The sequence below is a fragment of the Rhinoderma darwinii genome, chromosome 7 (assembly GCF_050947455.1).
Source record: "Rhinoderma darwinii isolate aRhiDar2 chromosome 7, aRhiDar2.hap1, whole genome shotgun sequence".
In the NCBI taxonomy this organism is placed as follows: Eukaryota; Metazoa; Chordata; class Amphibia; order Anura; family Rhinodermatidae; genus Rhinoderma; species Rhinoderma darwinii.
The window spans coordinates 110416990-110469096 of record NC_134693.1 but is presented as its reverse complement, the minus strand read 5'-3'; the positions used below and the strand labels follow the sequence as shown (position 1 = coordinate 110469096).

The following is a 52107-nucleotide window of genomic DNA, read 5'->3' as shown; positions in this document are numbered from 1 at the left end:
GCAGCTGAAACGCTCGTGTGAGCGCTCGGCCGCTTCGTGTCTGTTCAGCTTTTTCCAGAAATAAATGTATCCGTGTCAGGACTCCATAGAAAGTCTATGAGCCCGTACTCCAATACATCGGATTTCCGGGAAAAGCTGAACAGACACGAAGCAGCTGAGCGCTCACACGAGCACTTTAGCTGCTTCATTCTAGCGATTGGTGGGGGTCTCAGTGCTTGGATCCCCACCAATCCAAACTTCTGACATGTCACTATGACATGTCAAAGTGTATCTAAACGTTTGACAAACTTCTAAGGGGTTAAGCTGCTATATGCATTCGTGTTTTTGTTTTTACAGCTACAATAGTCTTTTTCTTTAGAATCGACCAATAATCGAATGCGTATGGGCGCAGTAAAACCCCCACCAAACATTTATTATGAGGGCGGGGGTGAAGATTTAAGATAAATGGTGCCAGATGTTCAACAATCCTCCCTCCATAGAAATACTATGAACATCTGGTATAGTGTCTAATACAGTGGTTCCCAACCGTGGTGCCGCGGTACCGAGAACCGTCCAGGGGTGCCGTGACACTCCGCTCATCCACTGCAAAATAAAAAATAACAATACTTTTGCTTGTAGCAGACATGATGCACGCACGTCTGCTACAAGCACCGAATACAACATCCCATTAGAAGAGCCTGACTGAGAGGAGCCGTTAACACTGCGGACCTGGGCAGGGTAAGTATTTATCCTTCCTCAGGAATAAGCACACTTTCTGTCTATGATGGTCACTTTACTGGGAGGGGGGGGGGGCTGAGACAAATGGTCTCTTTACTGAAAGGGGCTGATGGTCTGTATGCTGGAGGGGCTGATGGTCACTTTACTGGGGGGGGGGGCTGAGGCTGATGGTCGCTTTACTGGGGGCTAATGGTCATCTTACCGTGAGTGGGGGGCTGATGGTCATCTTACCGTGAGTGGGGGGCTGATGGTCATCTTACCGTGAGTGGGGGGCTGATGGTCATTTTACCGTGTCGGCAGCACATACAATATTCCTGATTACAGCAGAAACTGAAGAATTCGATCCAGCGCTATTTCTTAAAAGGCAGTGATATTCCAACTTTATTTCAGACCGAAGTAAAATCCATTTGCAGTAAGAGGGGTTGCCTCAGCAATTAGATCGTGTAAAAGGACCTTTAGCCAAAAGATGTGATTGAAAATATGTTGGATCACACAAAAAACGTCAGTATGTAAACACACCCTGTGGTCTTGACCGACCATCTACTGAGGACAAGGGCTGCTGTTGGGAAATGTTTCCTGTCCAACTCTTGTTTCCCTCCGAATTAGGTGTCTGAATTAGGTCCCAATTAGGTGTCTGTCAGCTGCTTATTCCTTCTATGTTAAAATAAGGCTTCGTTCACATCTTCGCCAGTGTCCCGTTCCGCTGGAGCTTTCCGTCGGAACGGGACCCTGACTGACACAAACGGAAACCAAATGGTGACAGATCCAGTGCTAATGATTTCCGTTTGTCTCAGTTGTGCAAGAGTTCCGTCGTTTTGCCCGAATCAATAGCGTAGTTGACTGTATGTGATTCTGGCCTTAAAGAGACTCTGTCACCACATTATAAGAGCCCTGTCTCCTACATAAGGAGATCGGCGCTATAATGTAGGTGACAGCAGTACTTTTTATTTAGGAAAACAATCTATTTTTACCACGTTAGGAGCCTAACAAAGACCCCCAGGTCTGTCTTCAGCATCTGCCTGTTAGGCATGGCCTAAAAGATTGCCTGTCCGTTTTACACTGACAGGCAATAATGCTTTGGTATACTAAGTATACCAAAGCATTATATATGCGATCTGCAGATCGCATAGTGAAGTCCCCTGGTGGGACAAAAATAAAATGTAAATCAGTTAAATAAAGTTTGTGGAAAAAATAAAAAATAAATGACAGTCAAAATCAAATAAAACTACTTTATTTGCCCAAAAAGTGGTTTTATTTAGTAAAAGTGTCAAAACAAATAACACATACACATATATGGTATCCCTCCGATCGTAACAACTTGACCAATAAAATGAACACATTAATTAAACCGCCGGATGAACGGCATCCAAAAAAACCGCAAAAAACTACGGTAAAATTCTCTCTTCTCGCATTCCCCCCATAAAAAATATAATAAAAGTTAATCTATAAGTCTTATGTACATCAAAATAGTACTAATGAAAACTACACATTGGCCCGCAAAAATCAAGCCCACATACGACCACATCGACGGAAAAATAAAAAAATTACGGCTCTTGGAATGCGGCGATGCAAAAACAAGTAATTTTTTTCTAAAAGGCTTTTTATTGTGCAAACGTAGGAAAACATATAAAACCTTTACATATTTGGTATCCCCGTAATCGTGCCGACCCATAGAATAAAGTTAACATGTTATTTACGCTGCATAGTAAACGGCGTAAATTTATAACGTGAAAATTAATGCTGGAATAGCTGCTTATTTTCAATTCTCCTAAAATAAAGTTAATAAAAGTTAATCAATATATTATATGCATCCAAAAATGGTACAATTACAAAATACAACTCGTCCCGCAAAAAACAAGCCCTTATACGGCGATGTCGACGGAATAAAAAAAAAGTTACAACTCTTGGAATGCGACCGTGAAAAAACAAAAAATAATCCTTGGTCATTAACGTGCAAAATGGCCCGGTCATTAAGGGGTTAAAGAGGAAATTGTGGCTGATAAACATATATGCTATACCCAATGGCCACGTCTACCTTATGGGCTTTGACAAGTGGTTTTATTGTAAAATTATAATAGACAAGATAGATAAATACTTTATTTATCCCCAAGGGGAAATTGGTTTACAGTTGTAACTCCCATAATCATAGACCTGCTAAGCAGCCGTGGATACAATATGAGTCTAAAGGGGGTTTTACACTAGGCAATTATCTGGCAGACAAGCATTCATAGAACGCTCGTTGCCGATAATTGTCCTGTGTAAACAGGGCAGCGATCAGCAGATCGTACCGTTTCAAAATACTGAAATCTATCGTTGTTTGCAGCACATCTCCGGCTCTCCTTGATCGGCCCTCGTTGCACCTGCCAAAATTGGCCAGTGTAATAGGGCCTTAAAGAGGCTCTGTCACCACATCATAAGTGGCTTATATTGTACATGATGTGATCAGCGCTGTAATGTAGATTACAGCAGTTTTTTTATTTAGAAAAACGATCATTTTTGACGGAGTTATGACCTAATTTAGCTTTATGCTAATTAGTGTCTTAATGAACAACTGGGCGTGGTTTACTTTTTGGCCAAGTGGGCGTTGTACAGAGGAGTGTATGATGCTGACCAATCAGCGTCCTACACTTCTCCCCATTCATTTGCACAGCACATAGCGATATAGCTATATCACAATGTGCAGCCACATACACACACTATAACGTTACTGCAGTGTCCTGACAATGAATATGCATTACCTCCAGCCAGGACGTGATGTGTATTCAGAATCCTGACACTTCTGTAGCGTCTCTGTGATATTTACAGCAAGACAAGCGTAATCTCGTTTGAAGTGACAGGCTACATCGTAATCTCGCGAGATTACGCTTGCCTTGCTGTAAATGTCACAGAGACGCTACAGAAGTGTCAGGATTCTGAATACACATCACGTCCTGGCTGGAGGTAATGTATATTCATTGTCAGGAAGGACACTGCAGTAACGTTATAGTGTGTTTATGTGGCTGCACATAACGATATAGCTATATCGCTATGTGCTGTGTAAATGAATAGGAGAGGTGTATGACGCTGATTGGTCACTGATTGGTCAGCGTCATGCACTTCTCTCCACAACGCCCACTTGGCCAAAAAGTAAAACACGCCCAGTTGTCCATTAAGAAAACCATTAGCATAAAGCTAATATAGGTCATAACTGTCAAAAATGATCGTTTTTCTAAATAAAAAACACTGCTGTAATCTACATTACAGGGCCGATCACATCATGTACAAGATAGAGCACTTGTAATGTGGTGACAGAGCCTCTTTAACCTGGAATGCAATTTGACTTTTTATTGATTTTGATCTGACTGATTTTGTCCACAAAACGTACATACAAGCAAATGTATATTCACAATCAGTCTCTTTCTATAAACAAACATTCAATTCTAAAAGGTGCCCAAACTTTGTAACAAAGTCCAGTTTTTTCTCTTTTTTTCCATTTCACCCCCTGCAGAGATCTCGGGAGCATGTGGTGATAAAGAGATGCAGATCATAATAGATTTGGGTTGTGGGACCTGTCTGCCTGATCTGTGCTCCCAGTCCTGTATTGTGTCTGGTCATTAGCATAACTACATGATAAAGGTGGGTGGGTAAAGCATTAGACGTCTTGGTTGTTGAGTCCTCACAATGAAGTGAACTTTATTTTACAATGCCTCAATGGGCCCTTTTACACCGGCGAATTATCGGACAAACGAGTGTTTACAGGACGCTCATTCCCAATAACTGCCCTGTTTTAAATAGTTTTAAATGCCCAAAATATTATCGTTGTCAGCAGCACATCCCTGTGTAAACGGAGACGTGCTGCCGACATGATAGAAACGTATGGAAACATGATAGAAATGTTACTCCGATCCCTCATCCCCATACTAGCTCCTTGTGAAAGAAGCAAACGAGCGCCGATCAACGAGCTGTCTTGTTGATCGGCGCTCGTTGTACAGGCCAAAATGGGCTGGTGTAAAAGTTCCTTAAAGAGGCTCTGTCGCCACATTATACATCTGATCGGCACTGTAACGTAGATAACAGTGTTTTTTATTTTGAAGAACGATCATTTTTGAAGAAGTTACGAGCAATTTTAGATTTATGCTAATTTGTTTCTTAATAGACAACTGGGCGTTTTTTAAAACTTTTGACCAAGTGGGCGTTGTAAAGAGGAGTGTATGACGCTGACCAATCCGCATCATACACTTCTCTCCATTTATGTCCATTTGTGCTATATTGTCTATATTTGTCCCAGCGCTACATGTGACAGTCCTGTGTGTCGTTCGGTCAATGTCACTGTGCTAGCCTCCTCTCACTAGTCTCACACACACTGTTGCTGAGTATTCCCTGAATCCTCCGTGATTGTCCATACAATGGCCGCGCTCTGGGTACATGCAGTACACAACAATGAAAGCAGTGGCCGCTTGTTGTGATTGAGGGCTGAACACGTGAATGGGAGGTGGGCAGGGAGGAGCGGCACGGCCGAGCTCCGCATTCCTTTGTTCTCCTGCAGGGAAGCATACAGCCGTGCCCCTGCCATGTGTTCCACTCTATAAAGTGCTGGTGCTGGGGATAGCCTTGAACTTGGGATGGGTATGTACACGGCTGCTGAGCGTATGTGACCTGAGGTAGATAGAAAACCAACTCCATTCCCTGGAGTATAGGAGCTAGTTCTCAATGAGCGGCATGCTGTCATTCACAGAGTGATCTCCCGAGATCACGCTGTGCAGCGATTAAGTCCAACACAAACTTTACCGAAGTGTCGGAAGTGTGGATAGACATCACGTCCTGGCTGGGAGTTATGTCTATTCACTCTCAAGACACTTCAGTAAAGTTAATGTGGGTGTATGTGACAGCACAGCGTGATCACTCTGTGCTGAGTACAAATGGACATGAATGGAGGGAAGTGTATGATGCTGATTGGTCAGCGTCATACACTCCTCTGTACAACGCCTACTTGGTCAAAAGCTAAAAAACGCCCAGTTGGCCATTAAGAAACTAATTAGTATAAATCTAAAATTGCTCATAAATTCCTCAAAAATTATAGTTTTTCAAAATAAAAAACACTTGTTATCTACATTACAGCGCCGATCACATTATGTAGGAGATAGAAGCTCTGTCACCACATTATAAGTGCCCTATGTTGATTTTGGCAAAAGGGAAATAGTCAAATGGAAACTGTCAAAAACTTGCGGTCAACAATGTAAAATATTGCACAAAGAAAAGGAATGCTATGAAAAGATAAAGGCTGAGATGTTACTGTTGTGGACAAAGATTGCACAAGTAAAAAAAGCCTCCAAATGACTGGTAAATGTTGCAGGAGGGTGCAAGTATCGGTGGAAGTGTTCTAATGAAAATGTGATAACATGTTACTTATTGCCGCTAAATTTGGGTTCGTGATTGGCCTTATGGAAGCAGTTGGATGTGTCTGAAAATAGCATGTCCGAAGCAGCAAAAGTAGTCATTGGAATGAGAAAATGTGGCGTGTGAGCCCTCTTCACTCCTTTAGGCCGGATTCACACGAGCGTGTGCGTTTTGCGCGCGCAAAAGTTCAGTGTGGCATCTGTATATGGTGCGAGGCTGCGCGATTTTCGCGCAGCCGGCATCATTATTACACTCTGTTTTTATGTTACGAAACAGTAAAGAAGGTGGGGCTTTTGTTTCCCTTCACTTCTTTAAAGAGGCTCTGTCACCACATTATAAGTGCCCTATCTCCTACATAAGGAGATCCGCGCTATAATCTAGGTGACAGCAGTGCTTTTTATTTTAAAAAAACGATCTATTTTTACCACTTTAGTGTTTTTAGATTTATGCTAATGAGTTGCTTAATGCCCAAGTGGGTGTATTTTTACTTTAGACCAAGTGGGCGTTGTACAGAGGAGTGTATGACGCTGACCAATCAGCATCTTGCACTCCTCTCCATTCATTTAGTCAGCGCATAGGGATCCTTTTAGATCGCTATGTGCTGTCTTATACTAACACATTAACAATACTGAAGTGTTTAGACAGTGAATAGACATTCCACAGGATGTCTATTCACAATCCCTGCACTTCGTTACTCTGTCTGTGGTAGTTACAGCAGAGCAAAGCGTAATCTCGCGAGATCTCGCTGTAAATGACAGGTTACAACGAGATCACGCGTCCTCTGCTGTAACTACCATAGAAACAGTAACGAAGTGCAGGGATTATGAATAGACATCCCGTGGAATGTCTATTCACTGTCTAAACACTTCAGTATTGTTAATGTGTTAGTATAAGACAGCACATAGCGATCTAAAAGGATCCCTATGCGCTGACTAAATGAATGGAGAGGAGTGCAAGATGCTGATTGGTCAGCGTCATACACTCCCATGTACAACGCCCACTTGGTCTAAAGTAAAAATATGCCCACTTGGGCATTAAGCAACTCATTAGCATAAATCTAAAAACGCTAATAAAATGTTAAAAATAGATTGTTTTTTTAAAATAAAAAGCGCTGCTGTCACCTACATTACAGCGCCCATCTCCTTATGTAGGAGATAGGGCACTTATAATGTGGTGACAGAGCCTGTTTAACAACGGTAGCGCGAATCATGCGCGTCACCCGGAAGTGCTTCCATGTGCCGTTTGCGATTTGCACGCACCCATTGACTTCAGTGGGTGCGTGCTGCGCGAAACACGGGCAAGTATGGGACATGTCGTGAGTTTTACGCAGCGGACACACGCTGCGTGAAAATCAGTGACAGTCTGAACGTCCCCAAAGCCTAACATAGGTCCGGGCGACGCGCGTGAATTTCACGCGCGTATCACGGACGTAATATATGTTCGTGTGAATAAGGCCTTATGCCACAGAGGACATATCCATATCCTCTACATCAGCTAATAGGGGTTGCATCTGGTTTTCCATTAGCTAAGCATAGCCCAAACACACCCCACCCCCGTAGCATTTGTTCCTGTGGTTATAGGATGTTATTTCTCCAATTGACTTAAAATGTGGAAAACATAAGCCAATAAACTGCATGTAAAAACGGACTCTTTTTTTTTACGCATGATTTTTATATGCATTTTTCCGCAGAAGCAGTTTTAAAAACTTTCTATAGCTGCTTTTTTAATTTTCTTCTATAGTGTCATACATGAATTGGCTTCTCTGCAATTTACAATTCTCGCTTTGCCAACCTGTTCTTGGTGCACCCATAGAAAAGTGACAATCATACTATTAATGAATAAAGGTGGCCATACATATGGAATGACTATTGGCCGCCTCTTTCTCCCAGCTTTACCATAAACATACACACTCGGCCAAGCATGGATGTTTATTTCAATATTGAGAGCGGAATATGCCGCCACCATACCCCTCTGGCTACAGCTCCTCTCCAGTAGAAACAAAGGATCATTAAAAGGTAACATTGCCAATCTTTTTGTCTCCCTTGACATCTTAAATTGGGGAAAAGTAAGGAGACCCCGACACACCATAGATTGTGGGCCAATCCCTCCGACATATGCGGCTTGGGACTAATTTTGTATGATGTATGGGCACCTTAACTGAGGAGCGATCTCTTCTGACAAAATGAGAGAGCCATTGTTTCTAGGGGTATGTTCATACGGCTTATTGTCGGCTGTTTTTTGGGCCGTAAACGGCCGAGAAATCTGAGGCAGAACGCCTCCAAACATCTGCCCATTGATTTCCATGGGATTTTCATGTTCCGACGAGCCGTTTTTTTGCGCGGCCGTTTTGAAAAATGGTTACGTAAAAAAACGGCTGCGAAAAAGTGCAGGTCACTTCTTGGGACGCTTTTGGAGCCGGTTTTTCATAGACTATTGAAAACCGCTCCAAAAATGGCCGTTAAAAACACGAGTTGCTTAAAAAAACGTGTGAAAATCAGGAGCTCCGTATTTTCAGACGTTTTTGAGTTTGTGTGTGAACATACCCACTGAAGCGGATTTCAAAAGGGACGAAACCTAATTACCGAATTTCACGATCACTATAACGTCTAATTTACTAATATATGGCTATTTTTATGTTTTGGGAGTTAAAGTTTATGTTCACAATTTTCTAAAGGGATTTTTTTTTTTTATCAAATGGTCAATCAGTGTGATTGGTGCAACTTTATAATTAGTTTTTATTAAATATTTTTACTTTTTGAGATACAGCTACTCTGTATTCCCTATACAGAGCAGCTGTATCATTTGCTAAGACCTGAATCCATCAGTCCCATGGGTTCAGTGTCAGCGGGTCCTGCGTGTCTGACACGCAGAATCCACCAGTAATCTATCACATCTAAGTTATGCACTTAGATGTGAGGCTGGGTTCACACGACCTATTTTCAGGCGTAAACGAGGCGTATTATGCCTCGTTTTACGTCTGAAAATAGGGCTACAATACGTCGGCAAACATTTGCCCATTCATTTGAATGGGTTTGCCGACGTACTGTGCAGACGACCTGTCATTTACGTGTCGTCGTTTGACAGCTGTCAAACGAAGACGCGTAAATTGCCTCGGCAAAGAAGTGCAGGACACTTCTTTGCAACGTAATTTGAGCCGTTTTTCATTGAAATCAATGAAGAGCAGCTCAAGATTTACGAGCGTCAAAGACGCCTCGCATAATACGAGGAGGAGCATTTACGTGTGAAACGAGGCAGCTGTTTTCTTCTGAAAACAGTCTGTCTTTTCAGACGTAAATGCCTCTCATCGTGTGCACATACCCTGATGGATAACAGGTGGATCTTACATGTCTGAGACACGCAGGACCCGCTGTCACTGAACCCGTCAGTCCTGCTCACCTGGCGGGAACAGGATTTAGCGAACGATACTGCTGTGTATAGAGAATACAGAGCAGCTGTATCTCAAAAAGTAAAAATAATTTTTAATAAAAACGAATTATATAGTGGCACCAATCACACTAATTGATCTTTTAATTAAAAAAAAAAAAAGAATCCCTTTCAAAGGTTTACATAGCCTCTAAGCTTTTTTTAAAAATTGTAGTCCTTTGTGCTTCAGCCTAAGGGCTTATTCAAATAAGCGAGTGTAAAATTGGATGTGAAAAACGGTGGTTTTTCACGTCGGAGTTGCACCTGTGCGGGACCCGTTTTCACAAGATCTCTCATAGACTTGAGTCTATTGAGGGATCCGTGAAAACTGACAAAAATAGGATAGGTCTTATTTTTTCACAGGCTCTTCACGTGGTCTGTTAAAACAACGACCGTGTGAACGGCCTCATAGAAATACATGCAGCCGTGTGACAGACATTAAAAATATGTCCATCACACAGACTATTAATCCGTTTGTGTGAATAAGCCCTAAGGGTCCAGTCACACGTGGTGTATATGCCTTGAATTTCCTCAACATAAAAATGTGATGCAGAAAACTTTACACTGTGAGGCTGGGTTCACACGACCACATTAACGTCCGTAATGGACAGACGTATTTCGGCCGGAAGTCCCGGACCGAACTCAGTGCAGGGAGCCGGGCTCCTAGCATCATAGTTATGTACGACGCTAGGAATCCCTGCCTCTCCGTGGAACTCCTGTCCGGTACTGTAATCATGTTTTCAGTACGGGACAGTTGTCCTGCAGTGAGGCAGGGACTCCTAGCGTCGTACATAACTATGATGCTAGGAGCCCGGCTCCCTGCACTGTGTTCGATCCGGCACTTGCGGCCAAAATACGTCCGTCAATTACGGACGTAATGCCCTCGTGTGCACATACCCTTCGCCTATGGAAAAAACATTATACAACACAAGAAATGTGAGATATTTTGAGTAGCGTATTTTTATACTGTGGAAATACAATGCGCAGACGCCATGGGTGCACCCTAATAGTTCTTATGGCCGTCTGTTGTTTACAATCCCTGAACTCTGTGACTGTTTGTTTTTTTGTGTGCAAAACCTTTAATTAAAAAATTACCTAACTGGGCATGATAGGGCAGCTGCTTCTGTCTACTTGACTAATATAAAGGAGGATATATGGCATCATTCATCATCTTTCTCCTTCCAGCCCGGGGATACTTGGACTGGCAACAGACCAAACTGATGAACTTTGTGTCCTCTACTGTATACCATCCTAGAAATTCAGGGTGGAAATTTATGGAGGCGTTATCTGAGGCTGGCATGCACACAAGAGGGCACCTCTTCAAAGTGCTAAATGGAGCACAGCTGGTGCAGTCCGCCTATGTGCAAAGCGTGATTTAGGCTGAGTTCAGACGTCACGGACAGAATGCATTTTTGTGCCGCGACCATGGCAAAAAAAAATAAAAAATTTTTCGCTGGAAAACATTGCATTTTTGTTGCGGTAGCGGGAAAAAAAAGCATTTTGACCACGAAGTGTGAATCCAGCCTAAGGTCTGATTCACACGAACGCTGCGCATCTCGGACGTGAAAAAGTGCCGTTTTTCACGTCCGAGGTGCATCCGTGCTCAGCGCTGCGGGACATGATGTCACGCATCCGCCATAGTTGAGTCTATGGAGAGACGCGTGAAAAGATAGGTCCTGTCCTGTTTTCCCACGGACCCTTCGCACGGTCCGTTGAAACAACGGCTGTGTGAACGGCCACATTGAATAACCTAGGTCCGTGGGATGGCCGCTGTTTCAACGGCTGTCCCACGGCGTTTAACACGTTCGTGTGAATCAGGCCTAAGGGGGTATATGCACATGTAGCAGTTGAGGTGCAGTTAAAAACGCAACGGCATCGCAAACCGCACAAAATGGCAGTAAAAACGCATTCAGGTTTTTTTTCAGATGCATTTTTGTCGCGCTTTATAACGGCACCTCAACTTGTACAGATGAATATACCCTACGGCTGGGTTCACACCTCGCAATCAAAATTCGTCGTCTGCTATGAATTGTTGCAAAACTGTACCATTTTTTCGCTTCTCGCAAAAAAAGCATTTTTGACCAACGTGTGAAACCAGCGTTATGGTATCCGACTAATTTAATAATCTTTGACCTTTGCGGGAAATGTGTTCTTTAGATGTGACTTTGTATGTTTTGTCGTTTGGTAAGCTGTGTAGAATTTCTCTTTATTATTGTGGAATTGTGTATGATGACCAGGAATATGACCAGCATTATACGGGTGCCCGGACCTCCCGCGGTTTATGAAAACCGAACTTGGAGCCTATGATGCTCTAATGCCGGTAATTATGAACCGCGGGAAGTCTGGATTTTGCGTCCATATTACGATCGTCTGAAAGTGTCCTTAGGGTATTTTCACATTGCTTATTTTCAGCCATTTCCCGTTCCCATGGGGCTTTTTTTATGTGGCCGTTTTAATAAACGGCACGTAAAAACAATGCCCCGTAAAAACAAAGTGCATGTCACGTCTTGAGCAGTTTTTGGAGCCGTTTTTCTTTGACTCAATTGAAAAACAACTCCAAAAATGGCCACATAAAAAACGGCCGTTTTTGGTTTGCTGTGTGAACATAGCCTTACACTGAGGTTCTAGCAGGATGGGATTTTGTCAGCTAGACGTCTTGCTGTGAATTTTCTGCTAGAAATGACCATATGTAAACCAGCGTGTTGTTTTTTTCTTTGTTGGATTGATACTCAATTCGACAGAAAAATCCTCTATGCATCTGGGTGCAATTTACATGAGACGTTTTTGAACGGGCGGTCAAAAAACGCTTCAGGATTGCTGAAATTTGGCTTCTATACATCAACACCATGTGCTTCACCTGTTTCATGCGCAGTCAAAAATATCTCCAGTAAACGCACCCTTAGGCGTTACAGTAAGGCCCCATGCACTTGTATGGATACCGTATTAAATCACTGTACAACTTGAAGGTTGTACGGAGCCATAATATGTCCGCGAGCATGAGCCCCGAGTTGTGAATCGTACAGATCTGCTCATTTACAGGAAAACGACGTAGTCCATACTTATCTTACTGGATTATACCTCATGATATGGATCAGTTTTATGGTGAATTTGTAGGACTCTGGGATTTGCCTAAGATAAGCGGCACCAGGGGTTTCTGGCGGCTGCTTGTTTCCAATCTCCAACTAACATGGCCGTTCAGTCAAGCAGAATGCCTTGTTCATAGTGGGATCTGGGAATATGGCAGTCCGGTGTCTAATTTATGCCTATGACCGGCCTTATACCCCAGCATGCTCGAAGCATCCAGTAGCATAGATTGCCGACTCGGAAGATGTAGTTGTGGTGCGAAGGCCCAATTGAACAAAGATTCCCAATAAGTGATATGATTTTGTGCATGACGGAGATGACAATGGCACTTTAAAGAGTAACGATACTTTCAAAAGACTTGATAGGTCATGAAATTTTGCCCAGTTCGCGTCCGGGTGCGGAGATGCCCCACTGTCGTTGATCGAATGTGCTGGGTGCCCTTCGCCTTCAGGTGTGATCGGCGCTTCTCATTAGGCTGAAGACAGGCTCGTAGACGTTCTATGTAAGCCGTCTGACCAGGAGCAACGATCCTAGTCCCAGATGCAGGGTGGGGGTCTCGGGATCGATCAAACCTTCTGTCTATGACGTATGAAAAGTTTTTTTTGAAGGTGCAGGATTGACCAGACACCTGTATTTCCACTAAATCAAATGATAACTAGCACTAGGTCCAGTAGTCTCTGAACAATCTTTTCCATCTCTTATATTAAATTTACTAGTGATTAATCGTGCACACAGACGTGTATTTGGGGCTAAAGGTGGGATCCAAATCTTTCATATTCTCATAGGACCGGGTTAGATTGCACCCTTGGCTCCAAATGTACGGTTTATGCGCAGTATGTTATACAGCGATGTGCAGGAGCCCTAAATTGGGGGTGGGAATCCATGTAATGGCCGTTTTTATGGGAGATATTATACATCCTCACTAGAGGCCGAGGTTATTACATGATACACGGCAGCACGGATGTTTTGTGCCGGGACGTAAAACTTCTGTTATTGCCTCCGACGGAAGTGTCCCCTGTCCCCAGTATAGGGGATGGGTCGGGGCGGGACTACAAAGCGTTCTCTTATTGGTTGGTTCTGCTCGTTTAGGTGCCCGCTGATTGGCTCGCGTTGCCAGCACAGCTGAGATATAGCCCGGGAGTTGCTCACACATCGCCAGTGCGGAGACCCCCGATAAATCAGGAACCTCCACTCCCGGGTAACGGCAGGCAAGCAAGAGCGGCATTATTGATAACGGAAGGTCCAGGTGTCACTAACACACGGAGCGCTATAGAGCCAGAAGCAAAAAGGGTCCTGGGCAGGATGAAGGGTCTATGGCCGCTCTGTCGGGGGCTTCGGCTACTAAGTACACGTGGAACTATTAGTAGACACCACCGAGCCGGCATTTGTCTGGCCGCCGACGAGCAGCAGGTAACGCCGGTGTTTGGGTGCTGTGTGTTTTGTCATTAGAGCGCTCCATTCAATCGATACATATCTCCGGTGTAGAACGAGTGGGGGAGGTTTTGTGTCTTCCGGTTGTACCAGAACTAATTGGAAAGGTCACGGTCGCATGCGATTTTTATTGACCTGTGTGCAAAGCTGTTGTAGTTGACGGTTGTGTCTGCACTAAACCCATTATGGGAGATTTATCAATCCCAGTGTGAAGGAGTTGTCCATAGCAATACTATATTATAGTGAATCTTATGACTAGGAGGTAACAGGGTAGTCTGTATTGTGCCCAAGGAAAGGGAAACCTCAGGATACCCCGTCCTTCCCTTCAGAGAACCGGCCATATATAGTTGGTAGGGTCTTGGTGGGATCTGCTGCAAGCTAATGTCTATGGTCCATCAAATCTTGCACGTTCGGCTGAGCTTCCATGTTTATTTCAATGGGAAGAAAGATCGTAAACTGCTGGCGGAACAAAGAACAAGCGTGTTAAAATCCAATTCTATCGGGGGGGGGCCTTCCGGGCTGCCCCCCCATACACATCTGATCTTCAGCCGATCATGTAGAATTCTGCATGTGCGCCAGACATTTATCTAATGCCCAGACAATCTAAAGCTGCCCATACAAGTGGTTGTACCTCCACAAATTTCATGTCTGGTTAGCTTGAGGGGTTGAATGTATGTTTTCCATAAACCGTGTCCCCTTCTATATTCTTTCGCCCAAAGATCAGCCCGGTAGTAGGCAGTAAGGCTTTATGCAGATCAAGTTTTTGGCCTACATCTAACGTATACACAAGGAAAAGCTCCCAATGTGTATGGCATACATCACAGGTTTAACATATAATCACCTATAGGCTCCCATGTTAAAAAAGTATATCCTAGAGCAGGGGTCAGGAACCTTTTTGGCTAAGAGAGCCGTAAACGCCACATATTTTGAAATATAATTCCGCGAGAGCCGTACAATATGTTTAAAGGGCCATTGACAGATCTTTGCCCTGATAGTGGTCCTTTAAATCAGTTTCTTATGCCCACAAGAGATTAATTTAAAGCCCCCAAGAGTGTAATATGGGTGGCAGATGTTTTTTAAGGCCATATTTTTTTTTTTTTTTGGGGGGGGGGCTATATAATGGATTATGTGGGATTATTTTCAGGGGTGAAGTGGGAAGGGGGGGTTGGTGGGACACACTGTATTACACAGCCCCTTTATTGATGCAGCTCACTGCTGCTGACCATGAGGCTGTGTAACAATTTCCATGTTATAATGTTCACATTCAAAGCAGCAGCACAGCCAGGGGTTTCTGGAACGTCCAAGGGAGACACAAGGGAGGAGGCAGATGCCGCTTCACTAGGGGACGCTACGGCTGCTATAGCGGTATTTACGCCACTGCGCATAGGTTTGTACGGCGTAAAACTACAGCTCCCAGCATGGCCGAAACAATGATAAGGATATGCTGGGAGATGTGGTTTCACAAAAAAAAACATACCACCATCATCTCGCTGCAGATCATACAGTGACTACATTACTGATTAGAGGCAGAATAAACATTTACATTAAGTGACTCACCGGTGACGTCTCAGATTCTAGTTCTTTTCTTCTCCCTCCGGTTCAGACATCTATGATGGATTTCTCCCGGCCATGACCCACTTCTGCAGTTTTCCGTTTAGATGTCTTCAGCTTCTCACTTTTAAAACATTTCTGCACCTGTAAACAAAGTTACAATTCTCAACACATCTAAATATAACTGTCTCTCACACACACACACACACACACACACACACACACCGTGCCCCCTGTAGATAGTGCCCCCTGTAGATAGTGACCTACATAGAAGCCCCTGTAGATAGTGCCCACATATGGACTCCAGAGCTGCAAGGCAATAGTGCTAACCACTGAGCCACCGTGCTGCCCTACATATAGCTTCCCCTATAGTTAGTGCTCCACGTATAGCCCACCTCTGTAGATATTGTCCCACATATAGCCCACCCCTGTAGACTGTGCACTACATATAGCCACCCTGTTGCTAGTGCCCCACAGGTAACCCACCCCTGTATATAGTGTCCCACACATAGCCCACCCCTATAGAAAGTACCCTAAAAAATAGCTCCCCTATAGATAGTGCTCTACATATAGCCCACCCCTGTATAGTGTCTCACATATACTGCCCCACATATAGACCCCCCTGTAGATAGTGGCCCACACCCCCACATATAGACCCCCCTGTAGCTACTGCCCCACATATAGACCCCCCTGTAGCTACTGCCCCACATATAGACCCCCCTATATATAATAGCCCACATAAAGACGACCCCCCCCTGTAGATAGACCCCCCCCACTATAGATAATGCCATTCACATTTTTCTGAGGAAAAAAATATATAAAGTTGACATACTCACATTCTCCGGTTCCCACGCTGTTCACTGGCGATGCAGACATGCTCTCTTCTGAGCATGTCTGCAGGAGCTGAATGAGCGTCCTTCAATGACGCTGATTGGCGGGGCAGAATGACTTGCCCCGCCAATCAGCACCTTCCAAGCATGGAAGCGGCGCGATGATGTCATCGCGCCGCTAGCCAATCAGTGTCATTGTAAGGCACTGGATGGTCAGGCACGGAACATGCCCGGCCATTCAGCGCTAATACATGTATTTGGCTGCCGCTAGCACCGGGGCCCCCTCCGGTGCTAGCGACACCTACAGGCATGAGAGTGCCTGTGTAAGGCTCGGCGGCGCGGGCCCCACAGTAGCGGTGCTACCCCTGTAGCAGCCATAACGGCTGCTAGCGGCGCCACCGGGCATTTGGGAGGGCGTGTCGGCTGGCGGCACGGGCCCCCTCAAGCCCCGGGCCCCGTAGCAGCCGCTACTGCTGCTACCGCGGTAGTTACGCCACTGGGTAGGAGCCCTGTCTGCGAGCCAGATACGGCCATCAAAAGAGCCATATCTGGCTCGCGAGCCATAGGTTCCCGACCCCTGTCCTAGAGTATACGTTTTTGTGGGATGGAGAAATGTAGTCCACTACACTTTTCTATCCTCCCCAAAAAAAAAAGTGTACCGATGTAAATCAGCCCGACGGAGGCCAAAAGGTACACTTCTGGGCTATGGGAGCCCTATGGACACATTTCTTACCCGACATACACGCTAAATGTATTGCAAAATCGTGATGTGCTCTCCTAATATATTCTGTGTGTCAATTATATCAAATCCATTGGAGGAGATATATCAAAACTAGTGCAAAGGAAAAGTGGAGGAGTTGCCCATGGTGGCCAATCATATTCCACCTCTCATTTTTTTTTAGAGGTTTTGGAAAATGAAAGCAGCAACCTAATTGGTTGCCATGGGCAACTACTCCACTTTTTCTTTGCACCAGTTTTGATCTATGTCCCTCAGTGTGTTTTCAGCTTAAGCTGCCTAAACACCTAAGGCCTTATTCAGACAGCCGTGTTCACTCCGTGTGTCGGCCGTATTTCCCGGATCGACCACAGTTCAGGGAACTGGACTCCTAGTATCATAGTTTTCTATGATACCATATATCCTGCCTCCCTGCAGGAATACTGCCCCATACTGTAATCATGTTTTCAGTACAGGATAGTGTTCCCGCGAGGAGGCAGGGACTCCGAGCGTCATAGATAACTATGATGCTGGGCGGCCGGCTCCCCGAACTGTGGTCGCTCTGGGAAATACGGCCGTCTGAATAAGACCTAAGGTTTGATCTGCTGATAATCTAATGTTTATGGGGCATCGTGACTGGCATGCTGAATTTCAATGTGCCCAATTGTTTGTTCTGTAGGTTAAGTCACTGTCAGAAGCGTCTTGTAGCAGCTCGTCTACCTCAGCCGAGCCAATCGCTCATCTTTATAGGAAGGTCGGGGGAGATTGCTGCTGGTTGATCGAGTAAGCGTCATGGAGCGGTTTTTCATGCTGATGATCGATCCATAGGATAGGTCATCAGTATATGATTGGTGGGGGACCGACTCCCGGACCCCGCGCCAATCAGCCATGCAGTGGTCGGTGCTGGAAGTAGAAGGCTCCGGTCACCGTATAGCGGCCGTGCTGCAGCTCAGCGCCTATTCAAGTGAACGGGAGCAGAGCTGCAGCAACCCAGCACGGCTTCTATACTGTGACCGCTTCCATCTGCATCCGGCATCAACATACACTTGTTCCCGATCATTGCCCGATCATTGTTGCAGCTCACGTAAACAGGGGATGTGCTGCCCACATTATGGGGACTGAACAATTGTATGAACGGTTCTTTGTCCCCATACAGTTGACATTGACTTGTGTAAATGGCCTTTAAACGGGGGCCGATGGACCTGTAGTTATCGGCAATTGGTGCTCTTTATGTGAACATATCTGCCCATGATAGTGGTCAAATATAGACCAATGCTGCGGTGCCATATAAAGTGCTCAGCGATCTCCGGCAGCCCCATAGAAAGTGAATGGAGCGGTGGTCGAGCAGTAGCTCTTCATTCTCATAGGGCACTCGGGGACCCCCATTGTCATGCGCAGGTGATGAATGATAATTTGGGGAAAACCCCCTTTAATTAGCGTGATTTCATTATTCTGATTTTAGTATTTCTGGGATTTCCATTTTGCTGTTATATTTGCCGTATTTATGGTAGAAATGGTGAATATTCTTTGTAAACCATAGTAATCCATCAAATGACGAAGACGATGACCGCTGGGGACTGACTTCTATAGATATGAGCGTTTCACTTCATGTTTACCTTTCATAGCTTCCATTATGTCGCACAAGGATGGAGACGACTTTTACATTTGAGCGATGTTTTCTTGTCTGACCTCTTTTCCTCTTAGGGGTTTCGTTCCCATTGAATAGTGTTTATATAATCCAAGTAACCATGACATCAGCTGGTAGTAAGGACGTGGAGCTGCTCCTGACCGGACAACCTGTCACCGTCACTCAGTGTTCCTATTCTGGTTTCTGGCAGTGCACATCTTAGGAGTCTAGTAAGCAGCGAGTACTATCCAGATATTAATTTCCATACATTTCTGTGATTTTCCATAACTGAACGCCCTTGTAATCATATACAACAACTATATAGTCACGGAGATTAAATCTGGTCCCAAAAAATGTCCCCAATCCCAGCAGTGATTAAAGTGATAGGGCAGCATTCATTACCTATATAGGTGCAGTGTATATTAGATGCTGATCTTATTCATTGGAGACCATCCCCCCAGTGAGCGATTCACAGCCTTCTCTGTATATATGTGTTTTAAAGGCTTTGTACACCTTTTAAAAAGTGTGTGTTTCTTTAAGAAAAAATTTGTGATTGGTGCAACTTCGGAATTACATTTTATTAAAAAATATTTTTACTTTTTGAGATCCAGCTGCTTTGTATTTTGTATACAGAGCAGCTGTATAGTTCGCTAAGAAGTGGATCCGTCGGGTCAGCGGCACTGCTGAGCTCTGTGACAGATGTCTCTGACATGTTTTCGATCACGTCTAAGTTATGAACTTAGATGTGATCGATAACCGTTCGATCTACGCGCATGACTCGCGGACCTGACGGGTTTCGGCATACGATACAGCTGCTCTGTATACAGGATACAAAGCCACTGTATCTCAAAAAGCAAAAATTATTTGTAATAAAATGTAGTTACAAAGTTGCACCAATCACACTGTTCACATCAGCGTTGCCCTTCCGTCGAGGGGTTCTGTCGGAGGTTTCCGTCAGGTTAACCCCTCAACGGAAAACCTCAGCTTCCGTTTGCATCACCATTGATCTCAATGGTGACGGAAACTTTGCTAATGATTTCCGTTTGCCATCGTTGTGAACAGGTTTCTTTGTTTTGCCGGAATCAGTAGCGCAGTCGACTGAGGGTCATCGCTGATGTGAACAGGCCCTAATACACACAACCATTAAAGGACCCCGGCGCTGTCTGACCATATTTCTTGTTGTTAGGGCATACTTGGGTATGTCCTAACAACTGCCTGTGTACTATCAGTACACAGGCTAATGTACTGGCATATAGATATACTAGTATAGAAAACACGTTACACGGGTTTGCTAGCAAAAGGAATGCAGTGGTCTGTTAATATATATATAAATGCTCTCCATAGCTGGCCCCACACGGTATAATGCTCCCATAGCTGCCCCCACACAGTATAATGCCCCACCATAGATGCCCCCACACAGCATAATGCCCCCCTCCCATACACCGTATAATGCCCCCTCCCTCCCATACACCGTATATTGCCCCCCCTCCCTCCCTCCCATGCACAGTATAGTGCCCCCATATGTACGGACCTAATAGAAAAATAATAACGAGGGAGGGGGGGCATTATACTGTGTATGGGAGGGAGGAGGGGGGGCATTATACTGTGTATGGGAGGGAGGAGGGGGGGCATTATACTGTGTATGGGAGGGAGGAGGGGGGGCATTATACTGTGTATGGGAGGGAGGAGGGGGGGGCATTATACTGTGGGAGGGAGGAGAGGGGGGGGGCTTTATACTGTGTATGGGAGGGAGGAGAGGGGGGGGGGCATTATACTGTGTATGGGGGGGGGGCATTATACTGTGTATGGGAGGGAGGAGAGGGGGGGGGCATTATACTGTGTATGGGAGGGAGGAGAGGGGGGGGGCATTATACTGTGTATGGGAGGGAGGAGAGGGGGGGGGCATTATACTGTGTATGGGAGGGAGGAGAGGGGGGGGGCATTATACTGTGTATGGGAGGGAGGCAGGATTGCCAACCTCCACTTCAGAAATTTCTGGACAACTGAGCTAAAATTCACGGACAGACAAAAATTTTTACGGACACATTACGAAATCATTGCCTGTGCACTGTGCAGTGTTCTAGGAGTGACTCGCCAATCACAGCTCCGCTTGTAACTTTCCCCCTCTAACTTAGGTGATGTTTTCTCTGATTAGTCGTTCACTTAACCCTTTTTTCTCCATCTGGCCCAGACCACTGTGACTACTTATTCCAGCCACGACTTGTCTCTGCAGAATTTGACACACAGACATGTTGGTTTCTCGCTTTTCCAGCACCCTCCACACCTATACCCCATCATCTAAACAAACTCGTAATCCACAGTGCCCCACATGGTAATAATGATCCCTCAGTGCTCGACACAATAGAAGTGTCCCATGCCACCACATACAGTCCCTCTTGTAGATAGCCACACAGCGATCCCCTTGTATATAGCGCCACACACAGCGATCCCCTTGTATATAGCGCCACACACAGCGATTCCCTTGTATATAGCGCCACACACAGCGATCCCCTTGTATATAGCGCCACACACAGCGATCCCCTTGTATATAGCGCCACACACAGCGATCCCCTTGTATATAGCGCCACACACAGCGATCCCCTTGTATATAGCGCCACACACAGCGATCCCCTTGTATATAGCGCCACACACAGCGATCCCCTTGTATATAGCGCCACACACAGCGATCCCCTTGTATATAGCGCCACACACAGCGATCCCCTTGTATATAGCGCCACACACAGCGATCCCCTTGTATATAGCGCCACACACAGCGATCCCCTTGTATATAGCTCCACACACAGCGATCCCCTTGTATATAGCGCCACACACAGCGATCCCCTTGTATATAGCGCCACACACAGCGATCCCCTTGTATATAGCGCCACACACAGCGATCCCCTTGTATATAGCGCCACACACAGCGATCCCCTTGTATATAGCGCCACACACGGCCCCCCTGTATGTAGCGCCGCACACGGCCCCCCTTTATGTAGCGCCGCACACGGCCCCCCTGTATATAGCGCCACACACGGCCCCCCCTGTATATAGCGCCACACACGGCCCCCCCCTGTATATAGCGCCACACACGGCCCCCCCTTGTATATAGCGCCACACACGGCCCCCCCTGTATATAGCGCCACACGCACCCCTCGCTGTATATAGCGCCACACACGGCCCCCCCTTGTATATAGCGCCACACACGGCCCCCCCTGTATATAGCGCCACACACGGCCCCCCCTGTATATAGCGCCACACACGGCCCCCCCTGTATATAGCGCCACACACGGCCCCCCCCTGTATATAGCGCCACACGCGCCCCCCTGTATATAGCGCCACACGCGCCCCCCTGTATATAGCGCCACACGCGCCCCCCTGTATATAGCGCCACACGCACCCCTCGCTGTATATAGCGCCACACACGGCCCCCCCTGTATATAGCGCCACACACGGCCCCCCCTGTATATAGCGCCACACACGGCCCCCCCTGTATATAGCGCCACACACGGCCCCCCCTGTATATAGCGCCACACACGGCCCCCCCTGTATATAGCGCCACACACGGCCCCCCCTGTATATAGCGCCACACACGGCCCCCCCTGTATATAGCGCCACACACGGCCCCCCCTGTATATAGCGCCACACACGGCCCCCCCTGTATATAGCGCCACACACGGCCCCCCCTGTATATAGCGCCACACACGGCCCCCCCCTGTATATAGCGCCACACACGGCCCCCCCTGTATATAGCGCCACACACGGCCCCCCCTGTATATAGCGCCACACACGGCCCCCCCTGTATATAGCGCCACACACGGCCCCCCCTGTATATAGCGCCACACACGGCCCCCCCTGTATATAGCGCCACACACGGCCCCCCCCTGTATATAGCGCCACACACGGCCCCCCCCTGTATATAGCCCCACACACGGCCCCCCCCCCTGTATATAGCGCCACACACGGCCCCCCCCTGTATATAGCGCCACACACGGCCCCCCCCTGTATATAGCGCCACACACGGCCACCTCCCTGTATATAGAGGGCCACACACGGCCCCCCCCCCCTGTATATAGAGGGCCACACACGGCCCCCCCCTGTATATAGAGGGCCACACACGGCCCCCCCCCCTGTATATAGAGGGCCACACACGGCCCCCCCCCTGTATATAGAGGGCCACACACGGCCCCCCCCCCTGTATATAGAGGGCCACACACGGCCCCCCCCCTGTATATAGAGGGCCACACACGGCCCCCCCCTGTATATAGAGGGCCACACACGGCCCCCCCCCCTGTATATAGAGGGCCACACACGGCCCCCCCCCCTGTATATAGAGGGCCACACACGGCCCCCCCCTGTATATAGAGGGCCACACACGGCCCCCCCCTGTATATAGAGGGCCACACACGGCCCCCCCCTGTATATAGAGGGCCACACACGGCCCCCCCCCTGTATATAGAGGGCCACACACGGCCCCCCCCCTGTATATAGAGGGCCACACACGGCCCCCCCCCTGTATATAGAGGGCCACACACGGCCCCCCCCCTGTATATAGAGGGCCACACACGGCCCCCCCCCTGTATATAGAGGGCCACACACGGCCCCCCCCCTGTATATAGAGGGCCACACACGGCCCCCCCCTGTATATAGAGGGCCACACACGCCCCCCCCCCTGTATATAGAGGGCCACACACGGCCCCCCCCCTGTATATAGAGGGCCACACACGGCCCCTCCCCCTGTATATAGAGGGCCACACGCGCCCCTCCCCCTGTATATAGAGGGCCACACGCGCCCCCCCCTGTATATAGAGGGCCACACACGCGCCCCCCCCTGTATATAGAGGGCCACACACGCCCCCCCCCCCTGTATATAGAGGGCCACACACGCCCCCCCCCCTGTATATAGAGGGCCACACACGCCCCCCCCCTGTATATAGAGGGCCACACACGCCCCCCCCCCCTGTATATAGAGGGCCACACACGCCCCCCCCCCTGTATATAGAGGGCCACACACGCCCCCCCCCCCTGTATATAGAGGGCCACACACGCCCCCCCCCCCTGTATATAGAGGGCCACACACGCCCCCCCCTGTATATAGAGGGCCACACACGCCCCCCCCTGTATATAGAGGGCCACACACGCCCCCCCCTGTATATAGAGGGCCACACACGCCCCCCCCTGTATATAGAGGGCCACACACGCCCCCCCCTGTATATAGAGGGCCACACACGCCCCCCCCCCTGTATATAGATGGCCACACAAGGCCCCCACCCTGTATATAGAGGGCCACACACGGCCCCCCCCCCTGTATATAGAGGGCCACACACGGCCCCCCCCTGTATATAGAGGGCCACACACGGCCCCCCCCCTGTATATAGAGGGCCACACACGGCCCCCCCCCTGTATATAGAGGGCCACACACGGCCCCCCCCCCTGTATATAGAGGGCCACACACGGCCCCCCCCCTGTATATAGAGGGCCACACACGGCCCCTCCCCCTGTATATAGAGGGCCACACACGCCCCCCCCTGTATATAGAGGGCCACACACGCCCCCCCCTGTATATAGAGGGCCACACACGCCCCCCCCTGTATATAGAGGGCCACACACGTCCCCCCCCCCTGTATATAGAGGGCCACACACGTCCCCCCCCTGTATATAGAGGGCCACACACGCCCCCCCCCTGTATATAGAGGGCCACACACGCCCCCCCCTGTATATAGAGGGCCACACACCCCCTCCCCTGTATATAGATGGCCACACACGCCCCCCCCCCTGTATATAGATGGCCACACACGCCCCCCCCTGTATATAGATGGCCACACACGCCCCCCCCTGTATATAGATGGCCACACACGCCCCCCCCCTGTATATAGATGGCCACACACGGCCCCCCCTGTATATAGATGGCCACACAAGGCCCCCACCCTGTATATAGATGGCCACACATGTCCCCCCCCTGTATATATTTTGAACCTCCATGTGCCTCACATTAAGGCCTTGTTCAAACGGCGTGTATTCAACCAGTTTTTGCCACTTTTTACGCGCTGAAAAATGCGTAAAAAACGCTTGCTTTAAGTTTCCCGTTGACACCAATGGGGAAATGCATTGTTTAAAAAATGCGTAGTTTAAAAAAAGTAGCGTCGGGTCAATTCTTGGGGCGTAAAACGCACCCAAAACACACCTAATTCCCATAGTCAATAGGAGACCTAATTACACGCCCAAAAACGCCGCCAAAAGCGCCTGTACTTTAAAAAGCGCTTTCAAAAAACGCTTTTGACGTGTTTACACATTTATTTTTATTTTTTTTAGCCTCTTAATTTATCATTTTTTATTTATTTTTAAAAGCGCCAAGTGCCTTCATATGTGTCCTGTTCCAATTTAGCGAGTCGTTTATGTTCAAAAGACGGTCTATGTGACCATAATTGCTGACCAGGATTTTCGCTGTTCCGTCGCCCACACTTCGTCTCTGAACTGCTAAGTACTGGAAGATTTCTGATTAGACGAGAGGATGTGAACGATAATTTTTCACCCAGGTAGATGGTGCCGATCCACGGAAACCCAATGATTTATCGTTCGCCGTTCGATCATTGCTTGTTGTTGCAAATGGCGATTTATCTCTTACGTTCAGACGATTATCCTAAAATTCGTACGATAATCGCTCTGTCTGATGGGGCCTTCTGACATCGGAAAGACTGCTTTGTTTCTAGTTGGGAGGTGGATTGCTGCAGCAGAAACCTCTTCACAGCTCAGTCTGCAAAGGAAGACAAGTCAAACTAGAAGCCACAACCAAACCCAGTCTGTTTTTATGCTGGCTATACACAAGATAGCAGGTGGACGGCTATCTCTTTGATCCCATAAACATGGGTGATTTCAAAAGGAATAGGGGGATAAGCCATGGCAAGAAATCTCTGGCAACCCTTAATTTTCAGAGAAACAAAGAATTGGCCATAGAGTTCACCCATGCACATTGAATTGTTGGAGATTCTTGGTGAGATCCGCGCGATTGGATGACGTTTTATGTAATATTTAAGGCCAGCTTTAGAAATGGGGTGTTTTCTTTCTGCATTTAATTCACAGTTTGTGCCCCTTTAAGGGGCCCATAGACACACAGGGGGCAATATATTAAGACTGGCGTTTCATACGCCAGTCTTAAAAGAATGGAAAGTTGGAGTAAACTCTTGACACATTTGTTAAGAGGCAAAGCCTCTTAATAAATCTGTTGCATCATTCCCCCCACATCAGCAATCCGGCTCCCTTCATCATTCCAGCGCCACTCCTACAAGGTACTGATGCCAAGCAGTAGGACGGCCTTATATGTGACACAGCACTTCAATGTCATCCGTGCTGCATCGCGCTGACACTGCCCGGAGTCGTTATGTTGTATGAGCCGCGCCAGAATGATGGAGGGGAGGAGAGGTGAATATGTATTTTTAATTTAACTGTCCATTGGGAAAGAGGGGCAGGGGGTACGAGGCCCAGCGCGGTGGTTTACACTATTCTCCCATTGAATTGAATGGGAGAAGGCTGTAATACTGTAAACCACCGCTACGAGCGTATCGGCGATTCAGTGTGAACAGGGAAATGAAGGGGAAGCAGTGCTTGTACAAGCGCTGCGGCCCCTTCAAAACAACTGAGGGGTGCTGGGTGTTGGACCCCTACAGATCAGATATTGATGGCCTATCCTGAGGATAGGCAATTTTTAGGAACTGGACACCAATTATATTTCTGGGGGTTGTAGACTACTCTGAAACGGTTAGATCGGTAGATCAGTGTGTGGGACTCCCTGTCTATCTCTCTGCTATTAGCCATTCATCATCACTGCGTGCCACACCCTGGTGAGCAGGTAGACAGGCAGGTTTTTGGTAGTGGGCACACTTGGCACTCACTAATTTTCCCCCCCGTAACAGCACTTCTCAAGCAAAGTCTAATTTTGATAATGTCTTGACAATATCAACTAGAAAGAAAAAGTTTTGCGACCCATGGAGCTGAAACTTTGTTTATTATATTTCCTATTTGTTACATGGATAACTTCTAAAGCTGGATCCAGAGCCTTTGTGTCTTTCTAAGTTGCAGGAACACGACTTGTTACCCATCTATTTATATCAGTCTCTATATATACATATATACACTCCAAAACTGTTGGTTTGGCACATTCCATGACCTTTGCTCCAGCGGCGGCTTTGGGCCTGAGGGGCTGTATTGGATGGAAGGATATATGTGACATTGGGGCCACAAGCTTGACAACACCCTGTGTCTTACTACAAACCTTCCTTGTTCACATGAGGAAATTGTTTACAGGTGGAAACACAGCGCCTTGACGTTTTGCAACGTGTTAAAAACACTTATTTCCCTCCAACGTCCCAAGGTTAAGGGTGTATTGGCACTGCCTGACTTTTACATTTACTTCCTGAGTGCCCAACTCCGCTATTTTCAGGAATGGATTACCGTGAGCCCCGATTCATTCTCAGAGTATGCTTTGGGGCAAGTGCTAGGACAATCTGTCCTGTGGCCTGTGCTGGAGAACCCCACTTTGTTCAGAGGGAAATTAACACTATTTCATAGACTTGCACATCAGGTTTGGAAGGCAGCTAAGCTGCTATGTGGTTTTGGGGATTTGGAGGGGGAGACTCCGTTGTGGGACAATCCCATGTTCCCGCACCTACAGATGTTGGAAGGGTCTGAGTTTTCGAAGTCTAATGGGATTCTATGTCTTGGGGATGTATATAGGGAAAATGTGTTCTCATTTACCCAGATGATGGAACGCTATAACTTACATCGTATCCAATTCTTCAGATACTTACAATTACAACACGCGTTAACCTCACAGTTTCGAACACAGTCCCCGTCTCTTTCGAAATTCCCGTTAATAGGAATTCTGAAGACACAGGGACCCAAGGGAATTATTTCGGCAATTTACACTCCTCTTCTGAATGAAAAAAACTGAGTCGAGTACACTCTCTGTGCAGGCTGCATGGAAAACAATTATTCCCAACTTATCCAAGGAGGATTGGTCCGGGGCCCTAGAGTCACATTTATTTGTTTCTCCTTCTGTCAATAATAGACTGTCCCAACTGTACATAACACACCAGAGTTACCTTACTCCAACTCGTTTATATCGTATGGGTCGGCTGTCACATACAGAATGTCATAGATGTCACTCTCCGGGGGCAACATTCATACACCTTATTTGGGGGTGCGCATGTATTCGCTCCTTCTGGAATAAAGTAATTGATGTCTTGACTGGTATTGTATCGGTACCTGTACCCAAAACCCCGGAGGTTTGTCTGTTGGGTTTGCTGCAGGAGGAGAGTTGGCCATTTCATACTCGAATATTTCTCAGAGAAACTTTATTTGTGGCTAGGAAAGCTATAGCCTTGAGATGGATGGCGGATAGACCTCCCTCGCTTGCACAATGGAAATCCCTGGTTAATAATGTCCTCCCGTTTGAGAGAGTGGTTTACAGTAATAGGAAATGTCTCCACAAGTTTGGGAAGATTTGGGATGGATGGCTCTCCTCCTTCTCGACCTTAGATCCGGGAAATACTATGCATTCCTTATTGGACAGACTGACAGTGGAGGGTGGGGCGGGATAGATCTGTTGGGATAATGTCCTTGAGTACTGTACTTTATTCTTTTTGCAATTTTCTTATGCATGTATATATAAGGAAATATATCAACTTATGTCATGCCACTGATTTGCCGAGATGCTACCCGGAACAATTGCCTGAAATGTTCTCTGCGTTTTGTATACGGTGCTTTGAATGGTATGTAATCTTTCTCAATCTACTGATGTATGATATACTCTAATATTGTGTTTTCTTTATTGCGAGCTTTCAGCTCAATAAAACGAATTTTAAAAAAAACAAACACTTCTTTCCTTGCACAAGCGTCTTGTTTCTTAGAACAAGGAACAATAGTTCATCGTGTTTGTGTCCAGATTTTAAGGGTGTGGGTGTGTGTCTGTGTGTGTGTGTGTGTGTATGTTTATGTGTGTGTATGAAAAAAATAAATATATATATATATATATATACACACACACAGATGATGATTTGTTTTTTATATGTTCTATATACACAGACATATATTGAAGTTATTTGGTTCCAGAAAGTCTAATAATGTTGCACTTATATTTAAGCTGTATGGAAGAAAAAAAAAAGGGTGTACCCCCCCCCCAAAACAAAAACCGCAACTCATGTCCATGTGATATATCCGGTATTACATGGACATGAGTTTTGTTTTTGTCAATCCTGTACAACATTAAAGAGGCTCTGTCACCAGATTTTCAAACCCCTATCTCGTATTGCAGCAGATCGGCGCTGCAATGTAGATTACAGTAACGTTTTTTGTTTTTTTTTCAAAAACGAGCATTTTTGGCCAAGTTATGAGCATTTTTATATTTATGCAAATGAGCCTTTCTTAAGTACAACTGGGCGTGTTTAAAGTTATGTCCAAGTGGGCGTGTATTATGTGTGTACATCTGGGCGTTTTTACTTGTTTTACTAGCTGGGCGTTGTGAATAGAAGTGTATGATGCTGACGAATCAGCATCATCCACTTCTCTTCGTTACCACCCAGCTTCTGGCAGTTCAGACACACAGCGTGTCCTCGCGAGATCACGCTGTGACGTCACTCACTTCCTCCCACAGGAACTTCATCGCGTCGGATGAGCGAGGACACACTGTGTGTCTGAACTGCCAGAAGCTGGGTGGTAACAAAGAGAAGTGGATGATGCTGATTCGTCAGCATCATACACTTCTATTCACAACGCCCAGCTAGTAAAACAAGTAAAAACGCCCAGATGTACACACACAATACACGCCCACTTGGACATAACTTTAAACACGCCCAATTGTACTTAAAGGGAATGTGTTGCCAGAAAAACATGTTTGTTTTTTTTTAATTAAACATTTAGTGTGTAGGTGATTAAACATTGTTCAAATTTTTTTTATTTTTTTCACGAGTCAGGAAATATTATAAATTAGATTCTAATTTATAATATTTCCCATTGCTGGTCACTAGATGGAGCTATTCCCAAAATTGCAGCATTGCAAAATTGGGTAAAAAGCCCTCGCTCTAGTGAGCTCTCAGCATCCCCCCCTCCTTTATCCTGGCTAGTGCCGGGATAAACGAGGGGTTTGAACGGTCTAACCTCCTACACTGTGTGTCGCCATTTTTTGAGCTAACACACAGTGTAGTAGGTTTACATACAGTAGTAAACGTACACAAACACGAACATACATTGAAATCTCTTACCTGCTCCTGCCGCCGCGGCTCCCTCCGGCCCGTCCGCTCCGTCTGCTGCCGCTGGTCCAAGTGCACAAGTCCGGAAGCCGCGACCGGAAGTAGTAATCTTACTGTCCGGCCGCGACTTCCGGTCCACAGGAAAATGGCGCCGGACGGCGCCAATTTCAAATTGGATTGTGTGGGAGCGGCGCATGCGCCGTTCCCACACAGACGGCGTACACAGAAGTGGATGGGACGTGAGCCGTTCGCAGTCCCTATGGGACTGTGGCTGCCGTATTCCATGTCTGTATGTGTCGTTAATCGACACACACAGAAATGGAACAAAAAATGGCAGCCCCCATAGGGAAGAAAAAGTGTAAAAATAAGAAAAAGTAAAACACAAACACACAAATAAATATAAACGTTTTTAATAAAGCACTAACATCTTTAACATATGAAAAAAAAATTTGTGATTACACTGTTCCTTTAAGAAAGGCTCATTTGCATAAATATAAAAATGCTCATAACTTGGCCAAAAATGCTCGTTTTTGAAAGAAAAAACACGTTACTGTAATCTACATTGCAGCGCCGATCTGCTGCAATACGAGATAGGGGTTTGAAAATCTGGTGACAGAGCCTCTTTAAGTTAGGTTTGCCACATTTCCCACTCAAAAATACTGGCCAGGTTAACAAGCGTAAAAATGTGATTGTGGAATTTAAATGCCTTTTTGGTAAAAGTGGCTATACACATTAGATGACTGTCGGCCGACCTATACATTGGAGCTGAAGCAGCAGCAGGATTTTAAAGGAGAGTAATCCTGCTTTCTTTCTTTGCTTTTTTATTTTGTTCAATTTTATAACATTGGCTGCAGTTACTGATTTGTTTTTCACCGGCAATTATTATTGCTGGTGAAAAACTTGCATCGGCTTCCTAAGGTGGATACCGGCTGGTCAATGGTTTATTGGCCAGGTGGCAACCCTTTATTAAGCACAGAACTGCAATATAATGTGGAATTTCAGAAAAGCTAATTAGAAAAATGTTTCAAAAGCCTTCTTCTTAAAGGTTCTCTACTTTGAGTTCTAGTGATTTGTATGACCGTCTGATAACCCGGCAGCTTTTAGGTTCCGTTGATGACTATCGAAACCTCTAAAACAACCAGCTAAATTTGCTGTGAGAAAGTCTTCTTGTAGGGTGGTACTCTCCTAGAAGATGGCCGGCACACATAGTATGTGATGGAACTGAAACTCCGTCACAGGAGATCTTGTTTGGATAAAAGGGTGGTCTTGGTTTGTACCAGCTAGGAAAGCTCATGTTGGAATCTGAAGTTGATGGTTTTGCAATGTAATTAGAAGGGGAGAGGCAAATCCTATCAGAACTTATAATTAGGAAACTTGTACTATTTGGTTAGTAGCATAATTAGTTCATTATACTATTATGTGCGTGTCTTACACAAATTATGTAATATCCCTGAGTTCAAGTTGTCTTCAGATAATTAATAGTTTACTGAAACATTGTGTTCCCGGAATGTGTACGTTATCCACCCAACAGTTTATCCCGAGCTGTGATCGGGGTGGCAGGAAAAATACCTTACAGTCTAGCCGGAGCGCAGTATAACTGCAGAAGGGACTTCTATTCCAAGGGCTCTAGCTCCAACTAGAATCGGGGCTTTAAAACAAGTCCGGGATCACGGCTGTAGCCCCATTTTTAGCCGGAGCTAGAGCAGGTTGAAGTGGGAGCCGCATATACTGTTCTTGCAGCTCTCACGTCAACCGAAGTGGAGGAGAGTGTGCAGGAATAGGAGGGGGATCTGTCGTCCTTCTCTTGTCGATGTATGGCTTCAGAGGAGGGGTGACATGGACTTTTATCAATGATATCAACAGAGCATACTGTCTTTGTCACACATACTTTATACATTATAAAGTATGGGAGCACGGTTCGTAAAAATATGGGACATGTCCTGTTTTTTACGGAAGGTTTCTACGGCACGGACACCTTCCCGTAAACATACGGGAAGGTGTTCGTCGGTCATAGAAATGAATGGGTCCGTAATTACGGACTAATTCTACGGTCGTGTGCATGGGGCCTTAACACCGCTAAGGCTGCAACCAAAGCAAACGAGATCTTACAGAAAAAAAATAGAATAAAAAAAACTACAAATAGTTGGTGCCGCGGCATTTCTAACTGTACTATAAAATAAAAAAATGAATGTTATCTACATGGGTCTTGTAAATGAGCGCCGATCGTTTGCTCCTTTCATAAGGAGCAATGCATGGGGAAATGCAATGGTTACTACGATTACTCGTCCTCATACGTTTACACAGGGAGATGTGCTGCCGACAACGATGATATTTATTGCTGCATAAACGAGCAGATGAGCCGATGAACAAGCATTGCCCTGTTTACACGGCAATGATCGTGAAAGAGGGTTTATATGAACTCGTTTGTCCGATAATTGGCCCGTGTAAAAGGCGTTTGCTCTAGTAGACCTGGCCTGTCCTTATATTACGTGGTCGGCCGTTTATTTCAATGGCTGACACCCAATACTACGTTGTAGTATGGCCAGTCACGAGTTTTCATGGAGCCCAGCTGATCAATGGGACGGCTCGGTTTTAAAAAATAATCCCATTTTTCTAAAACCATTTAAATGGACAACCACTTTAATGCGTAGTTATCTGTACTACGAAGTCTCTGAAATGAACGTGTTGATTTGGACTTGTTTCTTTTCAGTCAAGCTTCCAGCCAACATTTGGACTTTTATTTGATATTGATGGAGTACTTGTCCGAGGAAAGACCCCAATCCCTTCTGCTAGAAAAGCTTTTCAGAAGTTGGTCAACAGCCAAGGCCAATTCTTGGTGCCAGTCGTATTTGTCACTAATGCTGGAAACTGCCTTCGTCAGACCAAAGCGGATCAGCTCTCAGATATACTCGGTGTGCCGGTGAGTGTAATTTATTTCCTCCTTTGTATTGTTCATGTGTTTTAGTTTAGGCTCTGCTTACGTTTCACTTGGACTAAATGTTCAGCACATACGTCAGGAGATTTTCCCAATGCATGGAACTGTCTCACTCTCATCACACAGTTGCATACATCCTCCGTAGGCTCCCCTGTTTAAAAAAATACTGTATAGTGCGCAGTATGTTTTATTTATTTTTCCCTTTTGTGGTGACCAGGCTACTCTTTCCTATATTGTAAGAAATGGAAAAAGGACACTTTTGGCATCCGTTGGGGCTATAGGGAATTTCCCGGCGCATAAGCCTAACATGCGCATCGTACTCTGAATTCATCCGTAAACTAGAACAAATTGATTTTCTGGTTTTTAGTTTGTTTCCTGAATCTAATCCATCTATTGTGAAGATAGTTGGTTTATTTTGGGATAAAATCCCTTTTTCACTTTTTTGTACTCTAGTGGACGTCATTATAAATAAGATCTAGTTTGCATTTGTTTGATACAATTTTTATAATTTTGTATGTTTTTTTTTTCCCCCCATTTATCAGATTTCACAGGATCAGGTGATGATGTCACACAGTCCTCTGCGCATTTTCAGACAGTATCACAATAAGTGTGTCTTGGTATCTGGACAAGGGCCCATCCTGGATATTGCAAAATAGTATCCTTTCTACTGTGATGTCACATCCTGCGTCTACAGAACATGAGAGAATTGCATTAGTCAATAGTCTTCTCAGATTGACCAGATTTAGTCTTAATACCACGTAAATTTCAGTAGTATTCTGCTAGTGCTCGTGGTAGATTTTTTTTTTTTTTTTAAGGGTATTGGTAGTATTTTTTTTTAACAGGAGTTTGGGGGAATTTGTTGACTCCCCAGGGACTATTACAGCCCATTTATTTGCACGCTCTAGATATCCTGTTCTAACAATATACTGAGCTGTATTGTGCTGATAGATGAAATTGTAGAAGTAACTCATTAACGGCACAAAATAAAGTGCTAGGACAAAGATCATTTACCATTTTTATAGCCCCAATTACCAAATTTGTCAACTTTTGAGAAGGTACATCAAGGAGATTCTGAAAAGCAACGTACAACATTCATGTGCCCCGCCCATTTATATAGGACATGCCACAAAAATATGGCATCTGAATCGCAAATAGTGGATATACAGACCACAAACCAGACTCTCTAAATACACACCGCAGATCAACACCTCTAGTAAAATACAGGCCCTCCTAAAGAAATACAGACCCCAGTCGGGACGTCTGACCTGCCTGAGAGGCGCCATTCAAGGGATCCCCTGCTGTCCTCTCTAGGCTGAAGCCGTACTGAACATTGCTCCAGAGCGTCTTATCATGCACTTCCTAAGAGTTTGTATAGCTAATACGCCCTCTACTGGTTACCATACAGAGACTATTTGCTATACAGACTCACTAATGACAATGACCGTCTGCACTGATACTCCGGCACAGGCTTCGTCCTCGGACTAGAAGGTTAAAGGGATGTATGGGTCTGTAGCGCTCTAAAACTTAAGTGAATTTCCAGTTAAAAATGTAGTATGTAGCTTGAAACATCCTGACGACCTTTCGCCAGTTCTTGGAGTTTCTTGCCCCCGTCTTTGTTTGGGTTGAGACCACTACAACTTGGACATGAACCACCTACTGTATTAAAAAATGCTCCTCCTCATGGATCTAGCAAGTGAAGTATTCTTTACACCAAAGATGGAGTGAGTCCTCGCTCTGTGCAGGCGTTCAGTGTCACGGCGTGGATGTAGCAGGCAGGGATCATCTAAAAGATCTAAGAAACCCACCGTCCCAGTTATGTGAGGTTTGAGTATTGGGAAATCATCCATTTCCTCAGCAACGTTTTCAAGATTATGTGAAATGAATGTCCCAAAGTGATTCCAACCTCCAATAAGCCTGGATTTACACGAGTGTGTGCCTTTTGCGCGCGCAAAAAATGTGGCGTTTTGCATGTGCAAAAGGTGCTTAACCCCTTAGTGACCACTAATACGCCTTTTTACGTCGGTCACTAATGGGCTTTAGGCTAGGCTGACGCCTTTTCACGTCAGCCTAGTCTAAGTCCTGCACGGGTCTCCCGTGCAGGCAGGAGCCGGGGCTCTGCTGTCTGATGACAGCTGAGCTCCTGCTCCAACGCCCGCGATCGAAGTTTACTTCGATCGCGGCCGTTTAACCCGTTAAATGCCGCCGTCAATAGCGACCGCGACATTTAACTTTGTTTACAGAGGGAGTGCGCTCCCTCTGTCACCCATCGGCGGCCTGCGAATGAAATCGCGGGTCTCCGATGGGGTGTCATGGCAGCCGGGGGCTTGATAAAAGCCCCCAGGTCTGCCCTGGACATATTCCTGTTAGGACGCGCCGGAGGAACGTCCTAACAGATTGCCTGTCAGATTTACACTGACAGGCAATAATGCTCTGGTATACGAAGTATACCAGAGCATTATAGCAGCGATCGGAATATCGCACAGTAAAGTCCCCTAGTGGGACTAATGAAATAAGTCATCAAAGTGAAATAAAGATTATTAATAAAAAGTACAGTAAAAAAATAAATCTATTTTTTTCCATAAAAATTGGTTTTATTTAGTAAAAGTGTAAAAAAAAAAAAAAAGTACACATGTGGTATCGCCGCGACCGTAATGACTCCATTAATAAAGTTAATATGTAATTTAAACCGCAAAGTGAACACTGTAAAAAAAAAACACAAAAAACCATGGCGAAATTGCAATTCTTTTCCATTGCCCCCCAAAAAAGTCATAATAAAAAAATCAATAAGTCCCATGTACCCCAAAACAGTACCATTCAAAACTACGTCTTGTCCCGCAGAAAACAAGCCCAAAAAATCACTACATTGATGGAAAAATAAAAAAATTACGGCTCTTGGAAAGCGACGATGCAAAAACAAATCATTTTAGTTCAAAAGTGTTTTTTATTGTGCAAAAGTCGTAAAACATAAAAAAACCTCTACATATGTGGTATCGCCGTAATCGTACCGACCCATAGAATAAAGGTAAGATGTTATTTACGTCGCACAGTGAACGGCGTCAATTTAAAAACGCATAGAACAATGGCGGAATTTCAGTTTTTTTTTATAATCCCCCCCAAAAGGGTTAATAAAAGTTAATATAAAAATTATATGTACCCAAAAATGGTGCCATTAAAAAGCACAACTAATCCCGCAAAAAACAAGCCCTCATACAGCTATGTAGACGAAAAAATAAAAAAGTTATAGCTCTTTGAATGAGACTATAGAAAAACGAATAAAATAGCTTGGTCATTAGGGCCTAAAATGGGCTGGTCACTAAGGGGTTAACAGCTCCGTGTGTCAGCAGCGTATGATGCGTGGCTGCGTTCTTTTCGCTCAGCCGCCATCATTATGACACTCTGTAAACAGAAAAGCACGTGGTGCTTTTCTGTTTTCATTCATACTTTTTACTGCTGTTGCGCGAATCACCCGCGTCACACGGAAGTGCTTCCGTGTGGTGCGCGTGATTTTCACGCAACCATTGACTTCAATGGGTGCGTGATGCACGAAGAATGCACAAATATCGGACATGTCGTGAGTTTTACGCAGCGGACACACGCGTGAAACTCACGGACAGTCTGCACGACCCCATAGACTAACATAGGTCCGTGCGAGGCGCGTGAAAATCACGCGCGTTGCACGGACGTATTACACGTTCATCTAAATGAGCCCTAACAGCGATGGAGGATGATTTGGCCTATGATCTAATCTTTCAAACTGACCATCCCGATTAAATATCATCCAGTTAACTTCATACACAAGTGGCAAGATTAGAAGAAGCCAGTATGATCAGCGATCTCTTGACGTGTAAACCGTGTGATTAAGGCCAAATGCACACGATGCGGATTTGCAATAATATAATACCAGCAACGTAATTGAGAATTCAATCATTTCATCTACACGTTGCAGAATTTTTCCGCACGTGAATTCACTTGCGGTGCTTATTTTAAAATCTGCATCGTGTTAATTGATTTTGCGTTTCCACCTCAGAATTGTATGCAAGTTCTTTAAAAAAACAAAAACAAAACCCACCTATTTCCACATCAAGAAATGTTTAGGTCTAAAAAAATATTTACATGAAGTAGTAAATTCCGGTCGCAACGCGGCTAACAACCGCGCCGGTACCATGTTCGGTGCGGCTGTGAAACAGCCTGTTAGTGGCTGCACGGTAATGCGGGTAAACCGTCCCCTTATCTGCAAAATCGCGCGGCCATGAATTAATACACCCTCTATGGCTGCACGATTTTGCAGGTTACAACAAGTTACCCCTTATTTATTCTCTATGGCAGCACCGTAAAATGCCGAACACTGCACTTGGCTATCGCCGGCGCTCCCATAGAGAATGAATGGAGCGGCAGTGCGCATGCGCATGTCACCAGAATACCCCTTAACAAGGTATTTGACAGCCGCTCCTACATAGTGCCAGCGCGATTGTTGGCCGCGTTGCGACAGTGTCAGAGCCGCTCCGTGTGGCCTTACCCTAATGGCCCTACTGTCTCTAAACCTAACAATTCTAGCAGGTAGAAGAGGACAAGGTTTGAGTCACTCAAAGGGGTTGTCCAGTTTCAGTAAATTAATGTTGTTTTGTGTATAAGTAAAAGTTCTTCGATTTTCCAATATACTTTCTGTATTAATTCCTCACGGTTTTCAAGATCTCTGCTTGTTGTTCTGTAGGAACATTTATCGTTGACTTCCAGTGGATAAAATTCTGTCCATGGTGATGTGATGGACACACAGGTGCACGGCTCGTTACAGTTACAGCCTGCGCATCAGAGTTCTGTCTTCTAACGATTACAGCACCCGTGTGTCCATCACATGACCATGGACAGAATTGTATCCACTGGAAGTAAACAATGAATAGAATATTCCCACTGAATAACAACAAGCAGAGATCTTAAAAACCGTGAGGCATTAATACAGAAAGTATATTGGAAAATTGTAGAGCTTTCAATTCTACAAAAATAACTTAAATTTGCTGAAAACGGGCCACCCATTTTACGACTTTCTAAACCAATACTTACTCCGATCACTCCCATTTTTAAAGAGAGTAAATGTAATAATAGAATGTATTAGGGAATTGTTATATATGCAACTTCCTACAATGTAAGTCTAGGTTCACCTTACGTTTATCTCCTGCTTTAACGTTGCATTGAAAGGGTAGACTTTCTAAAGAAGCCACGACTGCACATTTCTCTGTATCTTGATAAGACTTTAGAAATATCTGGTAATCCGGAAAATCTGCTAGTCCAGCACCGTGTCAGTGTGCGCCGGGATAATTGTAGTAAAAACAGTGAGAAGCTGAGGAAGGAGTCTGACAGGAAAAGTCTAAACAAACTAAAAACGGAGCTGACAAACTGGACGACCCATGTCCTGCTTCCCAAGGTCACGTGATGACACCAGTGGGATGGTTATTCGGGCTGGTAGAAGTTCTTATCCGCGTCGATGTTTCCTAATCCCATTAAGAACAGCATTCGACAACATAAAGTAGGTTTGATTAGAAAACAAGGACATCTTCAAGTCAAAGCTGGCTGCCAACTTCTATGGAGCCGCAGCTTTTGCCCAGTCTTGCCACTTACTGCCAAGGAGACAGTCTGGTGTGAAAGAGCTTCAATGCATGACCAATCATTCAGATGCAAATGTAAAGTCAATGAACAAGGATTTCCTGGCAAACCCTACTCCAAGGAAATGAATAGCTTCTCAAGCCTGGTTCTCACTGGGGCTATTTTTTTTATCAACATATTGTCCGTGAGTTAATTCTGCCAGCAGAAAAAAAGATAAAAAGCGTTTCATTCTTTAACTGCAGCTAGTTTCTTCCAAAAGAAACACTGCCCTGGTGCAAAAAAACTAATTCATTAAAGAGTATCTGTTGGCCTGACATGTTTGTTTGAGTAAATACTTGTATTCCACATAAAATAATGTTGGAGCATCTTTTCTTCGAACTCTGAGCTGTGGCATTCCTCAGTTGTTCCTCCTGGAAATGTATGATTAAATTGACAACTGGGCAATTACCATCCCTTGTCCATGTAGTGTGTCTGACATTGTCCAATCAATGCCGACAGCATCCAGCTGTAAGGACACCCACCGTATGTATACAAGAAAAACTGTAACACCCAGTTGCTTATTTATACATTTCCAAGAGGAATGACAGAGGGACGGCACAATGCACAGTTCTCAGAAAATATGCTTCAGCATTCTTATTCCATAGGCAATGTAAGTATTTACCAAAATAAACATGTCAGGAGAGCTGACCGGCCCTCTGAAGAATAATCCTGATGACTGATCTTAAAGGTTCCCCATATTGTGGCCAGTGTAATGGGAAAGATGTTTCATGTTCTATTTTGTCTGCTTCTGGTTTCCTTAATCTATTAATTAGTTTAGGATTTTCGAATCCTATCACAATAGACTCTGTGCGGGAGTCCTACCCCTTCCTGGATATGGTGGACCATAGCAGAAGACCCAAAATTTTGGTGAGTGTTTTTGTTTTTGTTGCTATTTTATTTTTCTAGCGAACAATCATTTAAACCTGGTAACTTCTCTAATAACCAGAAGCACACGCTGAATGACTGGCATACGTGGCTGATCCTGTAGATCCACGTGGCTGTGTGTGGATGTCTGATCCTGCTGACCTCGGCCCTGTGTGGATGTAGCTGGCCACTCACAATGGAGTTTTGATTCCCAGGTCGCTCTGACCTTCTGAAGTCTCAGCCTTGTACATCATTTCAGTTTTCCCCAGGCTGTGACCTTTACTTTAGCTAGGTTTCCCGTGCGTAAAAGTTTAACTTGTTAACCGTTCATAAGAAGTGTAACTTGACACTGTAGAATAAAATGTGACGTCTGTTTTTGCTTTTTCATTGACAGCCATCTGCAGCGGTGGCCCTTCCCAAAATAGAAGGTATGTTACTGGTTATTTTTTTGGTACATTAACTGATGGGTTTGGAAACCACTTTAGTAAAACCTGCATCTTGCCATACAAATAGGATCATTTCTGTCAGTTCCCACTTTTTAACCTTCATGTTTTATTGCGCGTGCGTCTATGTGGGCCTGACTTCCAGTTTTACTTCTCTCCTCCACTTGCCCTTTAAGGGTGGACAGTTAAGAATGGCTGACGGAAATCTCCTCTAATGTGTGTTGGGGGCTTGAAGCCGACCAAACACATCTGCGTTGGGACTCCGTTCATGGGTTCTGTCGGACCTTTCCACCAGGGGAGCCCATGAACGGAATCCAGGCTGAAACAAATGGAAACCATAGGATTGCATCACCATTGATTTTCAATGGTGACGTATCCGGTGCAAGTGGTTCTGTCGTTTTGACGGGATCAATACCGTAGTCGACTGCGCTATTCATTCCGTCAAAACGACAGAACCCTTAAACAACGGTGACAAACGGAAACCCTTTGCACCGGATCCATCACCATTGAAATCAATGGTGATGCAAACCGAAACCTATGTTTGGATTCCATTCATGGCTTCCCCTGATGGAAAGGTCCAACGGAACCCATGAATGGAGTCCCAACGCAGATGTGAATGAAGCCTTAGCTGTTTGCCCACAGCTCTCTGCCGAAACCCACATTAACATGCAGGATCGGTTCATTTCAATTGGGGGGGGGGGGGCGGCCACTGCCAGACACCACTTGCTGCCCTTCTCTCCCGGGTGAACAACAGATTAGCATTTTAACCCCTACCCGCACCAGGACGTAACTGTACGTCGTTGCAGGAAGTTACTTCCCGCACGAGGACGTACAGTTACTGAGTTAATCCCGGTGCACACTGTCGGCGACAGTGTGCACCGGGAACCAGGAGGTCAGCTGTCGCCGACAGCTGACACTCCCCTCTTGCCGGCCAGCGGTCCTTTGCCGCTGATTTCGGCGCATTAACCCCTTAAATTCGGCGATCGGGTGCAATCGCCGAATTTTAGGGGTTTCTAACATATCGGCAGACCCCCGTCCGAAATCGCGGGGTCTGCCGATAGTTAGTATGGCAAACGGAAGCCAAACAATGGCTTCCGGGTCTGCCATGGACAGAAGCCCATCAGGACCAACCTTCGGCTGGTCCTGATAGGCTTCCTGTCAGAGTGACAGAAAGTCACTGTGCCGTTCCCGATGCACACTGTCGGCGACAGTGTGCATCGGGAACTTGGAGATCAGCTGTCCCCGACAGCTGACACTCTCCAGTGTTGCCGATCAGCGGCTCATCGCCGCTGATTTCGGCAATTAACCCGTTACATGCGGGGCTCGATTGCGATCTCCGCATGTAGCGGGTTTGTAGCGCATCAGCAGCCCCCATGCAATCGTGGGGGCTTCTGATGCTTGTGATGGCACCCGGGGGCCAGACAACGGCCCCCAGGTCTGCCATGTATGTCAGCCTATGAGGATCAGCCTCTGTTGATCCTCGTAGACCAACTGTCAGAGTGACTGTGACGTCACACTGACAGTTGGAATACATTACACTACCTAGGTAGTGTAATGTATTCTAGCAGCGATCAGAGCTGCAGGTCAAAAAAAGAAAGTGTAAAAAGTAAAAGAAAAGTTAATAAACAAAAATATAAAGTGTAAAAAGTAAAAAAAAGTTAATAAATTTTTTTTATAAAAGTGTAAAAATAAAAGGTTTTGTTTTCCTATAATAAGTCATTTATTATAGGGAAAAAATGAAAACGTTAAAAAAAAAGTACACATATTTGGTAACGACCCAATCTATGAAACTATAATGTTAATTTTTCCGCACGGTGAACGCCGCAAACAAAATAAACGGAAAACTGTCAGCATCGCTATTTTTTAGTCACCACCCCTCCCAAGATATAGAATAAAAAGTGATCAAAAAGTCGCATTTACCCCAAAATGGTACCAATAAAAACTACAACCCGTCCCGCAAAAAACAAGACCTCCCACAGCTTTTTTGACGAAAAAATAAAAACGTTACGGCTCAAAATAGCGTGTCCCAGAAAATAAATTATTTTATAGAAACTTAATTTTATTGTGCAAACGCTGCAAAACGTAAAAAAATCTATACACATATGGTATCGGCGTAATCGTACCGACCGGCAGAATAAATTAAAACGTAATTTATTGCGCACGGTGAACGCTGTAATAAATAAAGAATTTAAAGCGCCAAAATCGCTGTTTTTTGGTCACCTTAGCTCTAAAAAAGATCCTGAGGGGCCAAAATCTCACTATACCCCTAGAAAAATTCCTTGAGGGGTGTAGATTCCAAAATGGGGTCACTTTTGGGGGGTTTACACTGTTTTGGTCCCTCCGGGGCGTTGCAAACCCGACATGGCACTGAAAACCAATCCAGCAAAATCTGCGCTCCAAAATCCAAAAGGCGCTCCTTCCCTCCTGAGCCCTGCTGTGGGTCCAAACATCAGTTTACGACCACATATGGGGTATTGCCGTAATCGGGAGAAATTGCTTTACAAATTTTGGGGTGCTTTTTCTCCTTTATTCCTTGTAAAAATGAAAAAATTCTATGTTTCCACAGAAAAATAGGTGATTTTCATCTTCACAGACTAATTCCACTAAATTCTGCAAAAAAACTGTGGGGTCAATATGCTATCTATACCCCTAGAAAAATGCCTTGAGGGGTGTAGTTTCCAAAATGGGGTCACTTTGGAGGGGTTTCGGCTGTTTAGGTACCACAAGACCGCCTCAAACCTGACATGGTGCCTAAAATATATTCCTAAAAAAAGGAGGCCCCGAAATCCACTAGCTGCTCCTTTGCTTCTGAGGCCTGTGTTTCAGTCCATTAGGACACTAGGGCCACATGTTGGATATTTCTAAAATCTGCAGAATCTGGGCAATAAATATTGAGTTGCGTTTCCCTGGTAAAACCTTCTGTGTTACAGATTTTTTTTTATTACAAATGAATTTCGGCAAAAAAAATGAAATTTGTAAATTTCACCTCTACTTTGCCTTAATTCCTGTGAAACGCCTAAAGGGTTAAAATATTTTCTGAATGTGGTTTTGAATACCTTGAGGGGTGCAGTTTTCAAAATGGGGTGATTTATGGGGACTTTCTAATATATAAGGCCCTCAAAGCCACTTCAGAACTGAACTGGTCCCTGAAAAAATAGCCTTTTGAAATTTTATTGAAAATATGAGAAATTGCTGCTAAAGTTCTAAGCCTTGTAACGTCCTAGAAAAATAAAAGTACGTGAAAAAAAATGATGCAAACATAAAGTAGACATATAGGGGATGTTAACTAGTAACTATTTTGTGTGGTATTACTATCTGTTTCACAAGCAAATACATTTAAATTTAGAAAAATGCAAATTTTTGCAAATTTTTGCTAAAATTTGAAGTTTTTCACAAATAAATATTGAATTTATCGACCAAATTTTTTCACTAACATAAAGTACAATATGTCACGAGAAAACAATCTCAGAATCGCTTGGATAGGTAAAAGCATTCCGGAGTTATTACCACATAAAGTGACACATGTCAGATTTTAAAAAATAGGCTGTGTCCACAAGGCCAAAACAGGCTGTGTCCTAAAGGGGTTAAAATCCAACATGTGCGATCTTTCTTTCACCCAACTTCTGCTGTGGAAGGGTTTAGGTAGTTGACCGTTCCACCAGAAATCGCTGGCTTCATCTGATTTTAATGTATATGGCCATCTTAAGGGCCCATGCATACGTGTGTATTCGAACATCAGATCCTGTCGTCTCCTATCTATACAGCTCCTTATACGGTTGTGTGTGCACGGAGCCTTAGTATTGAACTCTTACAATTAAAAATAAGTGTGACACAGCTGATCCCATAGATGGTGCCCACAGACAGACCCTTAGGAATAACACTGTAGGCAGTTCCGATAGAAAATGGCAGCATCTGTAAGTATAATGCAATCTTATGGCTGTGGAGGTGCCTTAAGAGTTAAAAAAAAAATAATTATATAGTTTTTTTTCCCCCCTTTTTTTTAAAAACCTAAATAGTTTCAAAAGTCTGTGTTGATCAACTTACCTGTAGCCACCACTAGAGGGAGCTTACTGCATACAGTTATAGATTGATTCATTGATTCTTTGATTTGAATGATTAGGCAGTATGCAGTATCTCATGCTCCCTCTAGTGGTGGCTGCAAGTAACGACATGTTCTATGCAGGGGATTTGGAGTTCTATATCAGAAAAAGAAAAGCTCTTAGGCCTCATGCACACGACCATGTTTTTGCGTCCGCAATTCCCCCGCAAATCCACGGGAGAATTGCGGACCCATTCTTTTCTATGGGGCCGTGCACACGACCGTAGTTTTTGCGGTCCGTGCACGGCCCGGGAACCCGGACCGCAGAAAGTACGGACATGTCCTATTATGGTCCGGAGTTGCGGTCCGGGCTCATTGAAAACAATGGCCCGGCCATGTGCATGTGCGGGCGGCTTGCGGCTGACAGTCCGCTGACAGTCCGCAGCCGGCCGACACGAAAATCACGGGCGTGCACACGGCTACGGTCGGGCTACGGTCGTGTGCATGAGGCCTTAGGGACTGTCCACATGTAACGGAATTGCTGCGTATTTGCCGTCCGGAATTGCGGTCGGAAAATACGCAGCAGAATACAGCAGCAGTAAAGTGGGTGAGATTTAACAAATCTCATCCACACGCTGCGTAAAATTTCCGAGCAGAAATTGACCATCGTTGCATATTTTTCGTACCGCAGCATGTGGACTGAATTGCTGCGTTTTTCAGTGGAGATGTCACCATCTCCCAGCATTGAGAAAAACACACCAAAATACGCACCATTTTCTGCAGTAAAAAAACACAGGAAATGGTGCGGTTTTTCTACAGTGGAAATTTCGCTAATTTTAATGGAAATGCTGCAGAAATTTTCTGCAGCAATTCTGTTACATGTGGACAAGCCCTTAGTGCTATAAATATATACTAAGAAATCTAATCACAGATTTTTTTAACTTCTAAATGACATGGTGATAAAAAGGCGGGAAAAAAATCATTTTAAGGTGCAAATCTGACAAATAATACAAAGACCTTGTTGTACTTAACCTGCTTAGGCTCCACCCACTCCGTATATAAAGGCTTCTTGCTAAAGTAATACTAAATATAAGGAGATTAGCAGAAAATCGTAAGATTTTTTTTTAAAAAAAGTCACGTTTTCACAGGGCCCAGTTTAACTCACTGTTGACCTAAAGCCGAAAAAGGAAATGCAGTAGCAAACTCAATAACTAAGGCCTTATTCACACGAACGTGTTAAACGTGTCCGTCACACAGACCTATATAATTCAATGTGGCCGTTCACACGGCCGTGTGAAGGGTCCGTGAGAAAATAGGACATGTCCTATTTTTTCACGCTTCACACATCCTTCCATAGACTCTAGTCTATGGGGGATGCGTAATATCCCGCAGAGCACGGATGCACCTCTGACGTGAAAAACTGCAGTATTTCACGTCTGAGATGCGCAACGCCCAGGGTATGTTCACACGGCCAAATTTCAGACGTATACGAGGCGTATTTTGCCTCGTTTTACGTCTGGAAATACGTCTCAAATACGTCGTCAAACATCTGCCCATTACTTTCTATGGGTATAACGCTGTATTGTCCACACGACGCGTAATTTTACACGTCGTACGGCAATTACGCCTCGTAAAAAGAAGTGCAGGACACTTCTTTGGACGTTTTTGGAGCTGTTTTCTCATAGACTCCAATGAAAACAGCTCCAAAAACGGACGTAAAAAACGCAGCGAAAAATGCGAGTTGGTAAAAAAACGTCTGAAAAGCAGGGTCTGTTTTCCCTTGAAAACAGCTCTGGATTTTCAGACGTTTTTGTTGACTACGTGTGCACATACCCTAAGGGTGGCATTTGGGGACATGATCTGAAGTTGTTACATTACAGTGGGATGAGCTTTGCCATTATTTTCGGGTAAAAAAAACGGCCATGAAAAAGAAGTGCAGGTCACTTCTTGGGACGTTTTTGGAGCCGTTTTTCATCGACTCTAGCGAAAAACGGCCGTGAAAAATGGCGCGAAAATCGCGAGTGGCTTCGAAAACGTCTGAAAATTTCCCTTGAAAACAGCTCCGTATTTTGAGACGTTTTTGCTCACTGCGTGTGAACATACCCTAAAAGTGCTTTTTTACTTTCAGCTGTAATTCTTTTTGGAGAACCTATTAGATGGGAAACCAACCTACAGATAATCATTGATGTTTTACTGACTGGTGGTCACCCCGCGAATCCCCATCAGCCTCACAATCATCCACACATCCCCTTACTGGCATGTAACATGGATCTGATGTGGTTGGCTGAGGCCCGCTCACCGAGGTAAGAGTTTTACCAGGTATACTTGCGGTAAACTTGCTTCCTGTGAATATTACGCTAAGTTGATGTCTCTTCCGGACGACCATTTTTTAAAATTAAGATCTACTGGCGATCAGCTGTTATGTACATGAAGCTTAATCATTGGATATTGTCAGGTTCTGCAACTTTCTAATATACTTTGATTCAGTACCTCTCCGCTTTCAAAATCTCTGCTAGAAGTCAGTGAATGGAAACATTTCATTGTTCACATTGAGAGGCTGAAATCATGTTCCGATTATGTCTAACTTACACAAGTGCCGGCTTGTTAAGTGCACAGCTCATTGGAAGATAGAGCTCTGATGTACTCGAGTAAGGACAGGGTTTTAGCCACTGATTGTAAACAATGAATGTTTAACTCCTTGCGTGTCATGTATGTGACCGCCTCCCAGGGAAAGTATTGAGTGTGCTTGCTGGCTCCATACTAAGCGGGTCTCTGCTGTATGTTACAGCTGATGCTTCATTGTAGCGGGCAGGATTGGAGAGAACTCTGATCCTGCCAATTTAACCACTTAGATGCTGCGGTTAATAGCGACCAAGGCATCTAAGCCATTAGAAAAAGGTGGCCTCCTCCGACAGCCCATGCCCCCCCCCCCACAACACGATCCCAGGCCTAATGAAGGTCCCAAGGTCTGCCATCCTTCTGCTCTTATTAAGCCCTGCCATAAGTATTGCAGTATATTGTGCAAGCGATCCAACGATCGCTAGTTCAAGTCCACTCAGAGGATTAAAAATATATTTCATTTATTTTTTCAAAGTTCAAAAAAGTAGCGTGTATAAGAAAATACTGAGCTGCTCCTCTTAGCGTTGTTACGTTGTGATATTTTAGTGCATACAACATGAAGATTTGCTGTGCTATACAAATTAATAATAATCTCTTGGTCAGACAAAATTCTATTTCTGTTCCCCTGCGTCTGAATTGATGCTGATATTCTACACCTTTCTTGTAGGTTTGGCCATGGGATCTTCATGGTTTGTCTGGAGAATATCTATAAGAAGATTACAGGAAAGGAGCTGAAATATGAGGCTTTGATGGGAAAACCCAGCGAGGTGACCTTTCACTATGCAGAATACCTCATCCGGACCAAAGCAGCAGAGATGCAGTGGAATAAGCCGGTCCAAACTCTTTATGCTATAGGGTAATTTACCATTGAACTAGTAATCATGCCGGACAATATCGCTGTACAGTCTAAGGCCTGTTTCACATTGCCTTGTTCGTTCCATAACATACGGACTGTATGTCGGCAGTGTTTCCTGGACCGAAGAAAGTTCAGGGAGCCGGACTCCTACCTTCATAATCATCTATGATGCTGGGAGTCCCTCCCTCCCTGCAGGAATACAGTCCCATACTGTAATCATGTTTTCAGTACAGGACCGTATTCCCGCGGGGAGGCAAGGACACCTAGCATGATAGATGACTATGATACTAGGAGCCCGGCTATTCAGTCCGGGAAATACGGGCGACATTCGGTCCGTATCTCAAGGACCGAACAGGCCCATTTGAATCAGGTCCTAAGCAGGTGTGACTAAATAGTCAATCACCATCTACTAGTCCACCACCAAGCAGTGATCAGTAGATCACAATGACTGACCACTTCACAAGTCAGCTACTGCTTACTACAATGTGCCGCTATCTTATTGGCCTTATTTTGTGGCCCTGGAGTAAGTGGAGTTGTCTCTGAAAATTAAGGCGACTCGTGAAGCTGTGACGGATTTAGGGTCTTTTTTGGGAGTATCTGTGGCTGACACAATTAGGGGCAATTTATTAAGACTGGCCTTGTTATACCCCAGTCCTAAATCAAAAGTAAGATGCGCCTAATTTATTAAGAGATGCACGCCTCTTAAATTAAATTAGGTGCATCTCTGGCCATCCATGTGCCAGAAAATAAAATCTACTCCAACTACTAGCTGGAGTAGATTTGCGCTATAATTTTCGCCTGTTTTCTGTAAATGAATAGAGCGGTGGGGGCCCTGCCTGCTTATGTTTAGCCCCAACCACGTTTTAGAAAAGTGACGGATGTTTTGCACAAAAAAAAAACCAAAAGTATTTGCGCAAATTATACTTTTCTATGCCAAAAACTGACAGAGGGCTTAATAAATTGCTCCCAATGGGGAGGCGGTCTTCATAAATTAGGCACATCTTATTCCAAACTTTCTTTATTAAAAGGCATGAGCGTCTTAATCTAAATTCGTAACCTCTCTGGCCGTTTGTGCAGAGTGCACTTGCGCTATCATTTACACCAGTTTTCTGGCAAAAATCATAGTAAATTTATCAGGCTGCGGTGGCCCGGTTCCCTCCCGCTAAGCCATGCCTACTTTTTTTAAATGGTGGCGGCGGCATAAAAAAATAAGTAAACATTTTTGTGCATGTATCTAGTTTCTGCACAAATCATTCCAGTTTTCTGGAGTAGAAAATTCAGAGGCTTTTATAAAATCCCCCCCTCCCCCCATTATGTTTAGCTTGTTAGATGATGAATTGTCTTTATAATGATGATGAGTAACATATAATTTTCCTGTTTTGTTTTTTTTATATTCCGCAGGGACAATTTGATGACTGATATCTATGGTGCTAACCTCTACAACCGCTACCTTCAAAAGAGAAACTCCAGGAAAAGCTCCAAGGCATTGCTGCAAGCCGGCTCGGGATCCCGAGTAACCACCGTGTCTCAGGAGGAGGATGCAGCGTGGGAAAGTGAGCTCTCCTATCCCAGCGCTACTCGGTGCAAGTCTGTTCTTGTCTGCACTGGGATCTACAATCCTCATGCCGAAGTGCCTACTGACCCTTCACAGTCCGTTACTGAAACAGTATTTCACGGTCACCGGGATTTCAGGATTGATCCAGCCTTGATAGAACCAGGGCACATTGTTGCTGATGTTAATGCTGCCGTTGACCTGATCTTCCAACTAGAAACCTTTGTGCCAACCGAAGATAAGAGAACTTTATAGAAAAAACTAAACATATATATATGTTTAGTATATATGTTAACATATATATATATGTTTAGTTAACATATATATATGTTTATATATATGTTAACTAAACATATATACCTATGTGTGTGTAATATATATATATATATATTACACACACATAGGTACCAGGATATAACCCAGATGACCTCACAACACCTCTGTTAATTTTTTTGCTGCACTTTACTAATTTCCCAAACCTTCATCTCTTTATTTTCCTTTTTAAATCTATTATCCCTAATCTTTTTTAAAAATGTATTTATATATATATATACACATACAAGTTTGAAGAGGTGTTGCTTTATGACAAATATTTTTTGTTTTCTGTGGTAGGAAAACTTTACAGAATAATTTGCCAGAACACTGCTTACGGGTCAGTTCACACGGCGCCTGAATAAAATGGTCCAACTCATTGATTTCAATGGGAGGCATTTTTTTTTTCTTTTCTTCCAAGGTGGCTTTTGGCCCTCACGAAAAAAAGAAAAAGGGTCATGCTCTCAGAGCAGTTTCCGCCTCTGACGTACCATTTAATTGCAGTTCTTTTGAGCGTTTTATGCCTGCTGTTTTTGCATTCGATTCAACAGCCACGGGCAAAAAAAACGCTGCGGAAAAAAAAAAAAAAGCAGACAATGCTGGCAATTCCAATTCTAGCCTAAAGTTCCTGAAGGAATTTGAAGCAGATTTTATTTTCTGCCTTCAAAAACTGTGTGAACTAGGCCAACCTCTGGTAAAAAAAAAAAGTTGAGCCTCTCCCTCACTTGCGTCAAGTATCTCCTATTTTCTTTTCAATTCCGTTACATCATCTATATACCTTGAGACTTAGGGCTGGTTACGTGGATAAATTATCCACTTGGTCTGTTGGCTGCGCAGGGTCCTGGTACCTGGGCTAATATGTTGGGGAATCTCTCTCTGTCGTCCTCTCTTCTTACAAGTTACTTCATTTTTTAAATTTAGGGGCATTGGTGCAGTGACAAAGGATATATCCGTCTAGGCGACCGTTTTTTAAGTGCTAGCTACAGATATGCTCTAGGAACATTCTTGCAATGGACTCGGCGTTTGTTCCTTGCAATATGCAAATATCCTAAGCACATAATCTCTGCATGGTACATATCCTGGCCGGATAGTCATCCCATGTAACAGCGCTGTGGTATTTTCTGCACAAACACACCGGTTGCCTACTTAACTGTAGTCCGTTGTCACCTGTGTACAAGAAGTCAAGGTGCTGGATAGTTTTTACTGTTTAGAAACAGATGTTTCTGCTCTATAAATGTTTTAAGCAGATTGTCTTTGCAGCTAATATTTCAGTGCAATAACGTTTTTATTCCACTATTTTTAAGGGGCATTTTAAAGGATACTGAAATTTTACTTTTTTTTTTATACTGTATTCTTGACTGTGTATTGGGCAACACCTGCCCAGATTTTGACTTGAATTGTTTTTTCTTGCCTGCCTTTTTTGCATGTTTGCCATGTTGATGTTCACATGATGGATCTCTTCGTGTCTGTTACAGATTATTCTCTCCATATGGTTTTAATAAATTTGTTTATTATCAAGAACAGAGCTTTTTTTTTACGCCAGGTCTCCACTGATATTACGGGCTATTATTGAAGCATTGTGCAGGGTAGATTACCTTGCATTAGTGACTTTTTTTTATTTTTATTTTTTTTAGCCTATAGGAAGCACATGAAATTGCATTTCTTCATCATGTTTTCTGTTCCCTGGAGTTAAGATGGGTGTAAGGGTATGTTCACACGATAGGCATTTACGGCTGAAATGACAGCCTGTTTTCAGAAGAAAACAGCTGCGTCGTTTCAGCCGTAAATGCTCCTCGTAATATACGAGGCGTCTGTGACGCTCATATCTTGAGCTGCCCTTCATTGAGTTCAATGAAGAACGGCTCAAATTACGTTGCAAAGAAGTGTCCTGCACTTCTTTTGCCGAGGCTGTATTTTTACGCGTCGTTGTTTGACAGCAGTCAAACGACGACGCGTAAATTACAGGTCGTCTGCACAATACGTCGGAAAACCCATTCAAATGAATGGGCAGATGTTTGCTGACGTATTGTAGCCCTATTTTCAGACGTAAAACGAGGCATAATATGCCTCGTTTACGTCTGAAAATAGGTCGTGTGAACCCAGCCTAAGCACCTGTTCATCAGCATTCGGTTTCCATTGATGGGTTCCGTCAGACCTTTCTGTCGGAGGAACCCATCAACTGAAAGGCAAACCGAAACCATAGCATCTATTTGCATTACCATTGACTTCAGTGGTAATGCTACCATTGCTAATGGTTTCCATTTGTCTCTGTTCCCTAAGGCTTCCTTTTTTTGGGCGGAAATAATAGCGCTGTCGACTACGCTTTTGATTCCCGCCGAAAAAAAAACGGAAACCTTGCGGAACGGAGATAAATGCAAACCATTCGTAACAGAAGCTATGGTTTCTGTTTGCGCTTCTGTGGATGGGTTCCTCCACCGGAAAGGTCTGATGGAACCCATCAACGGAAACCGAACGCTGATGTGAACATAGCCCAAGACTACGTTCAGTTTAAATTAATTTTTTGGGCATTCAAAAACTGCATCACAAAATGCTCCAAGGCAGAGGTGAGACCCACATCTTTGACATTTATGGCATGTCCAGTGGATATCGTACATAACTAGGATGCTAGGAGCCCGGCTCCCTGCAGTGTGTTCGGTCCGGGATTAGCGTCCGAAATACGTTCCGTCCATTACGGACATAATGTGCTCGTGTGAACCCAGCCTCACTCAGATGCAGATTAGACTTCCCTCCCTCCAGGATTATCTGCCTGCTAGGTCTTGGGCCTCATACTAAAATCTATTAGTAACCGCTGCAAATGACCTGAACTAAAAAAACAAGGTGGTACTCGCCTATCCT

At 44.8% G+C, this 52107-nt stretch overlaps 1 protein-coding gene across 1 annotated transcript; it reads left to right on the top strand.

Moving 5' to 3' along the window:
• The first annotated feature begins 13721 nt into the window (after nt 1-13721).
• Nucleotides 13722-50738, top strand: LOC142657319 (haloacid dehalogenase-like hydrolase domain-containing 5). Its single transcript, XM_075832346.1, has 9 exons — nt 13722-14010; nt 32705-32914; nt 33472-33584; nt 39340-39433; nt 39825-39858; nt 46041-46215; nt 47199-47387; nt 48789-49216; nt 49331-50738. Exons 1-8 carry the CDS (start codon nt 13903-13905, stop codon nt 49192-49194), a joined length of 1329 nt encoding a protein of 442 aa, XP_075688461.1. The 5' UTR covers nt 13722-13902; the 3' UTR covers nt 49195-49216; nt 49331-50738.
• The last annotated feature ends 1369 nt before the right edge of the window (nt 50739-52107 follow it).

Coding starts and splice junctions, on each gene's coding strand:
- LOC142657319 (XM_075832346.1), top strand. CDS start 13,903: ATGAAGGGTCTATGGCCGCTCTGTCGGGGGCTTCGGCTACTAAGTACA. Junction 39,434..39,824: donor GCAGAAGACCCAAAATTTTG/GTGAGTGTTTTT, acceptor TTTCATTGACAG/CCATCTGCAGCGGTGGCCCT. Junction 39,859..46,040: donor GGCCCTTCCCAAAATAGAAG/GTATGTTACTGG, acceptor TTTTACTTTCAG/CTGTAATTCTTTTTGGAGAA.